General features: G+C 35.4%; 2 long non-coding RNA genes across 2 annotated transcripts; one reads left to right on the forward strand and one right to left on the reverse strand.

Annotated features, from left to right (window-relative positions):
• Positions 1-35,962: 35,962 nt before the first annotated feature.
• LOC138709172 (uncharacterized) lies at positions 35,963-37,854 on the forward strand. Its single transcript, XR_011334854.1, has 4 exons — positions 35,963-36,222; positions 37,193-37,383; positions 37,580-37,638; positions 37,785-37,854. It is a non-coding gene; the product is annotated as an uncharacterized lncRNA (long non-coding RNA).
• A 2,732-nt stretch (positions 37,855-40,586) lies between these two features.
• Positions 40,587-42,106, reverse strand: LOC138708614 (uncharacterized). Its single transcript, XR_011334720.1, has 2 exons — positions 41,702-42,106; positions 40,587-40,945 (listed from the first exon to the last, which is right to left on the reverse strand). It is a non-coding gene; the product is annotated as an uncharacterized lncRNA (long non-coding RNA).
• Positions 42,107-72,089: the final 29,983 nt, after the last annotated feature.

Consider the following 72,089-nt stretch of genomic DNA (forward strand, 5'->3'; position numbering starts at 1 on the left):
GCTTCAGCACAACACAGCCTGGAGATTACAAAAGTAAAGCGTAACGAAAGAATGTTTGTTTGTGGAAGAACTCGGAAATATTACAATGTATTTGGTAATTCAAATATCAGACTGCTGCTGCCATCTACCTATAGGTCTATGAGGTTCCTTCTGAATCAGCTAGCAAGCGACGGAAAATGGAATCCCAGAAAATTGAAGCCAAGGAAGTATGTGACTGTATAATTCAGGAAACTACTCACGTTTCCAGTCTTTAAGCTACCTAGACGCAACAAAATTGTTAAACAGAATAAATTTTTGAGAATTTTTCGTATAATTTTCGTGAACGCGAACTTGAAGTTGCTGTCAACAGCTATACTACACTGAAAACCCGACTTCCAAAATATAGTTGTCTGTTAAATTGTTACAATACATAGTCTCCAACAATTTACAGGATCCATTCCGTGAAGTAACGAAGTTGTTAAATATTTTGGTTACAACACCAATGGCCACTGCTGAGCCAGAAAGATGTTTTTCTTACTTGAAACGCATAAAAATGGTTTTTAAGGAACACTATGTCCCAGGATCGTCTCACTGCTCTTGCAATACTGTCAATAGAAAAGAGTATGATGTCCAAGATGGAGGGGTTTAACACCAGGGTAATTGACAAGTTCTGCAGTAGGAAGGAACGTCGTATGGACTTCATATTTCGTCACTAGGCGAGCCTCAAATTAAGGCAAATGCATATAAGTGCATATAGTAGGCAGATATAGAGATTGTAGCACACTCATTATTTTGACCACCAGCCGCTACTGCTACACAGGGAGGTCAATAACTGTCTTCGTGCACCATGACCTTGAGGATCTATTGTATTTTTATTGCCTGACTTAATCCTTGAATAGGTTTGCGACTTCAGTAGAGATTGTTGTACTGCTAAGTGGAGCTAAGAATTCTAACGGTTTGACCTGCCTTCGAACATCCTGACAGTAGGTAGACCTATTAATCTCTTTCCCAGTATTATATAAGCAATTTTTCACTTCACATAGGGTAATAGGGTAGGTAAGATAAAGAAAACAACTGTACATTGTCACCTAAACTTTTGTCGGCAAACCATGTAGGAGTAGGTTCTACAAAATCAAACCTGATTGGGAATTATGCGACGAACTGAGTATTCTTCACTGTAAAAATGTCATGGTGGAAAAACTCCAATTGCATTTTGTTTAAACAACCTTAAATGAAATATAATTATACTGGCTGGAGGAGAGTTGTGTCATGTGTAAGTGGCCTGTAGGCGAATGGAATAAACAGTATTCGTTTTTAAACAGACAGACGTATCAAGTATATTATAGTCACCCTCGAACATCGAATCCCGAACTTCCGGATGTGCGACACACGTGATATGTGCCGTCAAGCTGTGGAAACTGGAAGCTCTGACACGGTGTAATTTAACATGAATCGCCCTGCACTCCCCCGCGACCGGGAGAGACAGCCCGTCAGCTGGTCTGAAGAGAGTCAATCAGGAAAGAGGCAGATGCCATGTGGTGCTGTGGCTCGTTTCGAAAGGTCCAGGGTTCAATCGATAATTGGCTCGTTATGTAACTCTGGCTCCCAGTACTGCAAGTTAAATATCTGTTCACTGAATCAATTCCTGCTTACAATTAGGTTGAATCCGTGCAGAACACATCTGTTTCTTACGAATATTTATTTTCTTTTTCTTAACATGCGCTCAGATCAGAATACACGGGCCATTGTTTAAACGGAGGTATGTATAAGATAGATAGGCAGGTAGATAGGTAGATAGTTGTATGGATGATAAAGTAAATAGTAAAAGCTCTTCTTATAGATACTCCCAAGATACGGATACGCCTCAAATACGCACAGATTTTTATGTCCCAAATCAGTTACGGACACAGAGCAGCTTTCACAGACTTAAAAGCTTGCTTTACCACTTGACTACGGATAAAACCTGGATTTCAGGACCTAATACGTTACGAAAACGGAAAATTTAGTTTTGAGAACTGCATAGTAATGCATATAATTCGTAACTATTCCTTGAAAACAGGATTTCTTACTAATGAAAACGAAGTTGACGGTAAAGAAGTGCAGGAATCGATTAATGGGCTTCTGAACCAGACAAGAGATGAGACATTGGAGCCACTGAATACACCTATATTAATAGTAGTGTCGATGTTGAGAAAATTTATAGAACGTGAGATTGTGAAATATGTACGAGCAACATAAATAACATCTAGAGAGAGTGAGGGTAAAGGTGAAAAAGATGACGATTTGACCTCTCAAAATTCAGTAAAAAATTATAAATAGTATACTATACAGAGGAGGAATTGATGAAATTTGCTGTTACTCTTAGTGATGCTGAAGCTCAACCAAGCAGCTAACTCAACATTTGTGAACTTTGTCTCAGATGTTGAATCTTTTAACAATTTTCTATTTTGTGGCCCAATAAATATACCTTCTTTTAGGTTAGCTTATTTTGCAAGTGATTGAAGGCCTGACGTTCTTTATCGAGACTTTTTACGAAGTTCTTCATCAAGCTCAAATTTAATTAAAGCAGAAGAAAAATGACTTTGCTAGTGTCAACCAATGGCATGTTTTTCACATTTTCTTTTCCAACAATGTATGATTCTCTACAGGCCATTCATTGACTTTGTAGTAGTTATTGGTATCCCAGAAACAACAATATTTTGTATACCCGCTCTGTAAACCTGTAAGCAGTGCGACAACTTTTAAATCACAGTATATCTGCCAGTCATGATCTTCATATTAGATTCATTTAAGCAGCAAAACCATGCTATCATAAGTTTCCCTCATGTCCACTGCGAGAGCCAAAGGCACTGATAGCAGTTTATTGCCATTATGCAATAGCACTGCTTTTAAGTTAGCTTCAGATGCATCAGTAGCCTAAATACTTTCCAATTATGAGGATTATGCTGAACAACCATCTCCACCATCAAATCATTTAGGTCTGCACACACACATTGAATTCTTCATTTTATAATACCCAGACAAATTGCTGCTACTTATTCTAAAACTTGGAATTTTGGTCCGTGCGCTAGAAGGTTCCATTGTTGAAGCCAACAGTTCACCTTGCTGTTTAGAAAGTTTCAAATGACGGACCAAATCATTCAGTTCCATTTGTTCTGAGGTGAGATGTTCTAACATGAGATACAGGGAAAAACTCTTCCACAGGTCGTGCATCTTCTGATTCAATTTTCTCTGATGGTTCTGCTGTAATTTGCAAGTGACAGACAGGAACAGGTAAATATTTCCCATAAGAAACAGATTTATATTATGTTAGTTTTACTAGAATGTCCTGCAGTATTCGTGAGGCAAAGATAATACAATAGTCCATAACATGATCTTCTGGCTCACACCAAACATTGAAATTTCAAACGGCATGATTGAACGGTTTCCTTTCATCCATTCTGCTAGAGTAGTTGTACAGGTTATGCAAGCTATGTGCGATGAAAAGGTTTTGTCCTGATCACCGAGAACGCAATCAAACTAGGCAGTTTATAAGCCTTCATAACTAAGTCAGTGATTGGTTTTTTTTTTGAAGTGAAGTCGCCACACACATAACGAAAGTTATAATAATAATAATAATAATAATAATAATAATAATAATAATAATAATAATAATAATAATAATAATGTTTTATTTTCGCTGGCAGAGTTAAGGCCATAAGGCCTTCTCTTCCACTCAACCAGCCTTAATCAATACAATACATAAATTTAAATTACAAATATTTACACTACACTTAAAAGGTTCTCCAGCAGTATTCTTCACTACACATTTATTTAAATTTAGATAAATCTATAAGGTAAAGTAGTAACTTAATTTATGAGCTAATTTAATTCAATGAATTATAATTAATTTAATATTTGAAATAGCTAGTAAAATGATGAAAATTAATTTAATATAAGCTTACTAGGACTATGTTACAGGGAGAATATATATATATATATATATATATATATATATATATATATATATATATATATATATATATATATATTTCTATTTCTATAATGAGAATATTAATGTAATTGCCATTAGAGGTTTTGTAAATCTATTTAGAGAAATTAATTATAATAATAATAAGAATGGACAGATGTTAGTTACATTATAAGTAACACATATTAATCAGCAATTCTTCTGTTAAGTAAGAATTTATGTAATTTTGACCTAAATGAAGTTATTGTCCAACAACCCCTTATATCACTCGGAAGCGAGTTCCAATTTCTAGCAACTGAAACTGTATAGGATGAAGAATATAAAGATGTCTTGTGGTAGGGTATAATGAGTAAATTGTTATGATGAGATCTTGTACTTAGCTGATGATATGCGGATAAATTTTGAAAACGAGAAGCCAAATAGATTGGGGTAGCGGTGCGCAGAATTTGAAATAAGAGAACAAGAGAATGCAGGGCTCGTCGATCGCTTAGCCTTAGCCAAGACAGAGTTTGGAAAGACGGGGAAACATGATCATACTTACGAATATTACAAATATAACGGACGCACGCATTATGCACACGTTGTAGCCTGTTGTTCAAATTTGCATTTAGGTTACTTAATATAATATTGCAGTAGTCAAAGTGTGGCATCACGAGTGTTTGTACAAGGATTAATTTTAATTTATCAGGAAGAAAGTGCTTCAGTCGCTTTAATGAGTGAATAATGGAAAATATTTTTTTGGAAGTGTGATTCACTTGTTCATTCCATTCCAGGTGACAATCCATATAAATACCAAGGTTCTTCACAGTCGTACTGTATGGAATAGTAGTATTATTTACAATTATCGGTGGCAAATTTTGTTTGTCACACTTCGATCTTTGATGTTCTATTAAGATTGCCTTCGATTTACTTGCATTTAAATTAAGTCCGTGCGTTTTCGACCATATGGATATAGAATTCAAGTCATCATTAACTTTAGTTATGGCGTCATTTATGTAGTTAGGTCGAGTATGCAGATATATTTGTATGTCGTCAGCATAAATATGGTGTCGGTAGGATGTTAGATTAGAAGAAATATCATTAATATAAATAGAAAATAGTAAAGGTCCTAGGACAGAGCCTTGTGGTACGCCAGTCTTCGTGGTACGCCAAGTGGAATAACGATTATTAATAGACACGCACTGTTGGCGTTCACGAAGATAGGAGTCCATCCACGCTAACGCATTATCAGAAAAATGCAGTACTCTTAATTTTGCAATTAGTAAGTCAACGTCTACAGTGTCGAAGGCTTTGGAGTAGTCTAAAAGTGTTAGTATTGTGATCTGTCCTTTGTCTAAAGCTTCACGTATATCCTCAGTCACTTTAAGCAGTGCAGTCGATGTGCTGTGTCCCGTTCTGAAGCCTGATTGGTAAGGGTCAAGAATATTGTGAGTATTGAGGTAATCTGTCAGTTGTTTGTGCACAATTCTTTCCAAAGCTTTTGAGAGAACAGGAAGAATACTAATTGGTCTATAGTCATTAGGTGTTACAGGTAACTTAATTTTAGGAAGGGGACGAACAATAGCCTTCTTCCATATGTCTGGGTAATGTGAAGTCATTATGGATGCATTGAATATATGGGTTAGTGTCGGAAGAATTATGTCCATAATTTTGTTCAGAAGTTCTATATTTATATTGTCTACTCCTTGTGATTTTGACTTGATGCGCTTTAGTGCTGATTTTACGTCAGAAGGTGTTATGTAGGAAAAGAAGAACTTGTCTCGTGCTGGGGCGGGTGTAGAGATTAATTCATTAATAGTCTGTTGTTTCGTTGCGGCGTCAGGTGCGTGAGTAGTGGTGGATGTGAAGTAATTGTTTAAATCATCTAGACAAATAGTATTGTCAATTTGTGACTTAGATTGTCCCAGTCCCATTGACCTAACATTTCTCCACATATCGGATGCTCTAATATCAGGTTCAATGAGGCTGTAAGCATGTCTAAGCTTAGCATTTCTAATCGTCTGTGTGGTCATATTTCTTAGTCGCTTGTACCGCAAGAAATCTATGTCACTTTTTAGTTTCTTGAATTTCCGAAAAGCTTCGTCTCTGTCTCTCATCAGTGATCGGATTTCTGTAGTCAACCAGGGAAAGTTATCGGGATGATTTACACAACCACACGGTTCAGCAGTTACCATCACGCGAATTTTATTTTACTGTACAAACTTTAATCAAAAAATGACAGGACGTGTCATAAGTTCGCACAAGAACAGTAAAAACACAGAGGAACACAAATTGCGGTAACAATGAAGAGAAATACATACAGTGGTCAACATGATACATGTTTCAGCACGCACTTAATTGTAGAACTGACGTCGCTAGCAGAGTCATCTTTATCAACAAATACCAGTACACTTCTCGCACAACTAAATAACTGGGCCTGTAGTCTCTCTTTTGAAAATTTGTTCCACTTTATATCAGGTACATCCAAATACAGAGTGTAACCAGCATAACCACTAATTTATTACACAATTTCCATGAAAAAAAAAACATAACAATGTATAGAATCTAAATATTCCAAAAATCTTACGTGATATAGCAATTCCGAAGGAAGATTCGGATTCTACAACCAAAGATTGATACAAAATTGATGTATCGCATACCAGATGCAAAATGGCTGTCAACCAGTGTAATTATCACTAACATACTTCCCCTTGCCGTTTCATTCCGCGATTTTCATCTCGTGAATAACAAACAATAGTTAATTATAGTCAGTCGGTTTATTGGTTGTTGGGATTGGTGGTTGGATGAATGAATTGATGGTTGGTTGCTTCGTAAAATTTTGAAATAGGATCAAGGAAAATTTACTTTATCTTTTGTTGACTTAAATGTGTAATGAATTTTGTTTTAAGGTGAAAGCGCTTGCAAGGCAAAATTCAGTATTAACTCCGATAATAAGATGACGTGAAGGTAATGGCTAACATACTTGTAAGTGCGTGATTTATTTAGGCATTACGTAGTGTCATATACTGATATACATCTTACAAGTTGAAATTCCGACTTCACTTCCTTTTCTGAGAAAGTCATGATTGAAATTTTTATTTCCATTAAAAATCTTAGATCCTAGACCGGGTTTAAACGCTCGGAGTTAACCAGTTGATCATTTAGCATTTAATTGAAACCATTAAAATCGAAAACGTTTCACCCGCCCATTACTTTCTAGCTTTAGCACAAGATAGGACTACCCTATTCTCACCTCGGTACGGTTCACAACCCTCGACGAGGCGTACAGACGGACAGACAGACGGTCTGCCTGCTCTGTAGTTGTACAGTAATTATTATCATCCAGAGCTTCCGGCGGAAGTAAGCATTCAGTTCGACAACATCTACACGTGTTTTTTAGTATCACCGTGACCTGCCTGTCACCCTCTTATTTATCATACCGACTATCTCGTTGTTTAGCCGTTAAGTAGGTATAAAATAGTCCTAATAATTATAAGCCTTCAGGCAATACATATTGCCTGTTGCGGTAAGCAGTTGGGAACCGACATATCCGTACAAAGTTAAGCTAATAGCTTGCTGATGGTTTTGAGATTTACGGAAGTAAACGTTATTATTACACAAGGTTGCACGAAACGTCGTAACATCTGTCCCTTACCACCGAAACCAACTCCTAAGCGCTATGTTAATGCCGGAGCTATCAAATTAAAGAATAGCAAGCACTGAATAAGGGTTAACTAAGGAATATGGTCGCACAATTTTCTCATCACACTTAATATAGGTAAGACATCATTCCTCTTAGTTTATTGTTTCTGTAATCATGACAACGGACGTTATTAATCCGGTTTACTTTTAGCCTTCTACTGAAATAAAAGTGGAGGGAAAATGTTGCCAGCGTTTCCCTTGTACAACAACATAGTGTAATGTCTCATTCATAATGAAAACGTAAGAGTTAACATAAAAACGTTATGCCTCATTCACAATGAAGATGTAATAATTAAATTATAAATGTAATATCCCATTCATAATACATGTAAGCGTTAACTTAAGAACATAATATAATGTCTTATTCACAATGAGAATGTAAGAATCAACTTAAGAATGTAGATTCCCCAGTAAGCGGTAACTTATTCACAGTGAAACCAAGCATTAACTTATTAATGTAATACCCAATTTATAATAAAATTATAAGCATTAACTTAAGAACGTAATGTTCCATTCACAATGACATGTAAACGATAACTTAAGAATGTAATACCCAATTCACAATAAAATTATAAGCATTAACTTAAGAACGTAATGTCCCATTCACAATGAACATATAAACGATAATTTAAGAATGTAATACCCAATTCACAATAAAATTATAGGCCTAAGCATTAACTTAAGAACGTAATGTCCCATTCACAATGAACATGTAAACGATAACTTAAGAATGTAATACCCCGATCACAATCAAAACGTAATCGTTAACTTTAGAACATAATGCTCCATCTACAATGAAAACGTAAGAATGTGATGCTCCTTTCATAATGAAAGCATAGCGTTCCTTAAGAACGTAATATCCCATTCATAATGCAAACGTGAGCGTTAAGTTAAGAATTAAGTACCCCAATAACAATATAAACGTAAGTCATAATTTAAGCACATAATTTTTGGTAGTTCGAAAACAATTTAAAAAATAATATTAGGCCTAAATGTAATCAGAATAATAACAATTTATTCATAGCCACATAACTTCTACAGAATGAGTCAGTCATGGCTAGACCGGCGTCAGCGAAAAGTCGTATGCGTAGTAACTGCTGCGTCATCGCTGTGATAGACCTCTTGCTCGCGTACGTTTCGTGTTTAGTTACGTAAATATTTTCATACAGTGAGGGTGCAGCTGTATACCGTATATTTAGAGTGCAGTAATGCGTTCATTACGAAATAGTGTACAGCCTTGAATAACGAGTGTTTATTTACAACTTTGTGAAATACGAATCTTGGAGAACAGTTGTAAAAACTCCCGTCAGTCATTCCCTGATTCGCAGAGCCTTCTGAAGCAATGATTTACAATTTAGTGAAGAAATTTCGTACAACTGGATCAGTATTGGATAAGAAAGGAACATGTATGAAGTGTGTTCTCACTTAGGAGATGTTAGATGAAGTCCTACGACATCTATCGCCGTGTAGCTCAGCAGGTAGGGGTGGGACAGTCTTCAGTGATAAGAGGTACGAACCAATTAAAATTAAAACCTTACTAACTTCGTATAGTTCAGAGGTTAACGGAACCCGATTATCAGAGCAGACTTAGGTTTTGCATGTGGTTCCAACAGTCGGTGAATGATGGACTACTTGACCGCACCTTAATTTTTTATAGTGACAAGGCATGGTTCCACCTTTGTGGTTAAGTGAACACTCAAAACAATCGTTACTGGGACAGTGAAAATCCACACCGTTTTGAAGAAAAACCGCCACATGACATAAATTCAAGCTATTTCGGAAAATGAACTGCGGCGAGTTGCTGAACATGTCTTCGGGAGATGTGCAGCCTTGCAGATATCACAAGGACACATTACTGCACTCTAAAAATACGGTATACAGCTGCACCCTCACTGTATGAACGTTTTTACGTAACTAAACACGAAACATACGCGAGCAAGAGGTCTATCACAGCGATGACGCAGCAGTTACTACGCATACGTCATTTCGAACATGAATTGTGAATTCGGTAACTAACGACAAAAGCGCGGAATGAATCCTCCGTATATGGTAGCTTCGTTACGTATGAATCAGCCGCCATGAGTGCGGTTAGGAGTCTAGCCCTGGCTGGTTCACTCTGTATTCTAACTAGTTTTTAAGCCTTGTTATGCGCGGATGTTGATTGATTGAAATAGAACGTTGTGAACCGCGCTTTTAACTTACGGTTTTTACTTCCACTCTACAGACATATGTATGCAATTAATTTAACACTAATATACCTCGTGGTAAAATGGTGCTGAATAAATTCGGATGTTCAATAAAATCACTGTCATCACTTATTATTTTGATTACTATTTATTTATTCTTTTGTAAGTTTGTTGGTGTCATATGTTATCATATTCTTCCATTTCTCTTCAATCTATCTCCCTTCCTCGTATTTCTTTCATTTTCTATATTGCTCAATCTTATTTCTCCTGTTTTGTAATTCCGTTGTCTTAACTTTTATTATAGATTCTCGTCTACCGCGCATTCGATGTATCGATCTATGATATCCTACTGCCGACATTCAAGACATGTTGAATAGCAATTAGTGTATCTCAAGTTTGCTTTATTACGTAGTAGGCGCGTGTGAGGATGCGTCAACCACCGGACTCGCACTCAGTGACGCAGTTCCCACCGGGACTTGCAGGAAAGGCTTAGTGGGGCCTGTGGTCAGGAACTTGGTGGAGGGGGCGGTTGTCTTCTTGCAGGTATAATAATAATGATAATAATATAAAAGTTGGCTCTCAACTAACTAACAACTCTACGAGTTCTATATAATTAAAACAACCGGATCTCAAGAGTGAAAGAGAGCGGAGTTTTAATACTGCCATCGCGCACCAGAGGAGAAGGTGGAGGAAGCTTTCTCTGTAGAGAGGGAAGTTTGTGAATTATGGATTGTCTCGTTTACGTTTCACGAGAGATGCAAAAGCTTTTCCGTTCTTTGCTCTCCCCTGCTACAACCCTCCTCCCATCCTGTCTTGGTCTGGCAAATGAACGAGTCTTGTGTACAGGCTGTTGTGGTGCCTACATCCGTTTCCGACTTGATTATAAGAGCTTTTTTTTTTGTTCATCTTGTTCTTTTTTCCCCAAAATCTGAATACTGTATCAGAAGAAAACAAATTGTCTTTACTATTAAAGCATTGTGGTCTCTAGCACATAATAGCATGTTCTTAAGTTAAAATAGCTATATCTTGTATTATAGTTAGCGTATCACAGCATATTCGAACTTGTTCGCAGCACGTAACACGAAGCAGTTAAAGGATTTATTACACCTTTATCCTTCTAAGGAGTTTTAAGAATACAATTGCTGACCTGTTTGAAAAACAATTCGTAATTACGTCTCAAACAAGATGGACCAATTTCTCAAACGTTGTATCCAAAATAAATAACAAGCAATGAAAATAAAGCATTAAAGTTCAAGGAAGATATTTCTACACGAATGAAAGCCGCAGTATAGAGAGAAAGGCACAAAATAGAGACATATTTTATAATATATTTACTCAAATCTGACTTTCAGATATTGCTCCCAGTGAAGCAGACTTGAATAATTTCAAGGGAAAAATTGTTCCGGGGCCGGGTATCGATCCCGGGACCCTTCACTTAGCGCACGAATGCTCTACCGACTGAGCTACCCAGGAACTACATCCGACACCGTCCCAATTTTGCCTTTTATATCCACACAACTCAAGTGTGCTGGAAAAGCGCCAGAAACCCAACGTTGAGTGCACACAAACTCTGTGTGACTTGAATTGTAGTTTTCTGTTAACGTACCTACAGTGACGTATATATTATGCAAATCTGGATTTCAGGTAATGCTCCCTGTGAAGCAGACTTGAATAATTTCAAGGGAAAAATTGTTCCGGGGCCGGGTTTTTGTGCACTCAAAATAGGGTTTCTGGCGCTTTGTTAGCCCACTTGATTTGTGTGGATATAAAGGGAAAAATTGGGACAATGTCGGATGTAGTTCCTGGGTAGCTCAGTTGGTAAAGTATTCGTGCGCTAAGCGAAGAGTCCCGGGATCGATACCCGGCCCAGGAACAATTTTTCCCTTGAAATTATTCAGTATATTTGTTTATATGCGTTCTTTAATAAAACTGTATAGGCTATAGGCCTATCGTTCTGGATCGCAATTTTGTCCATAAATATTGCTACTTAAACACTCGCTACAATTTTAAAATGGCTACTGAGAGCCAAAGTTATAGAAGTCCGAGGAAAATTAAAACATTGAGTTGAAAAAGTAGAATGTTAAATTAGTAAACAAGTTAGACATTTTACTTATACTTAAGTTGTGATATCTGTTTGATCTCGACAGTGACATAATAAATAAAATGACGAAGATTTAAAGTGTCTGTGAAACAATGAAACAAATATTAAGTAAACAAATAATGGAACAAAAAACCAAGGATGTGCAATTAAAATTTTATATACCATTAAGGGTACTAATAAGCTATTACTGTAGGATTGACAATCTCTATTCCTAAGGGAACAGGATGGAAGTAAAATCACAAGCATTGAAATTAAATTCTTGTATTCAATCAAAAGATGAACAGTAAAAGACGACGTTGTGAAATGGTGAAACAAGTTATAATATTTTCCATTGACAAGAAACATAGAGACATCAAGAAAGCGGTGCATAAGATGCATGAAAACAAATCATCTTAAACCACAAACTACTAGTAAATTGAGACATTGACAGCCAAAGGTGAAATGGAGCTGGAGTCTGAACATATTCTGAGGATTCGAATGAAGAAAAAAAAAAAAAAGACAACGATGTAGATATTGGTAAGAGACGACTGGAGGAGCATTGAGAGAAAGACAAACACTCGGAGAGTGTATCCAATATAATTAGTAGGCCTACACCAATCATTGACATCATTGTGTTAATGCAGAGAACTCAGATGTCTTCATAAGTTCCAGGGATTCTTAAGGATGTTGTTCCCTAAAATGTTGTTGTAAGGATCCAGTGGAACTGATCTTCTGGAAAGATGTTGAGAATAGTATCTACTAGTTACTTTCTCAACTGGTGACAAGGACAATTATGAATCGTCTGTTAAAGTGATGTGAAGTGAAGATCTGAGAAACAAGAAACACTTTATGAAAAACATTTAGGACATACACCGTATACTCTTTTGAACTCGATAGAAATTAACTAAAAACTAGAGACCGGAATCTTAGCCACTATTCTTTAATGTTAAATGAGTACGGAGTTTGTGCAATGAGCCAAATGATTTGACGAAGAGTAGTGATGTGTGGTGCTGTACAATGTAAACAGACTACTTTCGAATCAAGAACAACAAACACACGTAAAAGAATGATTTCAAGAGCAAGGCTGTGCTGTGTATTACAAAAGAATAAACATAGTCTTTGCTGTAAACTTTCAACTTAAAATCTTACTGTTTCTTAGGCATTACTTTTGATTAAATGCTTAAACCCATGTTACAATAATATTTGATGTAAAATTTTAACTTAAACTGTTACAGTGTCAGAGGCACTACTCTTAACATGTTTAAGCCTATATTACAAAAATCTTTGATGTAAAATTTTAACTTAAAATGTTACTGTTTCATAAGTACAGCTCTTAATGCAATGTTTAAGCCTATATTACGATAATATTTGTTGTAAAATTTTAACTTAAAACACGGTACAACTGTAACACAGGTGGTACTGCCCTGAATGAAATGTTTAAGCCAATATTATAATAATCTTTGCTGTAAAATTTAACTTAAAATACCGGTACTACTATAACACAGGCACTGCCTTGTGTTCAAGTGTACTTTCCAACAATTTTTTTAAGTGGTTGTCGTCAACTGTGTTGAAATGGATGTTGGTATGCACCATCATTTCATACAGATCTCTGTTAAATTCTGTTATTGTCATTGTTAAGACAGTTACTAAGTTAATGAAATTCAGAATTAACGACTATAAATCTAGTTTTCCTTCACGAGTAAAATTCGTAACAAAATTAGCTGTTGAATTTATTCTTAATCTAAGTATATCTATCTGCAGAATTCACAAACGTTGTGCAATAAACAAACCATTCCATAAGTAGCTATGTGATATAGCTATATATGGAAAACGTACAAATAAAGAAAACTCTATTCCAATTGTAGTTATCTGCTTTGAGACACATTTGGAACTGACATTTAACCTTAGGTTTCACATAGCTCCATTGATAGCCTACACCATGATTTGATTTAAACTTAACAGACAGACATTTTTAGAACTGATGGATAATCAGGTTCTGAGTCAGATTGTGCAGAAAACTCAAAATTGAAAGTTCTGCAGATGGCCACATTTGGAACCAAGCCATCGATATGTTTCTTTTTTCAGCATCCACCTCTGCCGGTTGTTCGGCATAGGCCTAAGTTTCGAATCTGATGGTAGGGCCAAGAATGAAAGCCGAGTTATTTTTGACGGCAATAACGTCGATAAGTCGAACACTGCCTTGTATGCTAATCCTTGAACCTCTTGGTATACGGTGAACCCAACCAAATTCCTCAGCAAGCATGGATTGTGTGGTGGCGTATGTTGCGGAGGGCCTCACCGTAGGGGCAGAAACCAAGGATATGAGAAAGTTATCGTAGGCTATATTCGAATCATTGGGTATAAAATAATTCTTAGTAGATGATTTATTTGTAATATATGAATAAATTATTATGTAAATCTTGAACTGCATGCGTTAGTGAAAGTGTGCTGAACGTATACTCCTAAGCAGAACATTTCCGCTTTAAGATATGTAAGATGATACAATTTGTATCAATAATATGGTGATCACAGAATCTTCTGCTTTACATTATGTATTAATTTATTTTAAATAAAAGAAGTGCAAATATACTTTTAAATTCAAGTCAGTATTTTTTATGTTATTTTGCTTTGATTTTATTTGAAAAATTCACATAATTACTTTGTCTTAAAGGAGACCCAAACACCGATACAAGAGCTGTAGTATTTTCAGCGGGAGTTGGGGTTTGGCATCGCTTTAAGTGGTTGACATTGCTATGCGAAAGTAGCTTAGTGCTATGATAATGGCACAGTCTAGTATATACAGTCACGAAGCTTAATACTTACTAAATATGCAAACATAGACAGTTGAAATATGCATCCATAGATAGTTGCTCACCACCAGATCGTTACTATCGCATCATCACAGAGACTTTCCCTAGCAGACTATAAAATCTATTGTACTTTTAATATCGTGTTCTTTTGAAAAAATTAACACCTTCCTTCCACTATTGAAATATGAAATACTCGTACATAAGGTTTATATATTATTCTCATAAAATATGTATTGTATTCCATAAACTCACCTTCCTGGATCTTTTGGAAGAAGGATAACTCTAACCTATTTTTCTTACAATTTATAGTACTACAAACGTCTCCTTGTCCCATATTATTATTCAAATTATTGTATTTTAGCCATTTACATTTATTACAACCGATAACAAACATATCACAGTTTATATAGCTTTTCACAAAAATGCGAAATACGGCACAGTCAATGCTTTTTCGATCTAGACCAGGCCGTAATGTTTGTGTATGGAGCTCAGTGAAATATTATATTATAACTTTATTGCGTATCATTGCTAAGTTTTATTTAGTGTAATGTGTCCATAAGTTCCGTTTACTTCTTGTTGCATAATATGTTGCAGAAATAATTACAAAACATGTTATTTTAATGTGAAGAGAATTTTACATGTTAACATAATCTGTTCGCGTCAACATTTTAACTTTAGAATGGAAGCTATTTTGAGGTTTAATAAAAAAAGAATTTATATTGTGATTTCAATTTAGCACATCTACCTTCCTTAATTTTAGACAAAACATTTACCATACCACTCCTATGAAATTAGTGTACGTACAATTGTGTTACCTCATCTCTTAAGTAGTAGATAAATACAATAATTCAGTACTCAATTTTAGTATTAAAATACAGACAAATTGAATGTCCGGGGTATTATACATGACATTATGCTTAATTATAATGTATGATTGCGAATTTAGGAATATAAGTTAAATATAGTAAACATAACCTATAATTTTCATATGAATTGCAAGGCATTGGAGATCACTAAATTTAGACAGAAAGGGGCAACTGGTACAGTAAACATAACCTATAATTTCAACATATCTAAATATCCGTGCGGTGCAATTGAAAATTATTGAATCGTGCATAAATAAATGTACAAGAATTTCGCAATATTTAATCGAAATAAAGGCAGGTATTACACATACGAACAACGTAATTTTCACACCATAAATAATATTACATTTTAACTCGCAAGTAAATTATGTCTGAAGTTCCTCATAATCATTGTTTTAAATTTTATTAATTGACTTACACTACATTTTAGAGAACTTGCGTTACTGTTTATGCATTCCAACTAATTTATATGGTTGAAACGCCGCCCTTCGTGATCGGGTTAAGCGAGTTACATGGTCTGCCTTACGGCCTGTAATAGATCACGATGGCTGTGGTACAGTCTATTGTTCCTAGTACTCACAGCGCTCCAAGCGGCTAGCAACTATCGCGAGATTTGCAAAAAAATCATCCCAAGCTTCGTGACTGTATATAGTAGATTGTGGTAATGGTAACCATGTCTTATAATTAATGACGCATTATTCATGTGCTTTCTGCATTATATTAATATCAATATCGGTTAGGCTAATTCATGGTGTTAGCTAATTATTTTATACATTGATTTTACGAATCGCAGCTGTGTGTTACTGTTGGCCTCTCTTCATTACTGTTGTTGATTGTTTAATTTGATTCCTAGTAATTTGTAATAATTTGTCTTACTCATCTTCTGCTAGTGTAGGCTATATTTCTTTCTGTGCTTCTACTTTTAGAACGTGTCATTAGAAATTTAGGTTAAATATTACAAATAGCCTAATTTAGAGCAGACCTAATGCAATTATTAGTCAACTACAGTGTATTTTTTGAGCCAGATCTTGACTTTCTCGTGTTAAGCAATGCAAACAATTAATGATGTCAGCTGTGAAACTTAATCACAGCTTACATAGCTTTTTGATATTTTTTACGATATCGGTAGTTATTAATTATATTTTTTAAGTTATCTCTGCTATCTCGAATCTGTGAGCTATTGTACTGCAAGGGTTAGAAAACAGCTTAAAAATAGGAATGACATTCTTATATTGTTGTTTAGTCAACTGTCCGAAGACATGTCTGAATCTTGTGACACCAATAAGACACCGCTTATGAGGCAACTAAGCCAGAAGATAATGGGGTAGGGTGGCTAGTTCCTTTCCCATTGACTAGTAACATATTACACTAATCAGACTTGAGATGTGTACAATTGCTCTTCCTTTGACATATATCATCAAGTGAGATGTAGTGTCTGATAACAGATGTAGGTCTGGTTGGTTATTTAACGACGCTGTATCAACTACTCGGTTATTTAGCGTCAATGGAATTGGTGATAGCGAGGTGGTGTTTGACGAGATGAGCCCTAAGATTCGCCATAGATTACCTGACATTCACCTTACAGTTCGGAAAACCTCGGAAAAACCCAATTAGGTAATCAACCCAAGCGGGAATCGAACCCACGCCCGAACGCAACTCTGGATCGGCAGACAAGCGCCTCAGCCGACTGAACTATGCCGGTGGCTATGTACAGTCTTAGAAAAAAGTTTTGTCGCACAGATACTTAATAAATCACAGAGAGGAGGCAGTGCGCAACATCATAGGACGTGCGCCCTGGTTCACAATAGAAGGATTAGTTGAGGTAATCAAATTAGTTTTCTTTCGTTGTATGTTTGATCATGCGCACTGCCTCCTTTCTGGGATTTACAAAGTATCTGTGCGACAAAACCTTTTTCTAAGACTGTACAGTATATACCAATCAGGGGCAATTCTTATGTTAAAGGATAGTAAAGCTTCAGGTCTAGGTTTAATTTTGTTCTATATTTAGAGATAGATTAAGAAAGCCAACATAAGCAAGTAGCAGATAAGCCTAGTGACAGAAGCAGCGATGATAGCGCTACTGCCATTAATTCAGATTTGGCCGCTCAAATGTCAGGCCCCAACACTCGTTTGGCATATACTACAGCCACGAGAATCACTCCGGTTTGGTTTGGATAACGTGACAAACACATAGTTGGATGGGAAAAGATTGAAGTTAAAGAAAAAAGTAAATTGTTTTAGATAACGTCAGAAATAATAACTTATTGAGGGACAATAGTAATACATATAGGGCTGACAGTTTCGGACTCAAAACATTGCTTTTAGGTTAGATACGGCATGACCGGTATGTTGTTCTCACAACACATACAAGCAGAGTCGGATTGAATGGTTATGGAATGAAGTGAGATTCTTATTGACTCATAGTCCACATAGTCGCGTTATCTGATATTCTTTACTATGCTTTGATTGGTCTGTTTCGGCATAGTACACTAAGACACGTTTACACTGCGAGAGTAAACCGTGATAGTTACTATTGTAATAGTAACTATGAAAATAATTTACAGTTTACACGATGAGAGTACAACTATAGTTACTATCGTGAGAATAGTCTACTATCACGATATCTACAGGTTCTGATATTGCTATACAGTAGAGCGTCTCGTTTAGGCACAGTAGAAACATAAACGAAGTGCAGGTAACGTGTGGGGAGAGGACGAGCCGTACGATAAACACGAGGGATGCATAAGGTTTTAGTTACAACATTTATGGCGGTGCATTAATTGAAATTATATTTTCCAAAAACACACAAAACAAAAGAAGACAAATTGCATCACGTTATCATAGAGTCTACACACATTTCAACAAACAAGCAATTGTAACGTTGAAATAAATGAATATAAAAAAATCAAATTTTGCTAGTTATATGATGTTGCTTTCGAGCAGCATTTTTTTACGGACATGAATTTCATTCTCTGTATGACTAACATAATCACCGTCTTCTGTGGCAAAATTAACAAAACTATAGTACATTAGTCTGAAGTGATAACACTAAACATAATTATCCCTTTTCAAAGTTCAATTTATTCAGGTATACCTTGAGAAGGGATGCTTAGGAAATAGTGTTGTCACTTCAGACCAATGTACTCTAGTTTTGTTAATTCGACCACAGAAGACGATGATATTATGTTAGTCATACAGAGAATGAAATTGACCTTAAAAATGCTGCTTTAAAGCAACATGATGTAAGTAGCAAAATTTGACTTGTTAGATTGAGTTATTTCAACGTTACAATTGCTTGTTTGTTAAAATGTGTATATGATAAGGTTATACAATTTGTGTTCTCTTATTTTGTGTGTTTTTAGAAAATATAATTTCAATTAATGCTCCGCCATAAATGTTGTAACTAAAACTTTGTGTATCCCTCGTGTTCATCGTACGGCTCGTCTTACCTACACTTTGTTTACGTTTAATCTGTGCCTAAACGAGACGCTCTGCTTATCGTGGGAGTGCCTTCCATCGCGGCCCACACACCGGGTAAACACAGTAAAGAATGAAAATAAACATAAAAAATATATTTTCTTTTACTTTGACAACTTCAAGATTATATATACAACTTCAAATCCTGATTGGGACAAGTCACCCGGTTGAGGATTTTTCTGGGGTTTTCTCTCAACCCATTAAGAGCAAATGCTGGGTAACTTTCAGCGCTGGACCATGGACTCATTTTGTCTGCATTATCACCTTCGTCTCACTCAGACGCTAGATAACCACAGCAGTTGATAAAGCGCCGTAAAATCGTAAAATAACCAACTGAAAAAAAAGTAGAAGACGGTTTTGTATATAAAATGACCATATTGGAGTTGGATTAAATTTATATTAATTACTTGTTAAGATATTGTTATTAAATTGAATTTAATTGTAGTTATTTATGAATGTGGAAATTATTTGAGCTTGATTTGGTTATTTATAATGTTATGGATGTTTACGTTTTTTAATTAAAATACTTCTTAATATAGGCCTACGTTAAACTAATAGGGCCGAATTCATAGACATTCTTAGCGCAGGCTTCCGGTAGATGATCAGCGAACTAACTTTTTCGTATTCATAAACCAGTGTTAGCGATATGACAAAATACGAATCCCGTACAAGTAATCAGTCAATAGCCGGGGCTAGTTTAGCACGCGCGTAGCGCGGGTTAGCAAAATGTCTATGAATAGCACCCATAGAGACTCCCAAAGAAATAACCAATAGCTCATGTTTCTCTGTGTAACAGTAGTTTATCGTGCACTTTTCTTACGTTACAATGTTTATGCTGCGTGAAATGTGGACCGAACGTAAATTCGTTTGCGTGCTAATGGAAGTACGGAAGGAATAGAATATTCATTACACTCTACGACTTTTTTTGGTTAACCTTTTCCGGCAGAAACATTTTTTGTCTAGAATTTTTATATTCAGGACCGATTGAAAGATCGAAATTGCCTGTTGATGGTCTTTATGGTGCCTGTTCAGTAACAATACCAGATTTTTTTGCTAGTGCTTGTGGACGATTCATTACAAATTCAGATAGAGAGAAGATAGTATCTTTTCGAGAATGGAAGTATTCTGAATTTGTAATTAGATGGCTTTGATTAGTAACCTATAATTTCATTTCGAGCTGCCGTATGCTGTACTATCGAATTTCCTGTAGACGTCAAGTTCAAAGACTGAGGATCATGGCAGAAAGACGGAAGTTTTCAACAGTCTTTTTTGTGTGCATTTGTGTCTCTTTGAAATAGCGGAATGTATTAGAGGAAATTACTATGTAATTGATAATATCAACACTTTTATACTTGTTTCTTTGTTTAACTTCAGGTTTTTTAAAGAAATATAATTTTTCCAGTAAAGAATTACTTACGAATACTAAGACAAAAGTGAACTTTATTACTTCTTGGGTTTAATCTTCACTCAAGTAATGTAATTAAAATACAAATATAAATTAATACTTCACACAATTTAACAGAAATAAATTTTACATATTCTATTCTTTGTCAGTAATTATTAAATTATGTCAAATGGCAAGGACTGTTATACGAACTCAGTCAAGCCATCATACCTCTAAAGAGTATACTAATTTGAACTAAAATGGAGTGATGTTTTTGCTTTAATAATAATAATAATAATAATAATAATAATAATAATAATAATAATAATAATAATAATAATGATTTATTTAACCTGGCAGAGTTAAGGCCATACGGCCTTCTCTAACACTCAACCAGGAGTAAAAACTGCGTCACAAAAATACTACAAATTTACAAAGTACACTACAATTTTACACACAAAACTGAATAAGATAGTAATAATAATAAAATGTAAACAACAAGTAAGAAGAAATCAGACATAATATATAACATACAGAAAGAAAGGAAAAAGCATAATAAAATGTGAACAGCAGGTCAAAAATAAATGAGACATACAAAATATAAAAAATTAAGACAATTATTGATAATAATAATAATAATAATAATAATAATAATAATAATAATAATAATAATAAATAAGAATAGTAATAATAATGATAATAACAATAATAATAACAGGCCTAATAGTAATAATAATACTAATAGTAGTAATAAAATAGTGCACTACAAAGCATACAATGAATACAATATTTTTAAGTACACACAGTAAGGAAAATTATGATTATATATAGCTCAATTTATCACATTAGAGATATACCATTATCGGAAAATATGAAAACAAAAATATAAAATAAGTTAAATATCACTAGAACATAAAAAAAAAAATGTGAATACGTGGAAACATGCAATACAACACTTGTCATAATAGTAAGTTAGTTTGGCAACTCGTCATAAGATAATTTTCTAACTTGGATTTGAAAGAAAGATGAAAGAGTGATGGAACGGAGAAAAATTCTCTCCGGCGCCGGGATTTGAACCCGGGTTTTCAGCTCTACGTGCTGATGCTTTATCCACTAAACCACGCCGGATACAACCCCGACGCCGGTTAGAATCGTCTCAGATTAAGCTCCATCTCTTGGGTTCCCTCTAGTGGCCGCCCTCTGCACTACGTCATAGATGTCTATGAACGCAGGACCGAAGTCCATACATGTGTTGAGGTGCACTCGGATGAGTGACTGATTGGCCGGGATCCGACGGTATGGGCGCCGTCTTAAATCACAAAGTGATTTATTACGCATATCATATATATTTTGATGTACCGAAGTAGATATGATATTTCCATGCAGATATTCTGCGTCATCATATGATGAAAGAGTGATGGAACGGAGAAAAATTCCCTCCGGCGCCGGGATTTGAACCCGGGTTTTCAGCTCTACGTGCTGATGCTTTATCCACTAAGCCACGCCGTTCCATCACTCTTTCATCATATGATGACGCAGAATATCTGCATGGAAATATCATATGTACTTCGGTACATCAAAATATATATGATATGCGTAATAAATCACTTTGTGATTTAAGACGGCGCCCATACCGTCGGATCCCGGCCAATCAGTCACTCATCCGAGTGCACCTCAACACATGTATGGACTTCGGTCCTGCGTTCATAGACATCTATGACGTAGTGCAGAGGGCGGCCACTAGAGGGAACCCAAGAGATGGAGCTTAATCTGAGACGATTCTAACCGGCGTCGGGGTTGTATCCGGCGTGGCTTAGTGGATAAAGCATCAGCACGTAGAGCTGAAAACCCGGGTTCAAATCCCGGCGCCGGAGAGAATTTTTCTCCGTTCCATCACTCTTTCATCATATGATGACGCAGAATATCTGCATGGAAATATCATATGTACTTCGGTACATCAAAATATATAAAATATATTGGATTTGAAAGATTTCAATGTTCGGCAGCCCTTGACTTCAGGCGGCAGAGAGTTCCAGTGACGAGAGGTAGCAACAGTGAAAGATGAGGAATACAGAGATGATGTGTGAAGTGGAATTTCTAGCGTGTTATCGCGTTGTGATCGAGTATTAATATTATGATAGCGAGAGAGAGTATGAAAACGAGCGAATAAATAATAGGGGGATGAAGTGTGCATAATTCGATATAGGAGAGAAAGTGAGTGCAGATTTCTTCTCTCATGTAACCTAAGCCATGATAACTTCTCGAAAGAAGGTGAGATATGATCATAGTATCGAACATTACAAATGAAGCGGACGCACGCGTTATGAACACGCTGTAGTTTCTGAGCGGAATCAATCCTGAGATTACTGAACAAAACGTCGCAATAATCGAAATGAGGTAGAATGAGTGTCTGTACCAGCGTCTGTTTTAATTTAGATGAATAATGATACAATCTTTTTAGTGACTGGGGAATGCAGTATACATTGAATTTTCCAATGATATGTACTGTATAACTGAAGAAACGAATGCTGTTAAATTTTGTGTTTCAACACTTCAGGTTTGAATAATTCAATTACGTTAAGAAGAGAAATAAAACAGGGAAAGAAACTTGCAAGTTATGTAAAATAATATCTGAGTTTTGCTAAGGGCTACTAATGCTGGAACAATTTGCTTCCCTGCATTCTAGAGTTTAGCGTTAATTTTAGCTGCAGTTAGATTTCTTTCACCAGTAAGTATTACATCGCTTGTTTAACCAATTGAGTTTTGTTTATATTGATGTTTCCAATGTATTACTTTATTTTTAATGAAGTAATTTCTAGTACTCATTACTTTGATGAAGTACAAGTTGCCAATATAATTTATGAAATGCACTACGTGTAAAGTGTAAAAACTTAGCTGAAGTTAATTATATTTTCTGTTACTCCAATATTTTCTTTTCTTAATTTTTAACATTAATGTTCGTTTAAATGTCTTCCAGCAATAATATTTTTAAACGATTAATAGCCATGATGAAACACTGAAGGGTTTATTCTGTGAATACAGCGACAATTTACTATTTAATTAATCAATAAATGGGCTCTTTGCAAGAAAGTCTTGCAAGATGATGTGAGAAATGGATTAGACTTACAGAGCCGCATATAATTAGTCCACATTTTGCTATTACACTGCTTTTGAAAGAATCGAGTTCTATCTGTGCTTATAGGCCTACTATACTTTTTTAACAATTTGCAAATTTCAGTGTTTTTTTTTTCCTTTAATACGACAATATTCATTTTCGAACTTCTCTATACGTTTGTTTTGAAGGGAACGCTTGGTGCTCTTAATTTTCGACATGTTCCTCAGTAGTGTGAATTAAAAGAATAGCGAAATTAACACTAACACAAATATGCATGTATGAATAATGAAATAAATAAATGAAAATAAAATAAAATATACTCGTTTACTCACAGGATCTCAAGAACGTGTGGTAATTACAAAGATACACGCCAAGCAGAATTACAAAGACGGTAATGTAATTTCTTACGAAACCAACTGTATTCTCACAGTGCCAGCCTACCCCCATGGGTCATGACGTCATATATACTCCGTGCGATTCAAACTTCAATTACAGGATCTCAAATATGTGTGGTGATTGCAAGGACCCACGCCAAGCAGAATTACAAAGACGGTAATGTAATTTCTTGCGAAACCAACTCTCACAATGCCATCCCACACTATGAATCATGACGTCATATATAATCCGTGCGATCCAAACTTCAATCTCGCGAATCGGTGACCCTAGGCCGCAGTCTGTTGATAAGGAAGAAAAAAAGGAAATTAACTGGGTCACTGCCTACTGAAGGATGCATTGGAAGGAATGGTGAACGGGAAAAAAGTTCGGAGCAGAAGACATGAAATGACAGACACCATTGATATGGATCGTATGCGGAAACAGAGTAAGGCGGAAAAGAGGGAAGATTGGAGAATTATAGGTGTAAAGTGAAAGACCTGCGCTTGGGCAGAAAACTATGAATGAATAAATTCGTTCATTTGTGTCATCCTTCGAGTTGTGTTAGTGTGATTCTTTTCTACAAAACTCTTAGTACGGTACTCAATCGTACGTGTTTGAGTAAAGTGTCAAAAACGATTGACGACTAATTGCAAATGTTCAATTAAAGGCAACATAATTACTTATTTACTTACTTACAAATGGCTTTTAAGCAACCCGCAGGTTCATTGCCGCCCTCACACAAGCCCGCCATCGGTCACTATCCTGTGCTAGATTAATCCACTCTCCATCATCATATCCCACCTCCCTCAAATCCAATTTAATATTATTCTCCCATCTACGTCTCGGCCTACCCAAAGGTCTTTTTCCCTCCGGTCTCCCAACTAATACTCTATATGCATTTCTGGATTCACCCATAAGTGCTACATGCCCTGCCCATCTCAAACGTCTGGATTTAATGTTCCTAATTATGTCAGGTGTAGAATACAATGCATGCAGTTCTGCGTTGTGTAACTTTCTCCATTCTCCTGTAACTTCATCCCTCTTAGCCCCAAATATTTTTCTAAGAACCTTGTTCTCAAACATCCTTAATCTCTGTTCCTCTCTCAAAGTGAGAGTCCAAGTTTCACAACCATACAGAACAACCGGTAATATAATTGTTTTATAAATTTTAACTTTCAGATTTTTTGACAGCATACTAGATGACAAAAGCTTCTCAACCGAATAATAACAGGCATTTCCCATATTAATATGCGTTTAACTTCCTCCCGAGTGTCATTTATATCTGTTACTGTTGCTCCAAGATATTCGAATTTTTCCTCCTCTTCGAAGGATAAATCTCCAATTTTTATATTTCCATTTCGTACAATATTCTCGTCACGAGACATAATCATATACTTTGTCTTTTCGGGATTTACTTCCAAACCTATCGCTTTACTTACTTCAAGTAAAATTTCTGTGTTTTCCCTAATCATTTGTGGATTTTCTTCTAATATATTCACGTCATCCTCATAGACAAGAAGCTGATGTAACCCGTTCAATTCCTAACCCTCTCTGTTATCCTGAACTTTCCTAATGGCACATTTTAGAGCAAAGTTATAAAGTAAAGGTGACGGTGCATCTCCTTGCTTTAGCCCGCAGTGAATTGAAAAAGCATCAGATAGAAACTGGCCTATACGGACTTTGCTGTAAGTTTCACTTTTTAATTAATCGAACTAGTTTCTTGGGAATACCAAATTCAATAAGGATATTATATAAAATTTCTCTCTTAACCAAGTCATATGCCTTTTTGAAATCTATGAATAACTGATGTACTGTACCCTTATACTCTCATTTTTTCTCCAATATCTGTCGAATAGAAAAACTCTTATCAATAGTCGATCTGCTACGCCTAAAACCACACTGATGATCCCCAATAATTTCATCTACATATGGAGTTAATCTTCTCAAAAGAATATTGGACAAAATTTTGTACGAAGTCAACAAAAGTGATATTCCTCGAAAGTTACCACAGTTAGTATTGTCCCCCTTCTTAAAAACAGATACAATTATGGACTCCTTCCATTGTTCTGGTACAATTTCATTTTCCCAGATAGCAGGTACAAGTTTATAAATTTCGCTAGATAATGCGCTTCCATCCTCTTGTATTAATTCTGCTGGAAGAGGCAACATAATTAGTTATGTTTATAGGAATATGAACTGACTCGAGAAATTTAGGACGAATTCGATTTTCATTTCAACGCATGTAAAGGCTGATAAAGTCTCACTTAATATACTTGAAATTATATGTAGGCCTAATTGCTTCTGTTAAATATCTACTGCAGCTGATACAGTATTATTGAATAAATTAATAAGAGAAAGATTCGGGTGATATTTGAATGGGTCGGGTGATTTCTCCACAAATTGTTGTGTCAATGCAGACTGTTGCCGTCGCCGCAAGCTATTCCTTTGTTAAAAAAAAAATTCAGGGAGAAAAATTAAATAATGATTGTTATGTCATCGCTGGGAAGATTAATGGAACCGTCACTCGTGCAGGCATCAGAGCGATCACGATCGGAGATCCATCCCAGTTCCTTCACGCTGGCTGCACCTTGCGAGACTCCACAACTGTATCCGATTATGATTTATTGACGCTTGTTCACACATCGGCGTTTCCCCCTCCGTGGAAAGACATGCGGTGCTGAAAGGATGACCGCATGAGGGATTGTAATGTTGCATCGGTTTATGTTCGTTAAATTGGGGCTCGGGATTCATACGTGGCTCGCACTGTTTCTCTTATTTCTGTTTCTTGGTTATCATAGCTCTTATCATTATCAATGTCACCACATGGTCAGCGTCTCGGGGATAAGCAGCTGGTGTCTTGATCCTATGCGCACTCGGGCGTGGGTTCCAATTTCGCTTGGGCTAATTACTTTGTCGGGGTTTATGCGAGTTTTCCCCCAATTTTAAGACGAATGTCAGGTAATATATGACGAATCCTCGCTCCCATCTCCAAAATACCAACTTTCTATACGAGTTCGCTCAATGCTAAGTAACCTCGAAATTGATAAAGTAAGTACGATTAAAATATTGTCATCATCTTCACTGCCCTCTTCACCTCCTGCGCCTACCATGGAAACGATAGTGCGAACAGCTGAAGAGTTTACTTGCAAATCTCATCGCGGGGAGATTTTATGGGGAACTCGATAATTGTAAAAACGTCTACTGTGTATTCAAACATAATTATTATGTTATTATATATGATATATTTATTTCTACAGCTCTTACTTAGTAATGGGTTGCCATCACATCTCTGTATTCGTGCTCCCCCATCGCTTTCTAATTACAATAACACATACAAACTTTCATACATGTGCAGTCATCTTATTTTACCTTTGCTACACATAATACTATAATACATAACCTCAATTTGCTCTTTAACCTCTCATCTTAAAATTTTCCCTTCTATCTAGTGAACACCTCACCACTTTTATTGTTTACTTATATTGAAGTAGACTACTTCCTATCGTCTAAAATTTTCCTAATCTTAAACTAACTTTTACTAACACTTCTTAATCATAATCATTCACTTTCATCCCTAATTTATAATCACTTCTACCTCTCCTCACTTCTATCATCACTCTTATCCCCTATTTCTCCATTAGTTACTGAATCACATGTTTATTTGTTCACTTTCACCCCGACGAATTTTCCGTTAGGCACTATTTTTGTAAGTCAACTCAACCTTCACTTGTAAACTTACATTGAAATACTTCCTCTCTTCCTATCATTTCAATTTCTCTGATTGTACGCTAACTTAGTCGACACTGTCAATATTAGTAACATTTCACTACCAATTCTTATTAACAAATACTTCCAATTTCCTCTAATTACCTCCTTTCTCAACTATTTTTTCTCTGGACATTAATTCACTTATTCGTTCATACATTTTCCCTCCGATTATTTTGATAGTTGCTATTACTGCTTGAACACTCGCTTAATTGTTTCTATGTCTTTTGCCACTCTTTTATCACTTCCCCTCTTAAACACCAACTTCGTAGACTGTAATTCTGCTGTTCCTTATTTCCTCCTTTCTCCCCCTCACAAGTAGATGGACTACCCAAATCTTCTTTACTTCCTCTCCTTGTCAACTCCGGGCGTAAAACATAATTATTAAGGAAATAATTAAAACATTTCTGTGGGTTCACAATTTTTTAGAAGCAAATAGTTTTTATTTATAATAGTAAATGCCAGAACTATTTGAGTGAACATTTTTTCTTACACATATGTGGTCATTTTTGTCTTAAAATATTCGATCCTGAGCAATGTTAAAATTCAGTGTTTTATAATTACTGACAATATTGTGTAGTCTTAAAAAATGGTATTAAATTTCATTATTATTACCATAACAATAACCATAATATCATCGTATATTTTCAAGAACATGATCTATGATCTATTCCGTTCTCATTCTTGCGATGAGTATGAATGAATAAGACGTTTATTAGTTATTTGATATACGAGGATCCTTTCCTCAGGGGAGCGCAAGGAGTGTGAATCACCAATTTTCGTCATGTAGAGTGGTGGTTTAATTCCAGAAACGTTTGTCCGCATAGATATACCAAATCAGCAGTGACGAAGCTAAGGTGTAAATACTGGGAAGGCTGAAAAAATTCTCCTTACCTTATATTTTTATACAGCAGGCCCAGGCGTCGATTCTTCTCGGTTGCAAAAGTATCAATTACTCGTTCCTTGAAATTATGATCAATTGCAAGTAGTTTAACCAGTTTCTTTTCAATGGCGATTGTACTGAAAGAACTTAATCTTTCATTCTTCATTGAATTACGAAGATAATTTTTTAACCCTTTTCAGTGTGCTCATACTCCTTTCTGAGAAACCTGAAGTAACGGCGAATGCCAAGACCAAATAGAAAAAATGGTGTTACCTCTTTATAGAGGGTTTTAAGACCATTGCTAATTATGAATTTCAAGAGGTCTGCAGGAAGTAAATGCTTTTTTATTCATCTACACAAATATTCTTTAATTCATTTTCTAATCGTTCTTTGTTGAAAAATGGATATGTGGATAGAAGGTTATTTTAATTTCATAACACGAAAATTTAGTTTAAGCCTATATTCCACAAAGCTATTTCGATCTATCATTTCAACACATTTTATCTTTTCAACATCTACAAAATGCGTTTCCATTTGTACAGCTATTTGCACTTGACGTATTTTTAAAGTCGGGAGAGCACTGCAAATGATCACGTATAAACTGTTCTTGTCTGGAGAGAAGCTCCAATAATAATTCAACATAATTCCCTTTATTGTCGGAACTTTCATTTCAAGCTCTTGCTTACCTAAGAAGCAAACAACTTCGATAAGTCTCTCAAATTACAAATCTATTTTGTTTCACAATTTCATTGTTTGTTGGCTTGAAGCTTGGCTTCACAAATTGCATGTTAAATTCTTTCGTGACCTAACAAAAGAAAACTCTCTTCATTCTGAAGATAACTTCTGTATCGCTGATGTTTCTCGGCTTTTCTATCAAACTTTTTTTTTTTTTGTGACACAGACCCCGTAAGAAGACGATACACTAATATTCACTCCCAAACAGAATACAGGTGTAACAATATAACTTTTTTGTTTCAGAGCACGCTGTTATCCAAGGATATTTCTTATACCATGAGAATTGAAATTTTCTATTTTGTTTACCTCCATCCGATATTTTAATATGGAATTGTGTTCTAAGCACATTTTGTTTCATATGTCCAACTTGAAAACGGTTTCTCTTTTAATTCAACAAATAATGACTTTAATGTTCTCTCAGTATGAGCAATTTTACACAAAATTAGTATGTAGGTAACACACGCATGCACTTTTGATTAAACTAACACTCAACTAGCAGTGCATACACAGAAAGTCACTATAGCGAAACTTATTATATACGTACTGAGGCTAGCCATCTTTCCTACGGAGCTGTAGTAGCGAATCGATACCCTCTCCCCTCCCCGGTTTTTCCACAAGCTTGCGAGTGTCTCTGCCTATGAGGAGGCTTATGTCCCGTTATTACCAGGATTAGGATTCGAGACAACTTAAGAATGAAGTGTAGTTATAGTGAAACGGAGTACAGATGGAGTGAGGTGGCACATTGATTTTTGTTTACCTGTGCGTTAGTGTACAATCCGGTTCTTGATGAGAGGTACAGTATTCTTCCGTCTCTCCCTACGAAACGAACTCAGGCCGTCACAGTGCATTTTCAATTCATAGTGAACAGTTTCTTTCGAATTAGTTGCAAGTATGTACAGTACATGGTTGTTCATTGTAACTCTAACGCCTTCAACGTCGCCGAGGGATATGAAAACTTGTGAGGTATGTATCCTACTTCATTTTCCATCGTCACTAGATTGTACTATTAACAATAGAATATAACGCAGCACGTTGGCGTCGTTGTTTACAATCACAGTATGTCTGTCTACTACAGTATGTTCAAGGAACTCTATAGTCAAGTTGTGCGTACATTGGTTGCTAAAGTGTCCCGGATCCTAAGCCTGGTTATTACTAACTTATACTGTTACTAGATATAATAACTCAATTTTTTTTGGTAGGCTAAGCCTCAAAAACCTCTTTAGAGCTTCGCCACTGCAAATCAGTATTGAAATTAGCGTGAGCCTGGGTCATATAAGCATGACATAAAGGCACTACTGATAACACTCGGGGCAAAGTTAGGAACATCCACCTATTCTCTACGAGAAGGTAGAGTTGACTAACAATTATTTGGTTCTTTTAGCTAGAAATACTACCGCTTGAACTACAGCTAATATTGGTTCATTCAATTTGTAATACTGCAAATGTCATTGGTCACAGGGATTTTCCTGTGCCATCTAATTTTCTGCTTAAGGATAGCATACCCGAAAGGTTGGAAAACGATGGTCTTATCATTGACGACAACGATGATGAGAGGAGAACGGGAATGTTCCACAAAATACGACCTTAAACTACATTTGGTTCGCCAAAAATTATATCTGGACTGTATAGAATTTGAAATGGGACCTCCTGCGCGGAAGTCTGACGCTTTAACCGTTGAACTAAAACATTAAATAGTGAAGCATGCTGAAGAAGACTTGTCACAAAACATTGCAAGTCTAATTTGTAGTAAGAAATCGCAAAACTTTGCAGCAAAGCCGGCGTTAATAAGAAGTCGCTGCTCAACTCTTCGGAGCAGGACTCGGAGGCGGCTTGGGCAAGGCGTAATCATTTGTCATCGAAATCACTGACGCGGCGGAATCGACTTGAGGCGGCTCACTTAATCCGAACAGGGCTGACCAAACCGTACTTACATGTTTAAATGATACAAGTTTCCAAGTCTGTTGTGAGCAGGCTTTCATTTCAAATCTTCGCAGTTTAAATAACTATTTATTTCAATTAAATTAAATTTAAACAAAAACCACGTCAATTTAGATATTTTGGGGGGGGGGTGGTTTAAAACCAATGTTAATTGCATTTTAGATTTCACCACGTTATTCTTCTTTAAAATTTCAAATGTCATCACTATGTTATGTTACTTAAATTTGAAAAAATGTTCAATTGTTTATCCTACGTCTCATTCATTTGTTCTCATATCTCTTGTTTCTATCTTCGCCTAGCAAGCTAGATTGATGTTATTATCAATTGTTTTTAGAATGAAAATACACCTTATTTTGGGAAATTTCCACAATTTAATTAGTAATGATGATTTGTGCTCTCTCTTGAAGGGTATATACCATTTTTAAATCATTTAATACCCAAACACAAATATTATATTAGTAGTATTTTTAGTTTTATTCTCTTCAGCTGTAATAAAAAAATAACTATCCATGTTGCCATCAGTAGGCGACGATAGAAAACAAAAGATGTGAGAACATATTAATGATATGTAGACTATAAAGAATTGAATACTCTTTTTTTCAAATTTAAGAATCAATATAGAGATGCCTTTTGAAATTTCAAAGGGTGAGGGAGGGGGTGAAAACTAAAATGCAACTAACACTGGTTTTAAGTTCCTTCTCCATATCTAAATTTAAAGTTTAAATTAAATTTAATTGAAATAATTAGATATTTAGACTGAGAAGTTTTGAAAATGAAGCTCTGTATAGGGCCTACAGTATATTCCATCTCACATAAAATAATGATGATGACAAGAGACCGGAAGTTTAGGCATTATGAATCGTTAAAGTAGGCAGGCAAAAAGGCATCATAAATAGCTAAAATAGGCAGGCAAAAATACATTATAAGTAGCTAAAATACGCAATAAAAGGCAATTACAAAAACCTTGCACTAGATCCACAACTTTGCACTTTCCACAAAGGGATTTCGGCAGCAAGAAAAGCTTTACATAAGTCGAATGCAAAGTGAGATTTTCGACTCGATGTTGCAATTACTGTTGGAAGCAAAGAAATATTCTTCCCAGTAGCCTTGGAAAGTACATTTTTACGTTTGGTTGTACCGATGTGTTGCGATATGAAATATTTAGCTAGCTACAACAACGTCGCAATGAAAACTGAAAGAAAAATAACCGTTAAAAATAACGTTAGACCCGCACTCATTGTTGCCTTGTCAAATAAACACAACCGATAACTAAAACGCTTACTGTTATACATTTTTGCACAGCAGCACTCACTGTTGAAAAGAGAATATGAACTGACTGAGACAATAATATACATTCGGTGAAGTCACTTTCATTGTAGCGATTATAGAAATAAATTAAAAATATACCTATAGACAATTTTTAATAATAAATTAATAAATAATAGATAAATAATCAAATAAAGGTAAAAGAACATTTATTTTGTAAATTAGGCATTTATATTAAAAAGGCAGAAAAAGGCAACATAAAACTGTGACGTTTCAATCACAAAGGTATAATTTGTACAGATTTACTTTCAAAATGAAGATAGATTTAACACATTTAAATAGGCATTCTGCCAAAGTTCCGGTCTCTGTCGCTCCGCACTGTAGTGTTGTCTAAAGCAACATGCCTAGGACTCGCGTTACGGAATGAGCTCTGGTTCGACTCCACATGGGAAGAAATTTTCTCATGAAGTTTCGGCCATTGTATAGGACCGGTTCCCAGTCAGCATCGTGATGAATGTGGAGAACTTCGATGTAGAGAGAAATTCGGTTACGAAAACCAGCTACAACGACTGGGGGGATCATTGTGCTGGCCACACGATATCTCCGATTTAACTGGATGATCATTCAGCTCTGCTAAGACATGTGGACGTGAGGCCAGCAGCCGGTTGGTCGACCTCGGTCCTTCATGGGTTGTCGCTCCAGGAATTATTATTATTATTATTATTATTATTATTATTATTATTATTATTATTATTATTATTACCATTACCATTATCATCTACATCAAGGATTGATAGGTACCTTTGACGTGTTTCGTTTCATTTTTGTGAAAATTTCGGACACTGTTGTTTAGTGAACTGTCCGAAGACAGGTCTGAACCTCACAAGTGATACCAACATGGCACTAGTTATGAGTCAACTAGGCCAGGAGATAATGAGGTAAGGTGGGCAGTTCCTTTCTCCCTCCATTGGATACATCGCTGATTAGTTACATATTACACTAATCAGACTTCAGATTCATACAAATAATTTTATTGTTCTTCCTCTGACACATATCGTCAAGTGAGATGTATTGCCTGATAATAGACGTACATATCAGCCAGAACCTCAATCAGAGGTGTACTAGAGAGTTATAATTCACGGTTTTTCCTCATCTTATAATCAGCAGAATGTTTAAAGAATAAATTGGATATTTCTCCCAGTTCGTTCTCGCTCTTAAAATAATGTGAGACAAACAAGAACACAGGGGTGCAGACTTTTCCTATACAAGGGGGATAGTTCACTCTGGGATTCGAACCCTGCCAGTTGAACTCTGATGAACACGTTATTAATCCATTCATTCATTCATAGTTTTCTGCCCAAGGTCAGTCCTTCACTGCAAACGTAGCATTCTTCAGTATTGCCTATTTTCCGTCGTCCTCTTCGTCTCCGCTTACGGTCCATAATATAACTTATCTTAATATTATATATCATCTGATATCTTCTTCTACCCCGAATTTTTTCCCGTTCACCATTCCTTCCAGTGCATCCTTCAGTAAGCGAGTGGCGTAGTCAATTTCTATTTCTCTTCCTGATCAGTTTCTGCATTATTCCTTCTTCACTCACTCTTTCTAGAACAGCTTTATTTGTTATTTTGTCTATCCATTTCACACGCTCCATTCTTCTCCATATCCACTTCTGAAATGCTTCTAGTCGTTTCTTCACTTTGTCGTAATATCCATGTTTCTTACCCACACAATGCCACATATCACACAAAGCACTTCACTATTCTCTTCCTTACTTATTTTTCCATACGTCCACAGAAGATCCTCCTTTTTCTGTTAAAAGCTTTCTTTGTCATTAGTATCATCCTTTTGACATCTTAGCAGCAGCCACATAATAATAATAATAATAATAATAATAATAATAATAATAATAATAATAATAATAATAATAATAATAATAATAATAATAATACAGTAGAATCCCAATTATCCGTCATCTTATTAACCGATTGGTGGATTAACCGTCTGTCTTTCTCTCGCATTTTTTTTTTTTTTGCTGCAGAAATAAATGAATTACTGTACATTGTATTAGCACGTTATTTTTTTCTAGAGAGTGCTATTACAAGCCTTTACCCTTACACAGGACATTCTACTGTTCGAATTGTCGTACTGTATAACTTCTATATGAAATGTTTTCTACAAATGTCAAAAGAAATCTCATTGTGCTAAGAATCGAAAAAAAAAAGTGTAAATAATTGAGTGATTTGTGGAAAGAGAAACCGTGGCTCAAATCGCATCAAAATATGAGATAGGGGTGTATAAAGTACGTAAATCTACAACACGGGACCTCCACTAATATCTTTTCACAGACAGCCATTACAAGGACTTTCCTTGCCCCTTAAAAACCCGTCGTTGATAACCAGACAAATTACTGAACTTCTGATACACTATCTAGCATGTTAAACGCAACAATGCGAAGGGAATTACGAAAGTGTAAATAGGCTTTTACAGGGGCGAATCTAGCTACTTGGCGCCCGTAGGTAGAGAAAAATATTTTCACCCCTTATTTCGACATGAATGTACCACAAAATAACCAACATCAATACCGTAACTGAATAATAATAATAATAATAATAATAATAATAATAATAATAATAATAATAATGCATATTGAACTCACCAAAGTCAAGTCAGGCATTGAATGGTCTACGGCGTGCTTTCTTTGTTGCAAATTCGTCGATCACATCTTCATAGTCTAGTTGCTGTGTAATGTCAGAATTCATAGAGAGGACGGCAAAACTGTTTACGACATGGATGATCATAAATAATTCTTGAGTCTTTTGAGGAGTGAAAAAGAGCACTCGGCCGAGCAATAGGTTGCAGCGGTTGACAAGAATATCCGTAATGCAAATTCTAAATTAGGAAACATTTCTTGAATGTGGTTTTTCAAGCAACACTCTATACACTGTACTTAAAGAGAATATTTTTATTTCGTTGCTCTTAATAATTATATGCTTTAAAATGAACTCAAAAATTCTTCCAAGTCGTCTTTGTAATGCTCTTGCAGTGTTATGGCACATTTTAATAGTTCAGTGCTGTCTCGACCAGGAAAATTACTTAGGAACTCAAATGTGCTACAAAACTCTTCCAATGATTTTTTCCTTTTCTCCAATTCAGATATCAATCTGTCTATAGTCTTAATAACCCGAAATGTATTCACCTGAAAATGCTCCTTTACTTCAAAAGTAGTATCAAACTCGGCTGTTTCGTCCACTTTCAGTTTTCTCGACTTTTTCTTTTTTGTGGCTGTTTTGTACATCTTTATCTTACTCTTTTCGGAGCCAGCGTTTTCATATGTAACATACATAGAACGATTCTCTCGAATGTATTCAAGTAAAGAATTGTACAAGTTTATTACAGTCCCAATATCTATATCAACACTTTGCAACAATTTATTTGTAGCATTAAGGGCCTGTACTACGATCGCCTGTTAAAGCTCCAGATTCGTATACTCCAGTTTAGCAATCTGGAAGTTAAATATTTTGTTCTGTACTACCAGCGGATTTTAACTGCAGGATTGTTATCCGGAAGATATAGTAACATTTTTATTACGTTGGCAATGAAGTTACTGAAAATGTAGTGAAATTTATTGCGTTGGTATACCTTTCCCCGCGTATTTCATGTTTATGTTCTGTGTTTATATGGTACTATTTATTTTGAGGTTTTATTGTAAGCATTATTGTTATTATTTATTGTAATACTGAAGCTCCAGCCAAGAAAACAACAGAGTGAAGAACAGAAAATTACACATACTGTATGAAGAAACTTTACATGGGAGCAAAAGGTAAGATTTTAAAGGTTATGTCTCTTTTCGAATAGTAATAATTCCTACCATACGATAGTATTTTGGTTTTAATTAGTAGGCCTAAAGAGGACGGGTGCGGGTTCCAGCAAAAGTGCGTTTTTCTCCATAATCATTGTGTTATTCATGTGTAACTTCACAAGAAGTGTAGGTGGCAATTATTTTTGTATTGTAATTAATATTAAGTGTGCTTTCAGTTTGTTGTATAGCCTACATTATTAGTGAATAGGGCCTATTTCGGTAATTTTTTAGAAATGGTGTACTTCACGGCTTCAAATCATGGATCGAAGGCACAATAACTCGTTTAAAAAGAAAAGTTCACTGATACTGATAATAATGAATGATGTCTTTGGCCTAGGATTTCTAACCAACATTAGTACAGCAAGGTACACTGTTCCTAGCAAATTACCAATATTTCAGTATGTTAGGCCTACGTATTTTACTGCTAGTAAATGGGCGGATATTTTGTATTAGGCCTATAATACCATTCGATCACAGATAGGGCCTAACATTATTTTTAAAAGAACAGCATGAGGTGGAGAGACGTTTCCACTAAAATGCAATATCTGTTGCTGCTACCAGTTCGACTATAATCACTCACTGTAATGGACATTCAACACCTCGTAAAATAACACAGAAACAGAAGATATTAAGTTTTTTCCAAAGTTTCTATGTGCAGTATATAGCCATATGTTTGATATTGTACTGACAATCGTCCATTAAAAGCTTTTGCTTATTTAGGTATAGAAACTTAGATAAGGAAAAAAGAGAAATACAGTATATTTTCTAATGTTGTAGGTTGCATATGGAATTAACCTAGTTTTACTTCCTTTTTAGTAATATAGAATGAAGCATGGGAAGAATATAGTAACATCAGCACAAATACAAGGACCTGAAAACAGCTGAGAAGCAAATTTGAATTCTTGGAAAAGAACACAAAGAAAATTGCTGTTGCAGAGAGACAATGCAGGCTACAAACAATTGGAGCCCCTCCAACTGAAGCAAAACCAAATCCAAACTTAGCCAAGGTAAGTGATTTAATTCTATCAATTGAGTGACTTCTCAGTGATTTTGATTCATATTCAATGCATAAGTTCACTTATATGTTAAGTTATACAATTATTAAATAATAAGCAGAGGAAATTGTATAACACAAGTTTGAATTCTTTTTATTTATTTATTTATTCATTCACTCATTTATTTATTTACTTACTTTTGTTACAGCCGAAGTAGTAACTAAACCAAGTTCCACTGATACCAATGCAGCTAATAACACGAATGAGGTTAGTGTGTAAGGAATTAAGAGTCAGAAGAAGAGATGATGAGCTTTAGAGATAAAAAAAAATATTAGATTCTTGAAAATTGTTATACAAATTTAATTTAATGTCGGTATTACATTATAATACTATTATTTCTTTTTTATTTACAGTACCATTCAGGTTCACAGTGCAATTCTTTAGTTTTTGAAGTGAAACTGGACATCCCAACAATATCTCCAGGTAATTTGATTTATACTACAAAGCGTTCTTTCACATTCTACGTATGATGCTTACTTTTCCAATCTGAAATAGCTGTAACATGTAAACACATTTTCAGCCAACATGTTGAAAATAAAACTAACACACATACTATATGAAATCTGCAGCAAGCAGTAGATAGATTAGATGCAAAAGTTAAAAAAAAAAATGTTAAAATATAAATTGTACATAATGATGAAATGGTCACAAGAAATGGATGTCATAAAAACTAAACATCATTGTATTATAATATTATGTGGGATTTGAGTGGGAATTTGAAATTTATAAATGTAGGCCTAAAAATAGAAAGTACACTAAACTGAAGAATTTATTTTGAGATTTCTCTGTAATGGGTTTGTAATTAGATTAGGCCACATTATGTTAAGTTGCATCTCAATTTTACCGTGAGGATTCTCACTTTGAAACTTATGAATGATTTCTTGTGTACAGAAAAACTGAAAAATATCTTTTCATAAGTTAAAACAGAAACTGACTACACTCTATTTACAATAGAACAATTTGCTTGGTTTTCTCTCTCTCTTTTTTATTGCAACTTCACTTTCTTATTGTTAAAAATGAGTTTGGATTAATAGCACGTTAGAAAATACAATACTGTTACAGCAGCTGACTTTGAAGTGTCCACACATTTATGATAAAACATCATCTTTCTCCAGAATTAAATATCTTAAGAATTAATTCCACTCTTAAAATATTACAGAGTCAGATGGTGCAGCAGATGAAGGTTTTCCACTGTACGGGTGTCTACACAGTGTAATGAAAGCAAGTTTTAAGTGAAATTACTGGTTTATTCAGTGTAGGCTAAACCCAGAAAGGTCTGAATATAAGCATATATCCCTCTCTTAAATATTTCAGCTGATAATGGGATAATAGCTGATCGAGTTACACCCGAAGGATGCTTAAAAAAAAAAGAAAGAAATAAAAAGCAAGCCTCTGAGGAATGCATTAGCCACATTGAAAAATCTTTCTCCATCTGTGAACTCTAAGTTTAATGTTGACTTAATTTTACTTGAGATGTTAGAAATGCATGAACTTCAGTACTATTACAGTGATTTCTTTAAAAAATACATTAGTTGAAAGTTGGATGCTAACATTATAACAAAGAATGATTTGAAATAAAAGTAAGTCATGTCCTCATGTTTGCAAAGAGATGTGGTTTGGAATATCAAAAGTAAGATTTGGAGTTTTTACATTACTTTTTCCTCCTCTTTAATGGGTGGTCCATCTACAAGGACATCTTCAATTAGTGGCAGAAAGTAAATGCTACAATAATCACCCATTCTTTATGTTTTAACAAAAAATATGTTTAATTTTGTTGACCAGATTTGTTTGACCTGGATGACTGGGAGATTACTTCTTCTCATCCTTCTAATGGAGTGGTAATCTCTTGCAGCTGTTCTTGATCCCTTTGGTCTCTGGCCTCTGCTTTATCTGCTAGTCTTCAGGATTAGGTTCGAGTCAGGTGATAATTATTAGCTAATCTAAGGTTTCTGGTTGGGTTCGGGTCTGGTTCAGATGAGGCTGAGATGGGCCGGGCCTAAGAATTATGACCTGTGCAGATCTCTAACAAATGGGGCTTATAGCTGAAGTTGGCTCTGCCACAGTTTTCCAAGTTTTGTGTATTTGCATATGTATTTGTGTTGTGTTTAATTACAGTTACTATGTACTCTTATGTATTAGCCTGTATATTATTAATTTGTAAATATGACATGTACCATAGCATATATAAAGAGACAGTGGATGTAATAAATGATTATGCTTATTGTGTCTCCTGAAAAATGTCGTGTTTTGTTCACACAAAATAAATAAATAAATTTTAAATTTAATTGCAGCTATAGTGCATCTCTCTTGTTTTAAGTACACATTCACAGAGTACCTGAATACAATTGAAGCGTCAGCTGGAACAACGTTGTAAGTTACAAAATTTTCATTCGGTGTGTTACCTTGCTATACTCCTTGGCTTGCAACTGTCCATCAATGCAGTACGTGAAATTTGTTCACTATGCAGTACGTGAAATTTGTTGCTACCCTCATAAGAACAAAGTTGTACGCATACACATTTTTTTGCAGCTCCTGTAAATTTTACCAAATATAACTTATAATGTTGTTCCAGCCGACGCTTCAATTAATGAGCCTCTTGAAAAATGTTGTTTTACCATACTTTGTTTATGTAAAATAAATTTGAATTGCAGATACAGTGCATTTTTATTGTTTTAAATAGCCTACAGTGTATCTGGTCATAATTTTTAAAATGTATTTATCAAACCTTTGTGTTTGAATCATCTTAGCCTGTTAAGATATCACTGTGAGGGATCCAAGCAATAAAATATATTTAAAAAGTAACGATATGAATATGTTTGCATACATGAATCACTAGGCCTAGCGTGAATGAAACAGCTCCCTTGCAAAACATAAATGCCAATTCCAAAACTTTCAGGAAATGAAGAAAAACTGTCACGTCTAAAATTCAATAAACTGTTACAGTTTGTTAAATAATAATATATAGCAAGCATATCTGAAGTCTGATTAGTGAAATATGTTAGGCCTACTCCTACTGGTGAGCGATATATGCAAGGAAGGAGAAGGGAACTTGCCACCCTACCACATTATCTCCTGACAGTTGTCTCATGAGTGATGCCTTATTGGTATTCCAAGCTATCTTCGGAGAGTTGACTAAACAACTAGCAGACACAAAATGAAACAGTTCTAGGAAAACTTTAATCAAGACCTATAATATATACATAAAACCTGTATTAAAATACTATTCAGAAGTATTCGTAACAGCATCAAAAAGAGAGACAGACTCCCTTGGGGGGGGGGGGGGAACAAGCCTTGCACTTAATTACTGGAACAAATAAAACTACTCCCAATGAAGCATTAAAAGTCATCACTTCAATTAAACCAAGCAGCAAGTGCAGCACTAGCTCGATTGACAACAGTTCCTGCTGTAACTTCGTGGACCCCACAAAAATCTCCTACTGTTGTCAATGTTCTCCCAGTGGCATAGAATCTCAATACCAGTAGTAGTTGGTCCATTGGAGGTAAGGCATTATTTCTGGAAAAATGTATAAACAATGAGATTTGGTTAAACTTTTACCGGTAAATCTTTACAATAGCGTTACCAAAAGAAGGCAAGGACTCCCTATAGGATAGCCTGGAAGAGAGAGGTTTGGATGTAGCTTTGACATTTTTTTTAGACAATTGTAAATATATGCAAATCATACTAACCTGTCACTAACTCGATCTTACGAAAACTTGTCTTTTCCCTTTAATTAGTAAGGAAACACAGTAATGAAATGAATGTGCTGCCCTTCCCTGCCACCTACCCCTTCTATCTCGATAGAGCGATCCCACCTACCCGTACCTCTCCACCGCACTCCACTTTCACAGCAACTATCTACCTTTATTTGGGAAATTGGTGTCGGCACTCAATTTTCCTTTCGTTTACGGTATATATGACTCGACTAAAAGCCAAATATGTGAATACATTTGTAACTTAAAGTGGTAACGCAATTGTGAAGAAATGATAGTTTACCATATAAAGGATTTTGATATATTATATACTGTTATTATTTTTTATATAAACGTATTTTGAAACTGTTATTATTATAGGTTGCCCTATATTATTATATCAATCACCTTAATACCTTGTAAGGGCAACAGAACACCTGCATGAAGCAACATTCTAATCTCATTTCTACTGTATTACAGGTTACTGTACTTCAAAATAATTATTATAGTGCTATTATATACAAAATATTGATGTAATACCTACCGAAATAGTGTAGCTCATTATTTACTGTGTACTTACGAGCTGTGTCTTGTTTCAGTTGATAATTGATTTCATGTAGTAGGTTTCGTTATTCGAAACTGTCTAAAAAATTTCTCGTCATCCCACTCTTCAAAATTATTTGGACGCAGCCTAATTCGTTTTGCTGTTCTGATATAACGAAGCATCTGCTCCAGAACTTATCATCAGAATCAGTATCAAAATTAAATTGATCCTTCAAATCACCAGCTGTACGACGTGCAGCCATCTTGATTTCAACACCGAGTTCCAACCTCCGGATAACGCCTATCTACTTCTGCCTTCCGGATTGCTAATCTGGAAGTTTAGCCTCCAGATTGCACATAACCAAAAGTCGTAGTACGCAATTACAACCCAACTTCCGGATAAATATGCCATCTGCCGGATAAGTTTAAACTAGAATTTTATCCGAGAGTCGTAATACAGGCCCTAAATCTTTTCAAGATCACTATTTAAATGTTGTCATCGCTGCATCTTCCAGACTTTGTAGGCTGCTCAGCATTCCAGTCGCCTTGCACCTTAGTGAAGCCTTTTGAGATTCGTCATTTTGAATAACTTCCAAAGCTGATATTATTTCTGTCCAATTTACATTGAGATTATAGCAGGCATCATGACGACCTGACCAGTGTGTTTCTGAAGGCCGTTTTACGGAGACTGCACTATTTAATTTTGATTGCAAAATACTCCAACGACTAGTCGAAGCAGAGAAAAAGGTGTAAATTTGTTGCAATAAAAGGAAAAGTAAAGCCGCTTCAGAACAACACTCTGGCTGCACACGACCCTACTAAGGTGCTGCACACGGAATATACACAGGAACAGGATTGATTTGTTTAATTATTCTAGCTTGGAGACCAGAGTATGTACTTGCCATAGGTCTATTGCTTGCATTGTCATATGATTGACCCCTGCATAATTGAATGTCTAAATCATATTTATTTAGTAAACTTATTAATGCACTAGCTAATTTTCTTATTTGTGTCCTGAATTTGAAGCAAAACAGATAAATCTTTCAACAGGAAATCCATATTTTGATAAATACCTTATAACAAAAGACAGCTGATGTACATGTGTGATATCGGGGGTGGAGTCTAATGTGGTGGAAAAATATTTAGTTTTTTTTTCACTTCATCTACAATATAACTTCACCACACTTTCTGCCAGAATAGATATAAACTCTTCACATGTTTGAAAAGAAAGATATGATGTGCTTAATTTTTCTTTGTTTCCATAAAGTTCTACATGTTTGGATAGAAAGGGATCGCGTTCTGCTATTAGCTCTAGAGCCATTTCGAAATTTCCAGTATGTGTTGATCCAAACCCACCGTTGTGACCCCTGAAGATAGGCCTTGTGTAGATATTTTTTTCACCACAGCAACGATTCGTTTTAACACGCCCCTCCAATATTTGACTTCTGTCTCAAGCCGAGATGTTACTTTATTATCTATTCTCTCCATGATTTGTCCTCTTGCCCATAGAGGTAACACACATTTCCTATGTTCAGCTGAATTTTCATAAGCAGTTAATCGGGACTTGCCGTTTTTCCAGTCATTAAATCCCTCATTAGGTTTTGAGAACTGCGATGTTCCATTATACAATAAACATGGGACACAAAATACACAAGCCTAGCTTTGAGATTTTACTAAAAATTGTCTTTGTTGTTTCTCGCTGTTCTTCAGGATTGTGAGAAACAAACTTATATTCGAGTATCTCGGGAAGTCAGTATAAGGTAAATGCTCCTAAGTTTGCGCACTTGTGGATTTGTGTCCTTAAAGACTCATTTTTGAGACCAGTATAAAAATCATATTTATGAAACGAAACTCTTAAATCTTAAGATTACAATAATATGAAAATGAAATATTTGTTCTTTGGAGTCCTTTAAGAATGTGCGTCAACACATGCCGCATTAAAAAAATCCAACGACTTCGTAGCTTGAACATTCTTCATGCCACCACTGTTTGGACCCATTACACTGCATCCAGTCCTCAGAAATTGATTCTTCATAGGCTTCGTTACAATCAGGACAGAACATTTTCCCTTCTGAATCTGTCCGATGCGATGTGATGAAATTGACTCTGATGGATTGTAGTAATTGAAACTTTCCTGCATTGTTTAATGTTGCACAACTTTTTTTGTTGGAGCTGAAGAATCACTAGAACTGGTCTTTTTGCATTGTTTCTTGTTGCTAGAAGTTTTCATTGTTTCTAGAAGTAAGTTCTTGTACAGAAAGGAAGAGAAAATCTCAGATTTTTTTTTTATCTTTGACTCCGTTGTCTCTGGTAGCGAAGAGATCATCTGGTGAAATTAGTGCCTGTTCAATAATCTCAGGTTGAACTGCTAAGGAAATTTTTATCTCCATTTTCGTTTGTTTTTATCATTTTCGATTATTGCTCGACTTTTCTCTAACATTTCTTGGGTAAATATTAATTTACTGTCTGATTTCCTAACATACGACGAAGTCATGACATACGTGAGTAGAAAGCTGCGGTTGTATGAGACGATGTGCTTTTGTGCGCAATCTTAGAGGATTCTACATAGTTCTGCATTGTAGTCAAAAATGGCAGGAGTGTTTACTTAGACAAACAGGGAAAAGTGCATAACGTAGCTTATCTATTTGTATAGCAATAGTAATACATGCATGCAGGTTTACATCGTCGGAATTGTTAAATAAACTTAACCTTCTTCATATGCAAATTTATAAGAGAATCTGGATAAAATCAATTCTAGCCTGATAAACCTTTATAAATCCACTTTCACACAAACACATTACACCATTGAGCTATACCGCACTAGCAACTTCTCTCGACGGAACGGCGGGAATCAACAATGCTGCCAACTGCGCAATCTTAGAGACTGCACAGTCTTAGGTGCCTTTACCGTATTGCCTGCATGAATTTATGAAATCACAATCACTGTCCATATTTTGTGCAACATGACCTTGTTTAGCGATATGATCGCGAAGAAATAATTATTTTATTATCCACTTTGCAGGATCGTCAGAAATTGAATCACTGTCATCATTCGCCCTATATGCGTCACTTGGATCAACTGAAATTGATTCCACGTCATTATTACTGTTTCTAATAACGGAAACGCCTGACTCAGATAAACCACATGCTCCACTATATTCGGTACTGTTTGCCTCATTATTACACTCTGATGTATCTGGACTCGAACTGAAACGAACGGGCTGTGTTTGTTTTTTAAATAACATCTATTTTTGCACTTCTTCTCACAATTTCCTCTTTTTAATTGCCTTGTCTTTCGCGAGTTTCCAGTATTGAGAACCACTCAACTTTTTCCGACTGTCACTCATTATAATGAATAGAGCCCGGATGTTTAGACATTTGTAACAGTTAAAATAAGTAGGCAAAAAAGACAATAAAAACATAAAAAAGGCACAATAAATTTTGGAAAATACATTATAAATTTTAAAATTCATAATATAGGCATAATATAGCAATAAATTTAAATTACATCAACATAGATCACATTTTTATATCCTAGTTGACACATGTTGACTTTATACAATACGGTACTTCTTTCCGTCTTTTCACAAACCTCACTTTAACAGAACTGTTCCATTGGTTGAAAACACAAGGGCACCAAATTCACTAACGTTAGCGTGAAGTTTAGCATACTTTTCAATGGTTTACTGAATTTAGGCATTCTAGCCAGTGTTACCAACTCGATTCTTCAAAACCCGCTAAGATACAGTGCAGAAAAAGTTAAATTGTTATATTGTCAATGTAAAAATAAGATCATTTTACCGCTGTGAGTGTTGAAAAAATCCGCAAAATCTCTATATGAGCAATACAAATTTAATAAATTTTACCTGCTAAACTAAAACTGGGAAAACCGCTGGATTGGCAACACTGATTCTAGCTAACTTTCTTATACCTTCTGTCACCCGACAATAACTGACTGTTTCTGAGTCAAATTTCTTTCTCCTACAATAATAAACACTTGTAGGACAAAATTGTAACAGTAAGATTTTAAAATATGAAAGCAAACCATTGAAAATGCTACGTGACAACTTCAATAAGAACGGGCTTAATATTTAAAATTATAAAGCCGGTTGTTGGTATCGTGAAGACATGACATTAGAGTATATTTGTAACTGTGGATTGTCGATTATTATTTTTATTACACCAATAATAAAACAATTCGTGTCATTCTGTCATAAATTTTGAGTGCCTACAACAACAAGAGTTAAGGAAATTTCTATGATAGCTTTGAAGTGTTCTCTGCAGATTTTACGGCGCAAATTACAGTTGAATTTTCTCATTCTATTTTAGTTTTTATCTCTATTTTTTATTTTACTGCAAATTTTCATTATTGTAAAACATCTACTGTAAATTTCAGTTTATTGTAAACGAATTTTTTGTAAGACATTTTTAATGTTACACTTTAAATGTTACTGTTTAACATTTTTTGTCTTTGGCAAGCTCACCAATTTGAAGATTAGATATTATTTTAGCACTATTATAAGCACCGAAGTAAATTACTTTTATTTACTATTGTTAGTAAAGTGAGTCATTGTTTCACATATTTACATTTCATACACATTACATTACAATTAATTAGAAAATTGCAAATAAATAAGAAATATTGTTTTAAAATGACAAAAAAGGCATTTATTATTGAATTAGTAAGAAAAAGGCGAAATAAAAATTGGCCCTGTCACTTTGATTTACCCCAAATAACATTTATATCTATGAAATTAATGATTTATTTCCAACCAGTAAAAAAGGCATTTTACCAAACATCCGGACTCTAATAATATGAATATTAAAATGTAAATAACCTAGGTAATACAAAAAACTGCATTCTTTACCGTTTGAAATTAAACTGAATTGCCAAGCGTTCGGCTGCTACATTGCTGGTGGTATTTTCTTTGAATTGAAGTCTGAATGGGTATTATTGAGTGTTGATACTGGCTACTCTTATGACAGAGTTAGTGCGTCTGTCATCACAAAACTTATTGCGACCAACGAGATTTGCCTTCCTAACGTATCGTAATATAATACCAGTAAGTTCTTTAAGGTTAACACTAGGGACCGGATTTTTATGTAATATCAAGGTGTGAAATATGTACATATTTATGTAAGAAAAATAAGCTGAATATGTAGCAAAATATGTAAAATGATGAAAATATTTAATATCAATATCTGGCAGGTATAGGATAGGTAAGACTCTCCAGTTGTGATTTCATAGAGCACCCGACTTTTTTACCGCACACTTGACACATTACTATTTTCCCATCTGTAGTGAAAGCTTCGTCCATCGCAATATATGATTTTATTTTTATCGCTAGGGTTGAAGGTACAGAGGCTATTTTAGTTAGTTAAAAGCAGTAGATAAACTCACTTGCACTTTATTCTGTAAGTAGTAAAACTAGAGAACTGAGTGAAATGAATGACACAACAGTACTGCAAGCACTGTTTCGCTTTACTGGATTAGGATAAAATAAGAGGAGATGTGGGACACATACATTTTAGCTGCTCCTTGTAAGAAACAAAGTACCTACTAAAATCACAAACTATAGGCATTTACAAACTGTTGTTTGAAAAGTGACATTCCTATCTCATTCAGAAGGATAGGATTATTCCAGCCGAGAATCATACTTTCTAATTGCTCGGAAAATCCCATTTCCGTAAAGGTCTACTAAATTTAAAGTAAAATGGTCAAGCAATAACTCGAGAATCTATTTTTTTAATCTTTCAACATCTTTCAGGTTTGTTTCTTTACTTCATTATAATAAGAGAGAAATGCGCACGAGTGTGCATTGTTAGAGTTACTAATAAATATCACTTTTTTCTATGTCAGTTATTGATTTCTCTGCCTTCTTACACGTTAGTATGTGATATTGCCGACATAGTTCACCACATAATTTGCACACGCAATCTCCGTCAGCAATATGAAAGCCTGATCTAATGCACAGTTTGTGATGGTAGCCATAGATTGATAGTCTTTAAATTAGGTAATTTTCTTTACTTCAGATTCTTTTCAAAAGTCAGCCACTTTATTGCGGCTCATGCCAGACGTGACACGGGTTTTCCCTGGAAGGATTAGGAAAAGGGCGGTAACGTTGCAAATTGCATTGGAACGGCTTGTTCCCATGCAGAACAATTATAGTTCGAGACAAATCATGTCGTCCTCGTCCCACTCCACCGCATGACGGCAACGCTACTTTCTGAGTGATTTTTACAATACAAGATAGTTGTTGAAGAAAGGTTGCCTTTTGTTTACTCATATTTACAGTGGGTGGTATGGGGTGAGTGCCTCTATTACTTCCTGGAACTAAGAATGTTATGTTTCGTCCCGAAATATATCCTTTCTTGGGTAGGTAAAAAGGCTTTTTAAATCTGCGTATTTCAAATTGTAAACTTCCCCAGCAGAAGTTTTTTTTTTCTTTTAGAGAAGTAAAAATGAATAAAACCCCTAAGTATGTAGATTTATGTAATACCAAGTCATCATATGTAACGTGGAGTAAATATGTAAAAATATGTAATATCAAATTTTAATATATTAACGGTAATTACAAGATTGCAAAGATTTGTTATTTATATACCGTTAGGTTGAAAGAAATATAATAAGTAATTACATAAAAATCCGGTCCCTAGTTGTCACATGGGACTCTCACGGTGTGAGGGCATTCATAACATTGAAAAAAGTACTATGATCGCATTGTAACACTATTATTGAAAAACTGTCTTTTTTCCATTGGCAGACCGTTTAAATTTGAACTGATTGTTGTCAATGTTATTCATATCCTTTTCATTGTGCGTTTAGGTTCATGTACTCTTTTAAAGAGTTATGAATAAAATTAAAAAAATATATATAAAATAATTAATAGTAGTAGTTTAAAATCGCTCCTTCAAATCTGCCGCCTTAGGCAGCTGCCTAGTCTTCCTAGGCCTAAATACGCCCCTGGGCTATTATTTACTAAATTTACGAAAATCTTTTATGGTACGGATTATCCGTTCAGCCCACTCCTTCTTTACCACGGATAATAGAGGTTCTATTGTAATAATAATAATAATAATAATAATAATAATAATAATAATAATAATAATAATAATAATAATAATAATAATAATAATAATTTCGTCGGAAAAAATTACAATGCTAAAAGCCCAATAAAAATATATGACAATATACCAAATATCAAATTATGTGAGATTTTACGAACGAGTATCTTAATATATAAAAGTGAATGTATGTATGTATGTATGTATGTATGTATGTATGTATGTATGTATGTATGTATGTATGTATGTATGTATGTATGTATGTATGTATGTATGTATGTAAGGGGAACGTCTGCATGCCGAGAGGGCAAGGGGAGGTGCATTGCGGCGCGAGGCAAAGGGGGGACACAAAGCTGGTGGTGCTTCGCTGTGCGAGATGAAGGGGGGGACGAACCCTCCCGAACAGAATCGTCCAGGAAGAAGCAGCGAGAACAGAAGTCTGTAGAAGTAGAAATTTCGAGCATCGTACTTTCTCGAAACTATGGTTTGGTTATAAATAGACAACGGATTTTTAGGCACTAAAAATTGCAGTTTTAGGCGCCTAAAATAAGCTCAAAATTTGTAAAATTAGGCTCTATTTTAATGAAAATAGGCATTTTAGGCACATCAAGGTATCATACTTATTTCTTTCACTGAAATTTTTAGTTATACACTAAAATACGCACAAAAAAGTATGTTTGAACATTAAAAAAGAATACTATATTATATTTATAAACAGAGCTGCACAAATTTAATATATTAAAACTAATGAAATAATGATTATTGATATCAAGATTACTCATTTTAAGTTATTGAAATTCAGTTCCATGCTCAGACTTTATTATAATTATCTGCACAGTACAACACCAGAATTTTTTCTAAATTCTCCACAGTTAACCTTTGCCTTTTGTCACTGAGAATCATTTTGAAAGCAGAAAAACTTCTTTCAACCGAAACTGATGTGAGAGGCGCAAATTTTAAATTAGGTACAATAGAAACATCAATACTTACTGGAACATTTACACTTTCCCCCGATATCACTCTTGATACTTTTTCCAACAATGAAAATCCTACATTCTTATTTAATACGTTGTCCCACTTATTTTTAACTTTCTTCCCAGTTTCGCCCAAAGCAGAATGTATGTTCACTTGAGCTTCCTTTACTATTGCTATTTGGCTACAAAGAGATTGTTTTTCACGTTCTAATTGTTCAATGCTTGCAGGTATGAAAGAAAAGTTTGATGTTATGTAGGCAATATCGTTTTTCACTCGTGAGTCATTCAGACAATCTTTCACTGCTTTCACACACGCTGCACTATCAGTTTCAGGTAATTTATCAATAACTGTGACCACTTCTTTAAAATACTTAGAATAATACACCACTGACTGAATCCAGGTTCCCCATCGTGTAACAACCGGCTGAGGTGGGAGTGGGATATCTGGAAAGTTCTCTCTGAATATTGAAATCCTGGATGGGGCTTTACAAAAACATTTTTTTTTTTTGTTAGAAATAAACGAATTGACAAGAGGAAATTCATTCTGGATTGTTTCAGAAACCCTGTGAAGGCCATGTGCTAGACAGGTTACATGCGTGAGGTTAGGATAAAATGTTTTAAGAAGTGGAGCTGCAGCAACCATGTATGAGGCAGCATCAGTACAAAACAACAGAACTTTAGAATCGTCTATATTACCTGAGTATAAAGACTGTAGGCCTTTATTTACAAAATAAGCAATAGCTTGGCTATTCACTTTCGAAAGTTCCTTAACACATACGAGGTGTGGAATCGAAGGTCCATCAGGACTAAGTTTTCCTACTACCATATTTGCTATATACCTATTCATAGGATCTGAGGTTTCATCCACAGAGACCCATATGTAAGAATCACCTATATCCTCCCGAATGGAAGCTAAAGTTTCATTGTATATTCTGTCTAAGTAATTTTTTCTTAGGGTCGACTCAGATGGGATATTTTGTTTGCAGTATTTTTGTAAAAACTGTCTTAAAACCGGATTTTCAATTGCATTCCAGGGAATGTTAGCAGCAACAAACGCTCTGGTTAAATCAGCATAGAAATTGCTGCTGAGATTGGATGAAGTAGGCTGTGTTAGTAAAGTTTGTTGCAGTTGATTTTTCTGCTGAGCTTTAGCCTTATGAGCCGCTCCTTGCACATGCTGCTTTAGGTGGCACTTCTTTTCTTGCGAAATCTAAAAATGTAAAGTAAACTGAATTAAAATAAAATCCTAATTGTTGTATTGCCGTATTTCTATCACAAAGTTAGTGGGTTCGAACAATCAAAATTTTAATGACCTGCAAATACTTTAACTATCGGAATTTAAAAGGTTAAAGTGTAGTGGTCTTAAAAAGAATTATACCTCAGTCAATGTATAAATATTATAGTCCTACTCATTAAAATTAATAGGAATTATATATTTCAACTATTGTTACATACCTGTTCGCTACAAATCTTGCAGAATATTATTTTTCCATCATAAGTGAATTCTGAATATTCTGTTAGCCATTGCCGGATCAATGTAGATTTTGCACTTATATTTTTCGGCATTATCGCGTTAAACTTCACAGGAAAACGTCCTACCGCTCAAAACTTCTCAACACAAATAAGGTGAGGGAAAGAGCAACTGTTAACGAGCATTCAAATGAACCGTTGTTATTGAGATTCAATTGGACAAAAATACAAAGTTCCACTTATTGTTGCATTTCCTGATAGCGTTAACACTAGGAGGGCCATTCTTTTAAATATTTTGTAACGGTTTACCCTACTAATTCGCAGTTTTACGACTTTTCATAAATATTTCAAAAAACAATCTTTCTCCAAAAATTGTGATTTTATGACACTCTGAAGGGCAGTACAGCTAATCGGTTTCAGACCGAAAACAGTCATTTTTATAGTATAGTATATCTCTGAATCGGTAGCAGCACATGTTGTGATTGTTGCCTGCTTCAAAACTAAGGTTGGTTCTTTGTCGGCATTTATGCCTCCAAACATGTTAAATTCGGTGAAATCTATTGCGAGTGTCGTGAGATTCAAAAAATTTTGTTTCCTTTATCAATGGTTTCATGGCCGGTGTGAAGCAAACTTTCCACTATTTAAATGCCTTAAATTTCGCGGTGAATGCATGTATAAAGTATAAAAAGTAAGAGTAAAATGCGAAACTTTACAGTGAGTTAGGCATTTTTAGGCGAATATTAACAAATTAGGCTCTAATAACCGTTTTAGGGCATTTTAGGGCACTATAAAACTCTTTGAATACCTTTCAATTTCCATGAAACACAAATATTAATAATTATTTTTACTTTTCTCCTAAAGAAACAAAATAGGCATTTGCCCTAGAATCCGATGTCTGGTTATAAAATAAGACACGCGAGTGAACTTGAGCAGTTGTTGTTATAGTCGGTGGACAGCAAGCCAGCCAGTCTTGTGTAGCAGTGAAGCCAGCTTCGAGACCGGAGTTCGACTTGAGTGTGTCCACAGCTGTGTGAGCGTCCGAAGTCCTGAGTTCGAGTGCAGTGCACCGCAGTTGGGGGACCTGAGTTCGAAGTTCTGAAGGTCTGGGGTTCGAGATACTGTGAACTCGAGTGACTGAGCTAGAAGAACTAGCCAAATACATAAAAACGAATTGGTAACAGTAGTATTGTACCGCGTAGCAGAAATTAACCCATTTGCAGATGGTCCCAATTAATATTCTGTCGCTTTTCTCCAACGCTTCCTGTCATTCAATCCCCAACCTTCAGTCTTTTCTTCCGCATGCTCCTGAAAATTTCATCCTTCCTTGCGAAAAAAATGACACGATTCTTCAAGATCCTTGCAGAGCACAATTCACACCACCACGATTTAACAACGGTTTTCAACCCACTATTGTTAGGTAGGTATTTCACAACTAATGAAGAAGCACGAAATTAAATAAGATCAATAAACGTGTAACAGACACGATACAATACGACAACCCGGACTATGACAATTCATTGCAAGTATTCCCAGAGCTCTGTGTTAATCTGCTTGCTCGCAGACTACAAAGTTCAGGATTCGGAAAGAGCTTTTTTCAATAATTAATTATGCAGGTTAATTTCGTTTACCATCATTGTTTTACTGCACGTTTTATAAATATTCATCTACTATTAAGAATAGATCTATTTTCATCGCATATTTTGAAATGTCGACGAATTTCAATACTTGCCAAAGCCATCTCGTGTATCGTTGGTTTGGAGCATTGAGCATACGCAAAGCGTTGAATTTGTAACTAAAAAAATCGGGCGGGCTATTTTTTTTCTGGGACTGTACATTGTAGGATGGTTTTCTTTGTGTACAGTTTAACCCCTACTTCGTATGCAAACTTTATACAAATTTGAGTACGGTATGTTCTTTTTGTGTCATAATTTTTTATTCTTTATTAAGTATTTTGTTTCTGTTAGCCATCTTATAATCGTTGTCGTTGTTAGCATCATCATCATCATCATCATCATCATCATCATCATCATCATCATCATCATCATCATCATTTACATGCAGATATTTAACTTATTTAATCTATTATGATCTTTTACCATCTGAGTCTTCTACAGGCTTTTGAAGTACACGACAAAATATATTTTGAGATTCGTAAACGTGCCGTTTTCAACAGTTCTTTTAAAAAAAGTAATTGTGAATTCGTTAGTTAGCAATTTTGTAGTGAAATGAGTTAGCTCTGTAGTAGCGTGTCTGCCTCCAGACTAGTCGGCCCGGGTTCAATCCCCGGTGGGGGCAGAAACTTTCATGTAAAATTTATACTTCGAGACTAGGAGAGATGGCGATGCAAAATTTCTAATCAATAGATTGTGCACCAATATGCCTGCGTTAAATTCCAAATCTCTCCGCAGTGCATATGAAGAGAAGATACCGGTATATGTTACTGTTAATAATGATTCGTCCGTCGGAAGGGGACGTTAAGTCTGGCGGCCCCCTTGGTGCTATTCGACAGGAGTTGGCTACATGCCGGCACCGGATTTCCCCTTCTCCCTTTCTAATCTTCATCTTCATCACTCATTCCACACACTATACTTATATGAAAACTTACACATATACATACACTCACCCTAGTACACGACGTAACTCTCCACAGATGCATAGACTATCATGTAGAGCATGGCCCGCCGAAGTGGTGTGCAACTAGAAAATGGGTCACAGTCCTGCCATATACCCGCAACATACGGAATCTTAATCATGTAAAGTGAAATGGATAGACATTAGATACATACATACACACATATTAATTTGTTTTTAAAGCGTTTCAATTAAATATTAAAATATTTTGCCATTAAATTCTCCATTGGAGACATGTTTTCAGGCCTAATTCTTAAGAAAGGGAGGAGGTTCGGATATTGAGGGTTCGCAATGGTGTCCATTGGAAACTTTGGACGCCACTGTTGTCGTTTCCAGCATCTGGCAGAAGCTGTTTTCTGCACCAAAATCCACAAAATGAGTATAATAGGATCCCGCCGCGGGGTTCTCTCTCTTATTAAATGTATGACATGGGAAGTGCTCCAAGGCAGACGGAGATGCGGGGTAAGCAATTACTGTTCCTTTTTTTTTTTTTTTTTTTCTTCTGACACACACTTATACTTTAGCGGATGGATTTCGCGGAAATAATTAATGATGTTTATGTCATCCGAAACAAGTTCTTAAAACAACAAGCTTTCGGCAGGAATTATTTTTGCAGATGACAGTAGAAAGATTGATCGATTCCGTGGGCGAGTTTGTGTTTGATTGATTGACTGCTATTTTGACGCTGTTTTGTGGTATTCTTCGAAGCCACTTGCTTTATTTAAGTCACGGACTTAAACTATTAAATTCTTCATTTAATCCTTCTGTGCTAGCCTCAGGACTGTTAACTTGCTTATTAGACGCGTATTAAACCTTTGAACCTCAGTGACTTGACTCATCTCTGTCTCATTATAGATGGACTTTTTATAGCCTACTGACTACAAATTTCCTTCAAACAATATTAAGTTACATTACAGAAATGAGATTCTTCCAAACAGTAAGATGCTGTATAATCAATAATATCCTTATTTCCATGATCAACAACTCATTAATTTATTAGACGTGTCTTTCTTAAGATTATTTTATTTTAAAATTTCCATTTGCTCTGCCGGAGAGCTACGAGTCTAAGACATACTCTCCTTAGGTGACGCGGTCCGGAGATTCATGAGTTCGAATTCCTCCTCGGGTATAGATGAGTGTACTTCGTTAATGTTCTGTTCTGTGTGTGTTTCTGTGGTCCCTATGCTCTGCTGACCCCAGACTAGGAGAGACTCACATATGTGTCGGTGTCTACTGTGTGTTGTCCATAGAATTGTCCCTTCCCCTGGAGGCATTAATGTCTAAGTCTTACAACAGGAGGACATTGAACGAAAACGAAAAAAGAAAAAGTTCCATTTAGCATTTTATGTTTTAGTATTGATGGATTTCATCTACTGCTTAGGGATTTTTCTGCAATCAATATTAAATCACACAATATAAATTAGATTCGTTCAAACAGTAGACGTTCTATAATCACTAATACTCGTATTGTTAGGTTCAACAACATTCATACCTAATAAATATACTGCGGAACTTCATGCAATTAGGCTACATATTTTTATAGAATTGTATGAATGACCTATTTTAACAGCACTTCACCCAAACTTAATTTTAGTTCTCCAACTTTCTGCCGTACCTTCCTCTGTAAGCCCATGATTGTGCATGCTTCTCTTTATTCCGTCAATCCATTTTTCTAGTCCTTTTCGTCTGTTGCCTTCTGGATGCCAATTTAAAATTTTCTTTGGTATTTTCTTTTACGACATACACTGTATAGGGAGAGTTGGTCAAAACGGGATACTTAACACGGAATCTTGTATATTTCCTGTTGAAGTGATAGGAAATAATTCAATTTTTACTCATGAATCCATTATTCTATGTACTTTCATAATACATTTTGATTTTCACTTCTAATGATATAGCTAAAGTGGGAAAACAATTTTCTTAGAAAGTGCGCAAGTATCCCGTTTTGGCCGACTAGTTGGGTAAAACAGGATACTTATTTAAAATAAAGCAAATATTGTTGAGGAAATGAAAAAAATGTGTGTGTTTTCATTATAATGCATAATAAACACACCAAAAAATGTTTTATATTACCTGTCAACCAGATCTTCAATAAAAGATAAAAAGAAGGCAAGCTAAGGAATGAAAATGTATTTATTTTTAACAGTTGTTGACAAAAAATAACAGTTGTTGACAAAATTATAGCAATGGTGTGGATGGCCAAATGGAAATTAAGTATTGGCTGGAGTACCAAATCTCTATCCTAGCAACTTCAATAGAGAGTAGTGCTTCCTCTTGCATTGATAATGCTTGGACTCTTCGTGGCATACTGTCTATCACCACATTTATCAACTGTTGATACATTCTGTCCCATTCTTCAACAGCAACTCTGCATAGGTCTTTGAGATTGCGTGAGGGGTCAGGGCGCGCAAGAATGACTCTCTTTAGTTTACCCAGACATGCTCAATTGGATTCATGTCTGGAGAACATGCGGGCCATTCAAACCTGGCAATTCCTTCTTACTCATTGATAACAGCCGCACGATGGATTCTGGAATTATCGTCCATAAACATGAATCCTTTTGCGAAGTGCTGATTAAACGGTGCTACTATGGCTTGAAGAATGTTGTCCCTATACTGTGGAGCCCTCAGCATTCCTTGGATCGACATCAATTTTGTCCGCGACCCCACATAATGCCACCCCAAAACATCACTGACCCACTACCTTACTGCATTTGATTTTAGGGGTGTCTGAATCGTGCAGCATTACCTGATTCTCTCCACACACACGTTGTCGATGATTATCTGGCTCAAGGCATATTCGGCATTCGTCCGTGAATAGAACTTTGTGCCAGTTTTGTACAGTCCATTGGTGATTATTTCTTGTCCAGGTGTAACGTGCCTAGGTATAAGAGTTGGGCCTCGCCACGAACGTCTGGAGTGCAGTCTGCTATCATGTAATCGGTTTTATACAGTTTGATTGGATACACGTCTCCCTGTCGCAGTTTGAAAGTCATTGTTAATCATGCCAGCAGTATTCTCAGCGTTTCTCATGGCAATAATTCGCAGATATCGATCATCACATTCTGTTGTTGCCCGTGGACGACCACTACGAGGCATATCGTCGACAATACCTGGGTTTCGGAAGCGATTCCAGGTTCGTACCACATCATTCCTGTTCAATCCTAAGTGGCTCGCTACTTGCCTTGAAGACAGTCCTTCCTGACATGGAGAAACAGTCCTCACACGGTTGAAGTTCGTAATTGACCGCCTTGCTATTGTTCAACCTCTTTAGAATGAAATAAAACTGTTTTACCCTGGGTTATTCACTGAGAGATGAGATTTATTGCACTTCTGTTTACATCTGTTTACTTTTTCAGTCGGATTCTAGGGTAGACTTCTACTGTTTCTCAACTTTGTTTACGTTTTTTAGACAGTTAAAAGGATAGCTTTCAAATGTTTTTATGGATATTTCTTGAAGTGGAGCGTAAATACCACTTCTACAGGTGATGCAAAACTTTTTTGATGTATCAGTAGTACTAAAATATGTATGTGGGCTTAAATGAAGAATATAAAATTATTATACATAAGGTCTATCCTGTCTGTTGACATTGATTCATAGTCCTTTTGCAGAATTTTTCATTTACAAAAGTTACAGTAGAATTATTCGCAGTCTTCCGATTCTATACTACTGCACGCCATCAGGCCCATTCTTGGCATTGAGTACACTTATTTCATCATCCCTCTTCAGATTTTGAATTAGGGAATTCGTCGTTGTCTTCATCCTCTTCTTCCTAACTACTGTCATTGTTGGTTGTCATAGCGAGAACATATTCAATTCAGAATTTAAAGTGAAATCCCACATATGCAATGCAAGTTGGGTAAAACGGGATACTATCCCGTTTTGCCAAACCATAGGGTATCCTGTTTTGTCCGACTAGGAGTTGTAAAGAAAAACATGGCGTCACAAAAAAACGGTAAAAGCTACAGCGGTTTTCTTTACAAAGAATTAAAGACTAATAATGTTTTATTTATACTCGTATAAGAGACTTACCTCTTCAACTCTGCAAATTTAATCCCAGAATGTGCCAATTAAAATCAATGGAAACAATTTAGTTAAGCTTTTCTCTACACAACAAAAATTAACGTGTTCGTTCTACATGTGAGCACTGCATAATGTCCCCTTCTAGTCTAAGAACAAAGTCCTCGCATCATTCGGTAAGTTGCAGCACTTTCCAACGAAATAAGTCGGGTATCCCGTTTTATCATACCATCCTGTTTTATCCAACTCTCCCCTAGGCTATATTTGCCGATCATGTCTTTTATGCTAAAATAGTCATGTAGATGTTGCGTATTTTGCATAGGCCTATATTGACGTTGTTTGACATAAATGCATGCTTTATTTCATTTTACATATTTAGGAGCACATATTGAGCATTTCCGTCATTTGATAATTTTTTTCCTTCTCAAAATCCCCACGGGAGATTTAAATTTTTCCCTTCATTATCAACTTTTGAACAAAAGACAAGAAAACTGAATTAGTTTCATATCAGTATCTCCAGATATCTGACAATATCCTTGGCATCTAGGGGATGAAAGGATAACTTGTTCCCATAGAGATCACGATCAGTTTATTAATTTCACTTTCACTTTGTGTTCGTTAGTGTTGAGTTGATGTGGTAACAAGTGATCGGTGAAGTAATTTTAAAATACATAAAGTTAAGTCAGAAAGGCAAGGTGAGGCAGTTGTTTCGGGTAACCCTGGATTTGGGAAGTTGCGAACTATTGGGGTCATTTTATATGGAGACTGTAATTTTGCACAGAGCATCAGAAAGAAAAAAAAAAGAGAAAATAAATAAATATAGAGAGAAATAATGAAACAAACACAAACAAGCAAACAAAAACAAAAGGAAGCAAACAAATAAGCAAATAAATATACAGTGTTCCAAATTGATGTATACACTCTTTGAAATACTATTTCACAGCAAAGAAATGAGATAGAAATACGATTTTCGCGGTTTATGATTCAGAAGGCAGTGGAAAGCATGGAAACATGTTCATCTGTTTATGAACAAACATGGCGGTGCAATTGTCGTTCGATGAACATAGGCCTAAGTGTATACTGAAATGTTATTGGAAAATGGAGAATATTGTACAGGTTCAACGACGTTGGAGGGTTGAATTTGGAACACAACCACCAACAAGGTTAACTATCACAAGAATCCGAGACAAGTTTGAAGTCGACGGAACAGTGCAAGATGTGTTGAAAGGGCAGTGCGGAAGAAAGAGAAGTTCCTCCGATAACGAGAGTGTTGATGCATGCAGGCTTTTGCACAATCCCCAAAGAAATCAATGAGACAATATTCTCCTAAGATTGGTATCAGCAAATCCAGTTTTCATCGAATTTTGCTAGCTAATTCCAAGACTTGTCCACGGACTAAATGAGAACGACCCAGATAGGCGACTGGAACTTTGTGAGTGGTTCTTGAACATGTATGATGAAAGGGAAGATTTTCAAGACTTAATTGTTTGGTCAGATGAAGCCACATTTAAACTTAATGGCAAAATTAATTGGCACAATTATGTGTACTGAGCTAACAAAAACCCACACATCTTTCAAGAAAAGACTGTCAATCTTCCAGGAGTAACAGTATGGACCGTATTTCTTCGAAGGGACTGTCACGGATGAGAAATACCTGCAAATGTTGGAAACCACAATACCACGTCTTAATGACCTCTCTGAGAGTGAAAGTACGTTTTACTTTCAACAAGACGGGGCTCCAGCTCACTTTCATGTCAATGTGAGGAATTTTCTCGATCGCACACTCAATCAGAGATGGATACGACGAAGAAGAAGTGCTGCGGAGTTCCCGCCTTGATCTCCGGATTTAACCAATCCAGACTTCTACCTATAGGGAGTTCTAAAGGACACACTGTACGCCACAAAACCGCAAACACTGGAGAACTGAGAGTTCAGATTGAAGATGCCTGTAATGATATTCCATTAGTAACAATCCAGTTGGATGTCGCTCTGTTGTACGTCGTTGGTGGGAGTGTACTGTGGCGGAAGGGGGCCATTTTGAACATGTACGGGCTTAAGGAATACAAAAAAGCAAAAACCATATTTCTGTCTCATCTCGTTGCTGAGAAATAGTGTTTCAAAATGTGTAAACATCAATTTGGGACACTCTGTATATAGACACACAAGCAGACGATGAATAATATCCTATAAATTGTGACATAGAAATACCCACCCAATAGTGGCATAGATTTGAGGAGGTATGGGAAGACTGATATGCTAAGGACCTAAACTTTATTGCTGATGATAATAATCATAATGCTTATAGGCCTATTACTTTTAAACTATGAATACTATTCGGCAGTAATAGCTTTAATGCGGCGAAAATGAAAACATGATGATTTTAGAAATGGTAAGTAGAATTGAAGAAAATTTACTTCGGAGATGCTTTGGCCATCACAATTGCCAAAGATTCTATCAGCAGACTGAATTGTCAGCAGTTTGTCTGCATTTATCTGAAAGTTTTCAGGAGAACACACACACATGCACAGACATTGAGATCTTGTAGCGCTACCTTCCTTCTTCTGATGGGAAATCTGTCAATAAAAAACCGTAACAGTCCAACCAGTGATGATCACAGTGAAAATATGAAGCTTTAAATCACGCGATATCCTTTTTGCAAACTCAAGTTTACTGTTTGAATGAAAACATTCGTTTTGATAGTCTCGTAGTGTCTTCAACTTTTTAGACGGGAGAGTAAAGGAGCTCCGAACTAAATTGAGCTACTTCTGACCTTTGGGAGCATTAAAAAAGAAGTATAAAAGTTAGGGGTTAAAAGGGTTGAATAGCAGGGGTGAGTTCAGTAGAGGCATGTTTGATGAAATCTAGCATTCAAATTAATTCTGGCCGTTCATGCTACGGAGAAGAAATGTAAGTAGAGCGGTTTTATAGTTGCTCACAAGATTACGTGCAAGAGAAAGTAAAATAATGAAATATCGTGATTTTAATACTTCTAGTTTACTTTCTTTGTTTGGACTGAAAGCGTCTGTATCTACTGAAGAAAATTTTATGGTGTCTAAAGTTAGGACACATGTTAAACTATAAATGTGTATTTTTTTCTAGATGAGCTGTTATGTAACTTATTCCTTGGCTTCGCACCATTTCAGTGATATTGTATTTTTTAAATAAATTAAGAACTATTTAACCTTTGTTTCGATTATATTTAAACACTTACTAACATGTGTAGGGGGCATTGTATCTGTCGATTTTCCATTTTCTTTTGCGTTGTATGTATCAGTGATGCTTGAGAGATATTATCATATTTTTTCTTAACTTATTCTAGACTTTTGAGTTTATTTACAAATTCTGTACAGTATGTCACATTGCAGCTACAAGTTTCTGTCCTTTTTTTTTATCCTTGTTTAAGTAAAATGTCTGGAAATTTGTTTCCACAGATTCCCTCTGCTAGTCACATTTTATAGGATTTCTTTTCAGGCTTAAATTTATTTGACTCACAGTCTTTCCGTTTTTATTATTATTCTTTTTTTTTTTTGGACGGCGAAGTTTCTGTAGCGGTGTACAGTATCTCCTGTTAGTTTTACTGCTCTATTTTAAATCTGGTATTTAACAGCACTGTATCAACTGCACGGTTATAATAACGTCAGTGGAATTGCTGATGGTGAGATAGTACTTATCGAAGTGAACCAAGATTTGCTGTGAGTCTACCTGACATTCGTCTTACAGCTGGGGAAAATTTCGGAGAAAAATCCTACCAAAGAATCAGCTCGAGCGGGATTCGAACCCATGTCCGACAGTAACATCAGAACACGAGCTCATCTCATTACTAAGCTACTCCAGTTGGTCTCATTAATTCTTGTGATGACCGAATTTAATTAATTATCGTAATTAATTATTGATTTCAGTTTTAAGCTCTTCATTAAGAAACTGACTTCATTTCTATGTTATTCACCGTAGTTTTATTATGGCCACATCACCTCTGAATATCATATGGTTGTAAATGACGTAAAATAAAGAATTATCGCTAGGTCTGTATAATTTCATGTAAACAACGAAAAGGCTGGTAGGAATTTATAAAACTGAACCTTACGCTACGATTAAAACAACATCCATGGATTATTGGTTTTGTATTTATGCCCTCGTATAATATTTCACGTATAAATATAATTTTATATTATTCTAAATGCTATACAGTGTGTGAAATCGGGAATCAATTAAAAAAAATTGGTTAAAAATTTTATTTACTGTCTTGTGCAACAAATTTAACTTTTAAATACATGACTCTTCACCCAAATAAAATTTCTGAAGTGGAAAAAACAGATGAAGAAAATGGAGGCCTGTTAAATGAAATTGTTACCGAACATGATATATTATACCCTTTAGGAGATCATTTACGTAAAAAAATAGTGTCACATAGCTGATATACTTTTTAATTGTAGTACTTTTTATGCTTCTCATAACAGTTCCTTTCCTTTTCCATTTACTAGATACTGAATATGAACAAAATACATAAAGTAGGGCCTAGTTCAGGTCAGATCGCTGCGTATGTACTGACACAATCTTTCTGAAGTAAGCAGCTGTAAATATGAACTACTTCGCAAAAATTTCAGCGGTAACAGAAGCAACTGACACAATACTGTTCTGAAAATTGATTGAAATTTAAATTCACGTTATTAACTTACAGGGAAAGAAAATATACTTATGAGGACGAAAATGATGACTACTATGGTGAGGACGAAGGCTATGATGAGGGAGATGACGATGAAAAGAGGACGAAGAAACGACGACGACGATGATGATGTTGATAACGAAAATGTAAACGATGAAGACAATGATGACGATGAAGACTATAATGTGAGTGACGACGATGAAACTGAGGACAAAGATGATGATGATGAAAGGTATGATGACAGTGATGACGATGAAAATGACGAAAATAAATGATGATAACTATGATGAAAGTAACGACGAATGAAAATGAACACGAAAATGATAACGATAATGATGATGATGACGATGAAGGTTATGATGAGAGTGACGACGATGAAAATGAGAACGAAGCTGATGATTATGATGGTGTCTATGCTTAGGATGACGATGGACATGAAAGCAATAGTGATGACACAACTATTGATGCAGACTGCGATGACGATAATGATGATGATGATGATGATGATGACATGAAAATTTTTTGTGAATAGAAAATGAACACTTTTGGAAAAGCATATTCATCTGCATAAATCTTTTGACTGTTGTGCCTTTACTTCTTCAATGCAATGCAGAGGATTATTCTGTTCCTCTTTATTTACATCTCTATTCGTTTAAACTTTACTTCTTTAAATCATTCTTTCTGCCCAGCAGTTTATTACCTCGCCAGCTATCTCCATCCGACCTCTCAACATCTCCGAATGTCTTTCTCGTTCACATAATTGGTAATATCCTATTTCTTATTTTCCTTGCATTATTTATACCTTCGTGAGGCGCTGTTGCCTGAGGCTATGCAGTCGCATTATGTTGGCATCACTGCTCAAATTTCACATGTATAGATTCGAGCTATACCAAACATATCGATGTTGCCTAATATAATTACTTTTAAATCATATATTTAAGTGCCACTTTTGAGTACAGTACCTATTTATTTTTTCAGAAAATTAATTCAAAATATCATTCTAGATTAGACAAGAAATAACTAAATAAATGATCATCATCTTGTAAAAACTGACTGGGTGTTAAAACTAGTAGTAATTTTTCCTACATTATTCTTATTATATTAATAGTTATTATTGTTGTAAATTACGTAATATATTTTCTAAGTACCATAAATGAGCTGGTACAATTCAGACTTATAAGAATGGGTATTTTTAATTACATTTTATATTTAGTGCAAAATATTCACAAAATTATTAAGTTTCAAGTTCAATTTATATTACATCATGTTAGTTTAGTATCTGTTGATAACGAATTAAAATACCGGCCTTGGATTCATGTTGTATATGCAACAAAATTTCCTTCTTATTTACGCTTGAAGTAACATATTCGTACATAGGCCTAGATATTATTTATTGTTGCCCTCTGTTTCTAGTGGTTACCATGCTTACCTCTGAAACCAGACACACGGGTTCTACTGTATTTGGACCGAGAGCGATGACGATAAAAGTTCTAAGTGTGTGTGCCGATAGATAAGGAGGTAAAGCCGTTGGTCTAATGTAATAGATTTACTACATATATTACTATTTGTGTATAAACAGAGATGAATAAATGTAAACTTTTATATTGAGACCCACCATTAGTCTGTTGCCAAATACTGAAGAGACCTCTGACGGAGTGGAGTGAGGATATGTACGGGAAGGGGATACTTTTCCCAATGCATTTCAGTCCCAATGTTTATTTTCTCTACAAATTAGGTATCAGGGAAAAGTCCATTCCTAGTTAAAATTTTCCAAATCTTTGTTTTTTCCCAGAGAAATATTTTAATAATACGGTACCTACATAATAATTAATAATAACAAAGAATTTACAAATTGTAACCAATTGCTAGCAAATAATTGAAAATATTGTGATCATATTCTTCATACAGAGATTCTTAAATTAGGTTCCGAGACCATAATTCCACACTTAATGCGTATATTTCACGTTTCCATAAACAATGCAGCTATTCCATGTGACTGGAATTCAGCTATAGTGGTACCCATACATAAAGGTGGAAATAAATTAGATGTCGGAAACTACAGACCGATTAGCCTTACACCTGTCGTATGTAAAGTCATGGAGCATTTGATATCGGATTATAATCGTCATGTTCTAAATGCGAAAGACTGGTTTTACAACCGCCAGCATGGTTTTAGGGAAGGCTTCCCATGGGATAGTCAAATTACGTCGCTGGTTCAAGATCTAGCTGAAGAGGTAGATAGAGGCGGAAGAATCGATGCAGTTGTGATTGATTTTTCGAAAGCATTTAATTTGGTGCCACATGACATATTAATAGATAAGTTAAGTAGGCTAGGAATAGATAAAAGAGTGGTGCTATGGATCCAAGAATTCTTAAAAGGTAGAACCCAGAGAGTTAGAGTAGGTCATGAAATATCGGAAATTGGAAATATAAGTTCAGGGGTGCCACAGGGCAGCGTTCTGGGTCCATTACTCTTTATAATATACGTAAATGACTTATGCCAGAATATTACATCAAATGTGAGGCTATTTGCAGATGACTGCATTATCTATAGAAAGATTAGAAATAATTCAGATGTAGATGCTATTCAAACAGACTTGAATAAAATTTATAACTGGACGTTAATGCATAGGATGAAAATAAATGGTTCTAAAAGTAAATCTATAACATTTTGTAAACCCGAGAGGAAACTAGTCTTAATTACGAATTCAGTGGTGTTGTAATTCCGCAAGTACAATGTTGTAAATACCTAGGAGTGTATTTAAACTCCAAACTTTCTTGGGGAGAGCATGTTGATAATGTTACGGGTTAAAGCATGGAGGGCACTTCACTTTATTATGAGAATCTTGAGAAAGGCTAGCCCCAAATCGAGGGAAATAGCATATCTAACGTTAGTGCGACCGTTAATGGAATACGGAACTACATGTTGGGATCCCTATAGAATATATCAGATAAATTCCTTAGAAAGAATCCAGTATAGGGCAGTTAAATTTGTTAAAGGTAAAAGAGAAGATGGAAACGATACGATAAAAGAACTTAAATGGGAAACTATGGAAAACAGACGTAGGAAAACTAGAATAACATCATTGTATAGAGCACATCTAGGTCAGAAAGCATGGGTAGACATAACGGCTCGGTTAGAAAAGCCAACATACTATGGTAGGAACGATCATGATTTTAAAATCAAATGTAGGAAACAGAAAACATATGTAGGTAAATTCTCATTTTTAAATAGAACTATAAATGATTGGAATGACCTACCTGCAGCGGTCTTTGAGGGCTGTGCTTCCTTAAGGAGATTCAAGAATAATTTAAAAAGTTGTGTATAAAGTGCAAATTAAAATTAAGGTGACATTTAACATTTGATTTTTTAAGGTGACATGTATTTATTTAGCCTAACGAGTTACTTCCTTGGTTTGAACTGTAAATTATTTAAAAATAGCGTGTAAGAGGACCTTAGACTAGAAATGTTTAGCTTAAATGTAGTTCTGTTTATAAGTATGCATAAGGGTGTAATTATTTGACTTATTTGAACTGTTGTATCAGTGAAGCGAGGTGAGTCAGTGAAGTTATGGTTTTACAGTGCAGTGAATAGTTCCGATCAGTGATAATTTATAGCGTCAATGAAATGTGTTCTATAGTGTCAGTGAAATGTGTTATAGAGTGTCAGTGAAATGTGTGCTAAAGTGTCAGTGAAATGCGTCATAGTGCCACTACAGTGAGTGAGATGAGAGTAAAGTGAAAAACTATTGAAACTTAACTTATGTAGGGCCTATACATAATTATGTAGGTTGTAATGTAAAATTAGGTATTTTATTTATGTTTTATTATTATTGTGTTAAATTATATTATATATTCTTATTGTATTGTGTATAAAATTGTATTGTGTATTGTATATTCACTGTGTATTGCTTATCATTTTATTGTGTATTGTTTATATTGTGTATACCACTGCCACTGGGTGCTTGCCCACTTGCAGTGTAAATAAATACATACATACATACACCTTGCACTCTGACTATGAAATCACTGACTAGTGATCTGTCACCTGTCACCACAGTTCAGCTGTCGTGTGAATCCTGACGTATATGACGTCATTCAAAAGTCGTTTCTAGAAATTGGAAACAACCTTCCGTACTTACGAACAATTTTGTAAAGGAAACGCGATGTACTTACATTGTTATGGAAATAAATAAGAATAGGGTTGAGAATTGAATATTTTTGTTGGTACAAATTTCTTTGGGAAATATAAATCGGGGTATTGAATTGGGAATTACAAACGATTGGGAATGCAAGTTTTTGGGATAAATGTCCTTGTGAAAAAAGTTAGAGAAAAGTGTACTACAATCATGGAATTTTAATCTCGTTGGTCCACAGTCAACTGTATTACGAACAGGACGACGTGCTATTACTAATACTTGGCGTACTAAATTGAAAATAAATATGAAGTCTCAATCAGTTGAGAATAGTCAATGATTTAGTTGTCAAATGCTTAGCGTTAGAAACCAAACTTGTATTTGTTTTTGAAACGTAAATTTGGATAATTAGTTTCTTACTCTCTATTTGATGATGATAATGATTTCTAGTCTTTTAATTTATTCAATAATTAAAGTATTTACAGTACTCTCGCCTATAGGGATTGGTCTTAATAAGAGGCTCTTCTTAGAAGGCAAACGTTTAAATGTTCTCCCTAACACTTCTTTGATCTTGTTGTTCTTATCTCTAGCATTTATATTGATGAAATAATGTGCTGTATCTTGTGAAGTTTCCATGCTACGAGTATCTTAACTGGTATTATAAATTGAACATTTTCAATTCGGCTCTGATGTCTGAATTTTATAATGACCAGTTCTTCGGTACCCACCAAATCCTCGAAGAAATTGTATTTCTGCTAATTGTATTAGAGTTCATAGTTATTTTTCAGATTTAGAATATTCTGATCCATAAATCAGGCCTCTTTTTACGTAAAATTTAGTTAAAATATCAGTTTTTATTTTCTGAAAAAGATCCTTTCTGTTGTATTATATTTCAGAACTATAACACTTAACTTAGACCAAAACTGAAATATTTTTAAATACTACAAAACGACATATTGCGAATTAATATTAACTTATATACGCACCATGTGTTGGAAATTCTACTTAAGTCATGAGTCACTCTTTTGGGGTATTATGTTACAGATTTCTCCACAGTGTGTGTAGCCATTTAAAGTCCCTGGTAAGACTTCGAATTTGTAAATACTGAAGGTAGGTATCTTGTTTGAACGGATTTATTAACGTGAGTGTAATAGGTTCCAAGATGATTTTACTGCAGTTGGGATTCCAGAGACCTGTCCGCACATCCTGACCAGGTCACGGCGCGCAATGATATAGTGTCCATCTCAAGAACTCGATAGCATAGGTCCGAAGTAAAGGAGGACGTCAGCTTAAAGATAGATTACGGAAGAGCTACAGGTCACCTCCAATTACTCTAGAAAATAAAGTTAAACCAGCCACGTGGAGATGGCGCGGTAAGGGGAAGAAGAGGTTAATTCTACGACTCTGTGCTAGAAGGGTATATGTAGAGAATTTAAGAAATTGTGTTCACATTTAAGTAGCTGTAACGAGAAGAAATGCTAGCAATTAATTGATAAAAATTGTAGTAAAGTTACAATTGTAATGCGTTATATTTTTATTAGAATAATATTGAAAAATATTGGAATTATTATAGGCCTCTGAAAAAAATATGTTTATATTTATAATTTTGAAAACTGAAATACAAAAATCAAATTATTATTTCGGTTATGTGGTAAATAAATAACCTCGAATATGTTCAAAATTTAATTTAGTTCTAAATCCAAAATAATCACCTTTTCCGTAGGCTTTTGTGCCGTTTGCTGTTATATATATTTCTTTTTGTCAAGTGTGTAGGGTATGATGTATGGTTTTGGACTGATCAAAAAATGACTTCATAAAGGGTCACATCGTCGTGACCATCGTGGTTGTCGTGTTCGTTCATTTGCCATAGAACGGAAGCCATGATAAAGTGTGACGAAATAATGATTAAGTTCTGGGTAATGATTCCTATAACTTATTACGAATTAAATTATGTGTAATTTGCGGAACTTAAATGTAATTTGAAAAAAAAATTCTATATTCCGAGTTGACTTCTTGATGATTTTAGGAATTTTGTATCACTTTTTATTATTTTGTAAATCATACAAATAATAAATTAATAATGTATGGAATTTCGACGAATTAGATTTACGTTCAATATAATTAAAACTGTTGAATAATTTGTGTATTTTTGACATAATTTGAATAATATTATCATAATTTATGAAAACTTTTATAGGCTACAGTTCTAGTAATGTATTTGTAATTAAACTCGATACTACTTCATAAGTTAAGTTCTTATTTTTAAAGTTGGATATAATTTAAATTACATTATATATTGAAAATTAATTATTCAAAATTTGTGGAATTTCGACATAATTACAGCAACATTGGTTATCCAAAATTCTTTATATCATGGCATTATAAAATTATTGACTACAATACTGGAATTCAGTGATTCTAATGATAATCGTCAGAAGCTTCATAGTTTGCAACAGATTAATCATTGTCGCAGACAGAACTCATGTTAAGAAGTGATAAAAGTTTAATGAAATTCCATGGTTTGCGTGAGACGTCACTATCCTTTATAGGTAATTTTTAGTTTAGGCCTACATAAGGATGGATTTAAGGATTAAATAAATACTATTACAGGCAGGATAAGTACACCCTATACAATAATTGGAAAATGGAACAAGACGGATCGTGTGGAATGACGCAATGACAAATGAAGGAAAAAATGGGGGGATAAATAATTAAAAGGTTTATGATCGCTCGTCTTTGCAAGGGACTTTGGGGCATTGAGGAAGAACGTATGAGATCTCCAAGGCTGTTGACTACTTTTCTCAGTCCGATTTTCACCGTTCCGTTGAAGAAACTTGAGAGAATTTTTAAGAAGAAAAGATGAAAATGGTAATAACCTAATAGTTATCACGTAAGGGAGAGAGGACAGCGTGGAAAACTTCGAGGCATATTAAATAGAGAATGGAGTGAGACGGACCACTTGGAAAACCACGAGACACGAAATTCATCTTAATTTCTGTTTCAATAATGTCAAAGTAAACGTTTCATGTCAAAATGGTACAATTTTTCTCTCCTTGTAGATCGAATATTTACGTTTCAAGTCAAAATGTCATTAATTTGTTTTAGTAATTTCGTCTGTTTCTTTTCAACGTAATAAATAATACTGCTTTAAAAAGATGTTTACTGAATACGAACAAAAGTGCTTTATACAAATTAAGGCTACTTGTGACGAGTCATGTCTTCGTGTATTACAAGAAACTTGAGAAAAAAAGGTTCTGCTATATCTGGCTAATGAAGCTGTGTACTAAAATGGAAATAAATGCAGTGGGTACTACAGGACGTTGCTGCAAGTGACGATGTCCACCTTTGCAAGGAATTTGGTATTGGGCCTTTACTTTCCATACAGTTTTAAGAGAGAACTTGTCCTCTGTGGTGATTAGACATTCCGGGTTCGAGTCTCGGTCAGACCTGTGATTTTTCGTGGAGGATAAGGTCGCAGTTGGAGCTTTTTATGGGGTTCTCCCGTCATTCCATCAACATTTCACCATTTCTCCATTTCTTCATCATTGCATAGCATTCCCCGAACGCCGGCTGGCGACGCACGGAAAGTCTGGCCTAGAGACGAGTGGGATGGCTTGCTCGAAACCTGGGTACTACGCAGCGAACTTTAGTGTAGTCAGCCATAAAAGGTCGCAGTGCTGGGTCATAGTGCCACCTCCCAAAAATTCCATTCCATTCAAAGAGAGAAGTTAAAAATGTGAAAAGTTTGTGGTCTTTGGGTGCCACATATTTGTTCTTGAATTGAATTGAAAGAGGAGGAATGAGAGGAGAAATTTAAAAGGTACGCAAAACGCGTCCTCGCAAAGAGTTCGGGGTTGAAAGAAACTGAATATGTGAGCTCCAATCCTGTTGGCCACTTGTCTCACTCCGGGTTACGCTGCAGTTGTTCTTCAGATACAGTGTGGTAGCCTATGGAAGTAGCCAACTGCATTTGAAACGAGATGAACGTGAGAGTGAGGGCTTATGCAATCACATCATAACAATAGACGAAATATGGATAAAAAATGAGCTAAAAGTCACAATGAAGTGAATGACGACATATAAATTCAGCTCACACCCGAAGCTGTCGAGCAATGCAGGATCCATTGAAAATTATTTTTGATTGTTATATTTACGCAGGCATAATCATCGCACGAACTGTATCTTTTGATACAGGAGTAAATTCAATATACAGAGTGATTCATAAGTCACTGTACAAACTTCTTGGGTGTAATGTAGAGGTAAAAATAAGAGTAAAACTTATATAATAGTTTTTATGAACTTGCTTTATTTCAGAATTATGACGCATAATGTATAAAAAACATGTGGGCAAGTATCGTGGACAATCAGTTAATCGGACCGCATATTCTACCACCACGCTTGACTGGCCGAGTGTGTCGACAGTTTTGGAACATGAATTGGGTGGTCTGCTTCATGAAAATGTCCCACTCGGTACACGAAACACCTTATGTTTTTTGCACGATGTTGCCCCTACATATTTCAGTCGTGAGGCAAGGGCGTATCTCAGTGTTGCATATTCCGATAAGTGGATAGGTCGTGCAGGACCAGTTGCTTGGCCAGCCAGATCACCAGACCTTAACCCCCTGGACTTCTACCTTCGGAGCCATCTGAAGGCGCTCGTTTATGGTACTGAAATTCGGAACGTAGTAGAACTACAGCAGCGAATTGAAAATGGCTTTGAAACTGTGCGGAAAGAGTTGAAAGGGGTCTGCAACATTCCAAGAGCAGTACGACGACGATCACGTCACTGTCTTCAACTTCATGAACGTCACTTTGAACATGTTTTAGGTAAATGTACTTACGTTGTTTGTGTTGAATTTGTGATGCCTTTGTTTAGTTGAACTCTGGGTGGGAATTAATTTTGTTTTATTTGTGTTGCACTTGCGATCCCTACTCTGCTGCATAACTCTGAAATAGACCAATTTCAGAAAAAGTTCTACATAACATTTTACTCTTATTTATACCTCTACATTACATCCACGAAGTTTGTACAGTGACTTATGAATCACTTTGTATATGTAGGTATTACTGTACATTTTACAGTTATCATTTATTTGTGCCCAGTAAGTTAATGCGTCGTAAATGACGACGTACCCCAAAACCAAAACTTAATATGCTAAACGACGATGTTCGCTGTCATGTATCGGCCACATTGATTAATCTGTTAGTAGGCAGGATAAGGGAGTCCTTGTCATCCACCGAACTCACCAGATATGAGTCCATGTGATTGTAACCTGTTATTGAAAATTAAAGAACCATTGCTAAGCATCTGTTTTGGAAGATGGAATGAAATTCTAACGACATTAAAGCGATCTGTGAGGATAATTCTAAATTATGTTCTACGCTCTGCATTAAATCTTGATCATTTGGAACATTTAGATATAGACTAGGACTGTTAAATCCGCAATTATTAATCGACAGTTCGTG

The sequence above is a fragment of the Periplaneta americana genome, chromosome 11 (assembly GCF_040183065.1).
Source record: "Periplaneta americana isolate PAMFEO1 chromosome 11, P.americana_PAMFEO1_priV1, whole genome shotgun sequence".
NCBI classification, from domain to species: domain Eukaryota; kingdom Metazoa; phylum Arthropoda; class Insecta; order Blattodea; family Blattidae; genus Periplaneta; species Periplaneta americana.